Below are 72,089 nucleotides of genomic sequence, written 5' to 3'. Positions count from 1 at the left end.
TCAGTCCACATCCAATTCTACTTTTGCCTCTTATGAGTTTACCCTTTTATACTACTTGTTCAGAAATGTTGGTACTCACTTGATCCTCAGCTTTGTCTGTCTAGAATCTCTCCCTGTTGCATACTTTTAAATACGATCTTATGTTGTTTATTTCCCAAATTTAGATCTCCATGCAAACTTCTCTGTGCTTTAGATTCATAGTTCAACTGCCAACTTTAAGTCTCCATTTGGATGTGGTGATTTCTAGCACACATCAAATCCATCTCCTTTTCATATGTGGGCATAAAACTAGATCATATTTCCCAGTCAGGGGTGACCATGGGGCTGTGTTTTATCCAATAGAATACAAACACTAGAGATGTGTGTGCCGTTTCCAGTCCTAACCCATGAAAATCTTCCATGCCCACTGCTTCATGCTATCATTTCTCTTCCTCATGGAGATGATCCCAGGGTGACAGTTACAGTCACATATGGAAGGTGGCCACAGTTCCTGTCAGTCTGAATCTCTGAACAACTAAACAGAAGAAAGCTGCCTTGCTAATCTATTTGTCCATATGTTATAGGAGTAAAACATTATTTTTTAAGCTAATATGCATTCTGTATCTATTTGCCAATTAGAAAGGCAGATAGCCCTTCATACTAACAAAGTAATGGCAAAACTGCAATTACTTTTGCACCAACTGAATAGTTGTCTCATAGGCAGCTCAAGCTTAACATGACTTCTGTCAAAACCTGTCCTCATCTGCCTTCCTTTATTTAGAAAATGACGCTTTCTTCTACCAGGTCTCAAAGATCACAAACCTGGGAGTTAGTCTTGATTTCTTCTTCTTCTTCACCCTTTACATGCAAACCAAGTGAACTATATCTCCAAAATGCATCATAAATCTATCCACTCTTTCTATCCCTTCTACCAACTCTTTAATCCAAACTACCATATTGTTTGTCTGGATTGTGACAATAGATTTCTAATTTTGTTCCTATCTTCTTCAATTCAGGACTGCAAGATAAATGTTTTAGGGACTTAAAGAAAACAGTACATATTACAATGAGTTATGAGGGTCCAGGAAAACTTTGTGAAGGAGATTTGCATGATGGATAGGATAGTTATATAACAGTGGCAATGCCGGGGAAGGTGTGCAAGATAAGGTAATACACAGGCAATGCACAGCAGGAACTACAATGAAACTGGTACTGCTGGGTGTCACTGAGGACCAGGATGCTGCATCCCTCCCTATGATATAAGGAGTTTGACTCTTATTAGAAACAATTTGAGTTAACATGTTTATTCATGAGTTTTCCTGTCTTAAAATTATCAATGTTCAACTCACAACCAGTCGATCTACAAGAGTAACATAAGAATAACTTTATTTAAAGCCAAAAACATCACACTATCCAACTTCAAACTATACTACAGGGCTACAGTAACCAAAACAGTATGGTACTGGTACAAAAACAAAGACTAACGGAACAGGTTAGAGGACCTGGAAATAAAGCTGCACACCTACAACCATCTGCTTTTCAACAAAGTAGATGATAACAAGCAATGGAGAAAGGACTCACTGTTCAATAAATGATTCTGGGATAACTGGCTGGCCATATGTAGATGATTCAAACTGGACCACTTCCTTATACCATACACAAAAATTAACTCAAAATAGATTAAATACTTAAATGTAAAACCTAAAACTATAAAATCCCCAGAAGAAAACCTAGGAAGTACCATTCTGAACATAAGCCCTGGCAAAGATTTCATGACAAAGACTCCAAAAGCAATTGCAACAAAAACAAAAATTGGCAAGTGTGACTTAATTAAACTAAAGAACTTCTGCACAGCAAAAGAAACTATCAAGAGAGTAAACAGACAACCTACAGAATAGGAGAAAGTATTTGTAAACTATGCATCTAATGATGGTCTAATATCCAGAATCTATAAGGAACAAACAGATTAGCAAGGAAAAATCAAACAACCCCATTTAAAAAAATGGGCAAAGGAGATGAACAGACACCTCTCAAAAAATATATACACTTGCAGCCAACAAGCATATGAAAAAAAAAAAAAAGATGAAACACACGCTCAGCATCACTAATCATTAGAGAAATAACCACAATGACATACCATCTCACACCAATCAGAACAGTGATCATTAAAAGGATGCTGGTTAGGTTGTGAAGAAAAGGGAATGCTTATATACTGCTGGTGGGAATGTAAATTAGTTCAGTCACTGTGGAAAGCAGTTCGGAGATTTCTCAAAACACTTAAACCTGAATTATCATTCAACCCAGCAATCTCATTCCTGGGTATATACCCAAAATACAATATATTGTTCTACCATAAAGACACATGCACATGTATGTTCATCACAGCACTATTTACAATAGCAAAGATGTGGAATCAATCTAGATGCCCATCAACAGTAGACTGGATAAAGAAAAATATGGTACATATACACCATGGAATACTACACAGTCCTTAAAAATAATGAAAAATCATGTCCTTTGCACCAACATGGATAGAGCTGGAAGCAATTTTTGTAGGCAAATTGACACAGGAACAGAAAACCAAATATCTTATGTTCTCACTTATAAGTGGGAGCTAAACACTGAGCACACATAGACACAAAGATGGGAACAGAAGACACTGGAAACTACTTGAGGGTGGAGGGTGGGAGAAGGGTGAGGCTTGAAAAGCTACCCATCAGGTACCATACTTATTACCTGGGTGACGAAATAATCTGTACACTGAACACTCATAACATGCAATTTACCCCTGTAACAAACCTGCACATGTGCTCCCTGACCTAAAATAAAAGTTGACCACCTTAATAATCAGTAGGAATTACTGAATATGACAGCAGTATAGATGAAAATTCTAAAAAGGAAGAGATTGACCACACATGCATAACTACATATTCCATTTATTTTAGTAAGAAAAATCTGATAATTTTAGTTTTCATTAAAAAAATCACATCTATCATTTCCCCTGATGTGCCTCATCTGGGAATATTATATGTCATACCAAAATTAAGCAATATCATGTTTCTAAGTAGGCCACATGATAATATAGATGACTTAAAAACAGGCACAAAATCTAATAGTGAGTTAAGACATGGGTAAGTTAGAAAACTTTATAGAACACTCTCTCAAATACATACAATATTAAAATTTTATTTTAACATTTAAAAGAGGGAGTGAAAAGCAAGGAAATAAGGCAGGCAATCTGATATTATGTAAATACTCTTAGCATGAAATTCCAAAGATCTGTGTTCAAGCCCCAACATTAATGATAATAATGGAAAACTTTTTAACATCTCTGTAAAATTATTGGGTTGAACAGTGTATTATAGTAATCAAGAATAAAGCATAGGTGGTTCACGCCTATAATCCCAGCACCTCGGGAGGTCAAGGCAGGTGAATCACTTGAACCCAAGAGTTCGAGACCAACCTGGGCAACATGGTAAAACCCATCTCCATAAAAAATACAAAAATAAGCTAGGTGTGGCAGTGCACACCTATAGTCCTAGCTTCTTGAGGGGAAGAGACGGGAGGATTGCTTGAGCCTGGGAGTTCGAAGTTGCAGTGAGAAGTGATCATGCCACTGCACTCCAGCCTGGGTTTACAGAGCAAGACCTTGCCTCAAAAAATAACAACAATAATAATAGTAGTACAACTGTGATTTAAAAAAGAATAACTGTTTAGGGTTTGGTTATTGTGTAGATAAGCTTCCGCTCACAGCACTTGGTAATTGCTACTCTTGCTATTAGTAATGTATTTGTTGATGAGAAAAAAGTAATCCTTTTTTTTTTTTTTTGAGACAGAGTTTCGCTCTCATTATCCAGGCTACAGGACCAAGGCGTGATCTCAGCTCACCGCAACCTCTGCCTCCCAGGTTCAAGTGATTCTCCTGCCTCAGCCTCCTGAGTAGCTGGGATTACAGGCATGCATCACCACACCAGGCTAATTTTTTATTTTTAGTAGAGATGGGGTTTCTCCATGTTGGTCAGGCTGGTCTCAAACTCCCAACCTCAGGTTACCCACCCACCTCAGCCTCCCAAAGTGCTGGAATTACAGGGGTAAGCCACTGCGCCAGGCTGAAAAAAGTAATCCTATCAGTTTAATGCTTGGTTTGAGAAAAGAGTGGAGTTAATCAAGTATATGTTAGCCAAAAAAAAAACAAAAAAATGTACTTTTCTTGTCTCGTAGTTTACAAGTAAATTGTATGTCACAAATTTATAAACATGATTCAGATTTTTTAACTGAAAAATAAATGATGCAAAACAAAGTAGGTTCACTTGTGGTTCAAATTTTAAAACTGTTCATAATAAGATAAAAACAATGTCCCTTCTTCCTCCTCATCAAAGACAGTTCCTTACTGTCCTAGCTTTCTGAATATAAAACATAATATCCAAGGAAAATCACCATATTAATCATTTAAAACTCCACCCTCCTGTTAAAGCCTGTGGATGAAAATAAAAGAGAGAAATTCTTTTATAACTCTTTTATGCCCAGATTCAAGCAAAAGCGCTGATTTTTCCCTACGGAATATTTAATGCCTCTCTTCACTGAGATGCTTTAAGTGGGAAGAGAAGCTTGTAGACAGGCATGTAATTGTCAGTATATTAAACATAACTGTCAATATATTAAACATGAAGGGGTGGTGGTAGAGTGTGTGCATAAATTACAAAGGTATGGAGTAAAGTACATGTATCTTATACATGTACACTCCTACACGTGCATATGTTTTGTGGATACAAGGATATCTTGGAAAACAAGTACATACTAGGAAATTAATAACTCCACAAAGCCAAATCACAAATGTGTTTAGATAAGCAATAAGTAAGCAGCAAAGAACATGGTTTCCATTGAAGCTAAGAAATGGCTCTTCTGGGTTTTTGTGAAGAAATCCGTAAGCTATGTGCTTGACCCCTGAGATCTAGACAGTGTGGTGGAGATTAGAAACATAGAGTGTGGGAAGTATTTTAAGCTCGTGGGAAGAAAAAAGGATATGTAAATATATTGTTGTAGAATTGATTGTATTGGTCAAGCAAAATTGAGGCCACTTTCAACAAATTTTAAAGGGAAGCTGAGTATTTCAGGCCAAAGTATGTTTTTCCTGAATTATGTGAATGTAATTTCAACTCTACTTTTATAGCTTTTGAGGGCTCTGTTAGATTATTAACAATAAGGGCCCCTCTGCCTAATTCATTGACTGGGGACTCAAGAAATACATGTGAACTTGTTTTAGTTTTGTTTTGGTTTTTGGTTTTTTTGAGACTGTCTCTCTCTGTCACCCAGGCTGGAGTGCAGTGGCCTGATTTCGGCTCACTGCAACTTCTGCCTCCCGGGTTCAGGAGATTCTCCTACCTCAGCCTCCCGAATAGCTGGGTCTACATGCACGCCCCACCACGCCCGGCTAATTTTTATATTTTTAGTAGAGATGGGGTTTCACCATGTTGGCCAAATTGGTCTCAAACTCCTGGATTCAAGCAATCCGTCCGCCTCAGCCTCCCAAAGTGCTGGGATTCCAGGCATGAACTACCACGTCTGGCCAGTGTGAACTTGTTAAAGCAGGTTTTGTGTGGATTCATACAGAAACAGCAGATTTCTGTTGCCCTGGCAATAGCGTCATCAGTGGGAAGCCTTGTCCATGTGGCTTTTGAGGAAATACCTGGCGAAGCTGGAAAAGGTAAAATTAAACCTCAATGACACTACCAATTGTATTACTAAAAATAGCAATACTATGAAAATCTATCTTCTGTAGTCAGCACACTAATGGGTCACTAATGATTCAATCCTAAATAAATTTGCTAACACAGACTATAAAAATGACTTGGTAATGTTCACAAATTTACTGATGTGTACACTTCCAGGTGGACTGTCTTCTTAAGGAACTCTAAGCAGCTACAGAATAGTTTGCTCTAAAGCAGAATTCCAAAAGGTAAAGCTCAATTTAGTAAACTCTAAAAAGTTCTGCTTACCTTTTATTATAAATGTTATATTTGAGGGATCTTGGAAGTACATGTATTATTTGATCATATTTCAGTTGAAATTTTATTAAGACTGTTATGGTAGAGATAACACAAGAGAATCAGATAACCTCGTACGAGAACTTCCTCAATGACTAACAAGCTATATGACCTTATTAGTTAATCACTCTATAAAATAAGGGAAATAGATTAGCGAAGCCTTCATGTTATACTGGAAAGAGGATAGAGTTTGGAAGCAAACAAAACTGAATTTATTTCTAGCACCACTACCTACTGTGAGGCCCTGGGCAATATATTTGATGTTAATGGGACTTATTTTCTTCATCAGCAGAACGTTTCTAGCTCCCTAATTATTTGTGTAGTATATTAGCCCCTCAGTGGCCTCTCTCTTTGTCCCAAACCTGTGATGTTCAAGGGTGCTAGCAAGGTTCCAATGAACTATTCAGCTAGCACCCTTGAACATGCCGCTCCCTTGACTTTCTTCTGTTTTTCTCTCCCTTGATAAGTTTATCACTGATAAACCTTCAACTCTCACTTCTCATCTTACTTCTCTCCCAAGCTCCGGGTCTATGTGCTCATCATTGTATGTCAGTGTCTCCAAGCATGTGTCCAGATTCAAATGTCCCAAATCAAACTTACCACCTTCCCTCCTGGGTTCTGTATTTTGTAGAGGCATCAACGTTCTCTGCATCTAACAAAAGCAGCCTTGCCATTAACTTTCATCCTCTTCTTTTAATCTACTCTCACTCTCTTGTATTATATTCTTCTAGTTTAATGGCTATAAAATACCATCTTAATACCAAAGACTTAAAAATTTATACCTCCAGTCTAGACCTTTCTCCAACTTTATGTTAAATAGCCAACTCCCTATTGACCTCCCCACCTGGATGTCTAAGAGACATCTCAAACTCAACATATCCAGAATTGAACTCTGGATCTTCACCCCTAAAACCTACTCCCCCTACAGACTTCCCTATATCTTTCCTTCTAATCCCTCAAGCCAAAACCCTTGGCATTATTTTTGACCTGTCTCCTTTTTTCTCTCCTCATAGTAAATACTCTGGTAAACCTTGTCAGTGTCACTATCACATTATACACAGTGCATGAACAACCCCCACCAGCATAGACTTTTGTCTGTTTCATTCAATAGCTCACTAGGCCATTTTGTGTCTTTGTTCTTGCTTCTTTCTTCACCTGAAAAACAGTTCCCAACCATATTCATGTTTGACTCATCCTTCAAAACCCAGCTCAAATAGCACTCTGTCCACCAAGTGGCCCTCTAGTCCTTGACTGGAGGAAATAGCTCCTTGTTTTCATATGTCTAATGGCTTTGCCTCTCTTTTTGACTTATTGTCTTCTGATTGGTGTGACAGCAATCCGTGTATATGTTTTACTCAGCATGAGTGGCAATTCTTTCAAGGCAGATTTCCATTCAGTTCACTATTTATAGAGTCCATACCACATTGTATGTGAACAAAATGGTTCTAAGTGAGATCTAAAGAAAGATACATGATATGGCAAGAAGAAATGGAGAAGAGTGAGTGTGTACCTGCCTTGGGGAATTAATTTGGAGTCGGAAAAGTAATCTTAAAGGAATGGTGGTAGCAAGGAGTATGAGATACAGAAACAAAGGGGCCACTATCACATAGAGTGGTGAGGAAGAACCTCACTAGGGATCCACGAAATGTCACAATGTATTTTACAAGGTTATAGACACCAATTTGTAATTACTATTATAGTAACATTTATTTCTAACTTATAAACAGACTTTAATTGTCACATTCATATATCCAAAACAAGTAGACCACAAGCCATGGAATTAATTATTTTTGTTATTTCTATAGTTAAAAACTATCTCTGCTGGGCGCAGTGGCTCACACCTGTAATCCTAGCACTTTGGGAGGCCGAAGCGGGTGGATTATCTGAGGTCAGGAGTTCAAGACCAGCCTGGCCAACATGGGGAAACCCTGTCTCTACTAAAAATACAAAAATTAGCCAGGCATAGTGGCGTGCGCCTGTAGTCCCAGCTACTCGGGAGACTGAGGCAGGAGAATCACTTGAGGCCAGGAGGCAGAGGTTCCAATGAGCTGAGATCACACCACTGCATTCTGGCATGGGCAACAGAGGGAGACTCTGTCTTAAAAAAAAAAAAAAAAAAAAAAAAAAAATTGTCTCCTCTTGAACATCACTACTGACTCTACAGATTATTTTTATTTATTTTTTTTGGTGGGGGACAGAGTCTCATTCTGTTGCCCAGGCTGCAGTGCAGTGGCACAACCTCCACCTCCCAGGTTCAAGTGATTCTCCTGCCTCAGCCCTCCAAGTAGCTGGGATTATAGGCATGCACCACCACGCCCACTAACTTTTGTATTTTTAGTAGAGATGGGATTTCTTCATGTTGGTCAGGCTGGTCTCGAACTCCTGGACTCAAGTGATCAACCTGCCTCAGCCTCCCAAAGTGCTGGGATTACAGGTGTGAGCCACTGCACCTGGCTCCAGAATTTTTTTTTTTTATTGGAAGGTAATATTATGAACCACTTTATGCCAACAAATTAGACAACTTTGACATAGTCTCATTTTAACTGGGGACAGGGAGAGAGGACTTTTCTCAGGGCTTCAGTCTGGGTATCCATTTCCTCTGCATATCCTTCTCTCTGAAATCCAAGAAAACTTGGTCTGGTATTAAAAGGATGAGAAAAACTGGCTCTGAATTATCTTACCTTTCCAAATTTTTTTTTATTCTTATACACTTCAGATTTTGAATCTCAAATGTCAAGAACTAGACTCTTATGTTCTACAATAACCTCTGTCCACCGAGGTACTAAGTGCCATTGACTGAAGAAGGAGAGGGTCAGGTAGCAAAAGGAAGTGCCGGGAAAAACCAAAATAACTGAAAAGAAGAAATATATGTTACCCTACTTCACATGTGTATTCTGAGATCGGGTCCTCAGTTCTTTGATCTGCTGTCACTACTTCACAGGTACTTTTTCCAGCTACTTACTGATGTCATAGTGTACCTATCTTTTCTGATGAGAAGAGGCTTAATCTTCCCCCAGTTAAATGAGGTGTATGTCCTTGGTTCACCTGTACTGATTCCCCCAGTTTGGCTAAGAGTTCTGGTGACTGGTGGCAGACATATTCCTGACAAGGAGACAAAAGTGAATAGATAGAACTTTACATAATCCATTAAAATAATGGTTTTGTGGATTAAATATTGCTCAAATTACTCCAACCTAAACCATTTCCAGCCTTCTTATTACAGTGTCTACGATATCACATCTGACACAAATATACAAGAAAGACAGAGCACAGTATTTCTCTCAATTGAACATAAAAATGCCCACACTCCATGTTTGATCTTCAACAGCTACAAAAGTTTCCATTTGCATTAGGTTGTATGTATCTCCTTTAGTTTTCATGAACTGATTAAGGCCTCCATCTCCCACATCATGCTGACAACCAATGTATTAGGGCTAACCAATGCAACACACATAAGATCTAGCATATGCCTGAGTAGATACTTGAATTCAATCTGAAAACAGCCATAGCATTTGGGAGAAAATGTTACCCCACAAGATCAATTCTGCTACCAAAACAAGACAAAACAAAACCTAAGCAAAATCCATTAAAGAGAATCTTTTATGATTCTCTCCTTTTTCACCCTCCTTTTTCTTTGAGGAAAGAGAGACCCAGTGATTGAGCTATTTGTCTACATCATTCCCGAATTCAATGCTGGTAGCAAGACCTGGATTTCTGCTTGCTCATCTCTGTTTCCACAGAATTTTTTCAAAGTAGACAATTGCCTCAAGATGGCTGGGCCTAAAGAAGATCATTTGCACAAAAAATAACTAGAACCACAGCAACTTCATGTGTCTGTTTTTATTTTGTAATAGTTTTTATGTTTGTATATGTTGGATAAGAAGAACCTCTAAAAGTAATGTGGAAATTAGATCCACAGGCCATGTCATATATGTAATCTGCCTGGCCTAAATTAGCTCTTTTCTCCTAAGCAGTAACTTTTCAAAACAGCCAATAGTTTTATTGAATTTAATGTGTCTTTTTACAAACGTTTCAAGAATAAGAACTTAAAAATAAGAACTTAACAAAAGTGACAACTGGGTTTTCTATTCTATTTTTCACACAGTCAAGAAAGCTTAGTTCTATACCTGAACCATACCAATACAGCTTCAGGTCTGCAATGAAGGATATTCTACAACCTGCCTCAGCATATTTTCCCCATGTTTACCATTAAATCATTTTTTCTTGTGCCTACTTTGTGTCTCTCCAGTTTTGATATTTACTTCTTTTGAACATTCATAACCCCAAACTTAATATATCTAATTTATGTCCTTTCAACAAGTACCTAAAATTAGGGGCTAATAAATTTCTGAGTCCTTAATTATATCTGTATATAGGTGCACATGTGTGTGCTTACATACATACCCACACATATACATATGTGTCTGTGCATAACATACATACACTTTTATTAATAAATATTTATGACCTGTGATTCGAGAAAGAGTTCATAGTTTAAAGTTCAGTGCTCTTTTGATTTCTTACATGCAAAAGCAAAATAAATACATTGTGTTTTCTACAGATTTTGCCTGTCCTTTTTATTCCTAAGAATCCTCCATTCCATTTTTTAATAACAGTTGTAAAGACATGCACTCTAAGAACATAGCATAGTCTTGACTTGAAAAGAGATTGAAACAAAATAACCAATTTTTAAATCATTAACTAGTCTCATCATTTACATCTAGGGTTCCTAGTTTCTTTGATATTATACCATGCTTCCCAAAAGGTTTCTCCATTAATATTAACAGCTTTATGAATCTCATTACTCTTGATTTATGCCTTTTCAATTTATTTAAGGTTGTGTCAATATTAAATTATCTGTCCCTTGTGAGCAACTTCAACAATGTTTAGATGCGAAATGGTCTTAAGTATTACCTAGCAAGCAAAAATCTATGTTATTACTTATAATGTTGTCCTCCTTAACAGAATTAACTAATAGTTAATAAGTATTATATTGAAGAGTTCAGAGTCAATATAAATTGCTACAACAAAAATACCATAAGCTGTACTGCAACTTTTGCCCTTATTTAACTTCAAATGTATTTGTTTTGGAATAAAAAGTGGAGAGGAAGATTAAAAAAAATGAATTACAATGTTTGAAACTACAGCCCAGACATCTAGAAGAGACCATAAACAAAATTAAGTGAACATTTGGACAAAAATTTCCATTTTAGGAGATTTCCACCTGTAGGAAGATGAAACAGACATACACAAAACAAACAGAAGAATAAAAGGAGACAAGAGCCAGACAAACTGGCAATGGAATTCAGGACCCAAGGAACAACACAATGGTGAGTTTTCTGGGTTGTCTTTTTGCCTTGGATGTTCCAGACTTGCCAAAGAAACCAACAACCTGAAAATGCCAATGCAGACTCCAAAACCCCAAGGAAAGAAAAACCCCTAATAAAGCCCCAAGATTTTGACTCCTTTAGCCAAAGGAACAGGAGAGGGTCAGCCTAGCAAGATGAAAATCTTTTAGACACTAACTACTCTACTCCAGTCAAACACCACAGAAAATATTGTGCTCCCATCCCCACCCACACAAGCAAAGGCTAAGAGGGAAGCCATGAGTCTACAACACCAGGCTGTGAAGAGACACCTCAACACACCCTCAAGAGTGTTGTAAGAAAAGAACAAGAAGAGAGCTAGAACTTTCAGCTTGACCTGACAAACACAGTCCCAGATGCCCCCAACCACCAACCTAGGGTTCACATGGGAAGCCTGGATTTCCATGTGAGAAACCTGGACTTCCATTTCCACCTGGCAGTAACAAAGCATCTCTCCCCTCCCCATTGGAGTGGTGTTAGAAGAGGCCTAGTAGGGAATCAGGACCTTTACTACTCCCCAGCAGAAACAAGTTTGAATCTTCTCCCCTCTCTACTTCACCACCAATGGTGTCAGTGGAGGCAAGTGGGAAACAGTAATGAGGCACTCCTGCCCTCCCAGCTAAGGAGGTATCAGTAAAGTCCTAGTAAAGAGCCAGGACTCCCATCTCCTACTCAGCAATAACAAGGACCACCTCCCCTACCAACCTCTATTGCCAACAGAGACCAAGTGGGGAAGCTGGACTTCTACCTCTACAAAGCAGTAATGAGGTAGTGCCCCCACTTCCCCTGCCTGCGTGGTATCAGAGAAATTCAATTAAAACAGAAAGTTTGAATAAGACCCAGCCTCTCATAACAGAATACCCAAAATGTTCAGGTTTGAATCAAAAGCTCTTACCAGATCAGGAACCAACAAACCTCAGACTGACTAAAAGGAGACAATCAATAGATGCAAATGCTGAGATGACAAAGGTGTCAGAATTATCTGACACCCTTGAAGGAAATGAAGAAGTAAGAAGTTTCAGCAAAGAAATATAAGGTGTATAGAAGAACGAAATGAGAATTTTAGAATTGGAAAATATCATAACCAAATTTTTTAAACTAAATGGATGGACTCAATAGCAGAATAGTGGGGCTAGGGAAAGAATTAATGAACTAGAAGATAGAAGAATGGAAATTATTCACTCTGAGCAATAGAGGAGTAAAAAAAAATGAACAGAGCTTCAAGAAACTGTAACAAAAGCTATAACATGCTTGTCATCAGAGACTCAGAATGAGAGGAGAAGGAGGATAGAGATTTTAAAAATACTCAAAAACATAATGGCGGAACAGTTTCAAAATTTGCAAGAAGTAAATAATTTTAAATTCAAGAAGCTGAGCTTAAAAAGACAGACTTAAAGAAACCTACACCAAGATATTATAGTCAAACTTCTGAAAACTAAATACAAAGAAAGAGTCTTGAAAGCAGCAAGAAAAAACAACACCTTAACTAAGAAGGGAAAACTATTTACTTACTTGTTTGTTTGTTGCTTGCTTGTTTATTTATTGAGATAGAGTCTCACTCTGTCTCCCAGGTTGGAGAGTGCAGTGGCGCAACCTTGGCTCATGGCAACCTCTGCCTCCTAGGTTCAAGCAATTCTCCTGTCTCAGCCTCCTCAGTAGTTGGGACTGCAGGCGTGCACCATCACGTCCAATTAATTTTTGTATTTTTAGTAGAGACAGGGTTTCACCATGTTGGCCAGGCTGGTCTTGAACTCCTGACCTCAAGTGATCCGCCCACCTTGGCCTCCCAAAATGCTGGGACTTACAGGCATGAGTCACCATGCCCAGCCAGGGAAAACAACTTAAATAACAGCAGATTTCTCATTAGAAATTACAAAAGACAAAATAAAATGTCTTAACATTTTTCAAATGCTGAAAGTAAAACACTGTCAACCCAGAATCCTATACTCAGCAAAATACCTTTCAGGAATGAAGAAGAAATCAAGACATTCACAGATGAAGGAAAACTAAAAAACCTGATTGCCAGCAAACTTACCCTTAAGAGAACTGCTAAAGGAAATTGTCTAAACACAAAGGAAATGATAAAAGAAGGAACCTTTGAACACCAGAAAAGAAGAAAAAACACAATGAACAAAAATGTGAGAAAATACAATTAACTCTCCTCTTGAGTTTTCTAAATTCTATTTGAAAGTGGAAGCAAAATTTATAACATGATCTGATGAGGTTCTAAATGTACATAAAGAAAATATTTAAGACTATTATAAAAAAGGTAGGATAAAGGAATACAATGGGAAGTTTCCACACATCACTCTAATAAATAAAACAAATAAACTGTGATAAGTTATACACACACACATACACAATACCTAGAATGACCACTAAAAAACCTACACATAGTTATACACTAAAATACTATGGATAAATTACAATGGAGTTACAGAAATGTTCTAATATGTCACAGGAGGGCAGAGAAAAATAAAACAGGAAATCAAGAAACAGAGCAAACAGAAAACAAAGAAAATGACAGACTAAGCTCTAACATGTTAACAATTACATTAAATGTAAAGAGTCTAAATATACCAATTAAAACACAGACATTGGCAGAGTGGATTAAAAAATGTAACCCAAGAATATGCTGTCTATAAGAAACTCACTTCAATATAACATTATAGACAGGTTAAAAGTAAAAGGGTGGCTTAAAAAATGTATCCTGCAAACACAAAGGAAAGAGAAGTGGCTGTGATAACATTAGATGGCATAGCCTTCAGAGAAAAGAAAATTACCAGAAACAGGACGTGACATAAAATAACAATAAAAGGGTCAATCCACCAAGAAGACAGCAATCCTAAATGCTAAATGTATATGATTCAAACAACAGAGCTGAAAAATATGTGAAGCAGAAACTGAGAGAACTGCAAGGAGCAATAGACATCTTCACAGTTATAACTGGAGATCTCAACATCCCTGTCTCCACAATTAACAGAACAACTAGACAGAAAATCAGCAAGGGACCAAGCATGGTGGCTCATGCTTATAATCCTAAGATTTTGGGAGGCCAAGGCAAGAGGCCAGCCAGGGCAACACAGGGAGACCCTGCCTCTATAATAAATAAATAAATAAATAAATAAATAAATAAATAAATAAACGAACAGCAAGGATGTGGAAAAACTCAACAACGCCATCAGGATTTACCCTACAATTATGGAACACTTCACCCAACAACAAAAGAATATACATTATTTTGAAAAGCCTATAGAATATATGCCAAGATAGACCATATTCTGAGCCATAAAACAAATCTTTCCAAATTTCAAAGAATTGAAATTACACAGCAGGCATTCTCTGAGTACAACAAAATCAAACTAGAAATCAATAATAGAAAGGTAGCAGGAAAAACATCAAATGCTTTGAAACTAAACAATATACTTCCAAATAACCCATGAACTAAAAATGAAGTCTCAAGAGAAACTTTAAAATACATGGAACTGAAAGAAAATGAAAATACAACATATCAAACTGTATATTATGCTGCTTAAGCAGTGCTGAGAAGCATTAAAGCATACATTAGAAAAAAATCCTAAATTAATAATCTTAAGTTCTATATCAAGAACCTAGAAAAGGAGCAAAATAAACTCAAAGCAAACAGATAAAATAATAATTGGAAGAGCAGAAATCAATGAAACTAAAAACAGAAAAGCAACACAGAAAACCAATGAAACAAAGAGCTGATTTTCTGGAAAGATTAATAAAATTGACAAAACTCTAGCAAGACTGACAAAGACAAAAGAGAGAATAATATCAGGAATGAAAACAGGAGATAGCCACATGAAAAAAGCTTGACATCACTGATCACTAGAGAAATGTAAATCAAAACCACAGTGAGATACCATCTCACACCTTCAGAATGACTATTACCAAATGTCGAAAAATAACAGATGCAGGCGAGGTTGTGGAGCAAAAAGAACTTATACACTGTTGGTTGCTGTGTAAATTAGTATGACCATTGTGGAAGACTGTGGTAATTCCTCAAAGAACTAGAGGGAGAAATACCAATCAGCCCAGCAATCTCATCACTGGGTATATACCCAAAATAATATAAATCTTCCTATTATAAAGATACATGCATGTGTATGCTCATTGCAGCACTATTCACAATAACATAATCATGAAATCAGCCTAAATGCCTATCAATGATAGACTGAATAAAGAAAATGTAGTAGATAAACACCACAGAATACTATGCAGCCATGAAAAAGAACAAGATCATGTCTGTTTGTTTGTTTTGCAGGCACATGGATGTAGCTGGAGACCATTATCCTCAGCCAACTAATGCAGGGACAGAAACACAAATACCACATGTTCTCACTTCTCAGTGGGAGCTAAATGATGCGAACTCATGGACACAAACAGGAACAATATGCACTGGGGCCTGTCAGAGGGTGGAGGGTGGGAGAAAAGAGAAGATCAGGAAGAATAACTAACGGGTACAAAGCTTAATACCTGGATGGTGAGATAATCTGTATAACAAATCCCCTGACACAAGTTTACCTATTTTACAAACCTGCACATGTACCTCTGAACTTAAAAGTTAAATTAAATTTAAAAAAGAAAGAAAGAAAATAAGTGATGTCACTGCAGACTCTGCAGGCATCAAGAATGAAGAAGAATCAAGACAAAACAAGTAACTCTACATACAGAAATTTGATAACTCAAGTGAAAAGAAACAATTTCTCAAAAACCACAACTATAGCAATTCATCCAGTAGCAGATAGATCATTTAAACAGTTCTGCTGGCCAGGCGCAGTGGCTCACGCCTGTAATCCCAACACTTTGGGAGCCTAAGGCAGGTGTATCACGAGGTCAGGAGTTCCAGACCAGCCTGACCAGCATGGTGAAACTCCATCTCTACTAAAGATACAAAAAGTTAGCTGGGCGTGGTGGCAAATGCCTGTAATCCCAGCTACTCGAGAGGCTGAGGCAGGAGAATCACTTGAATCCGGGAGGTAGAGGTTGCAGTGAGCCAAGATCACGCCATTGCACTCCAGTCTGAGCGACAGGGCAAGACTCTGTCTCAAATAAATAAATAAATAAAGTTCTACTATTAAGGACATTTAATTTGTAATTTTAAAATTCCCACAACAGAAATCTCCTGGCTCAGAGGATTTCACTGGAAAGCTGTACCCCCACCGCCAAAATAATCCTTTCAGAAAATAGAAAAGAATACTTCTCAAATCATTTTATAGGCAGTACTTGTTTCCAGCTTCTTGCCAGAGTTTAAGTTCCCCAGTCTTTCAGAATGGTCACCCTACAGGCTGCAGTTTAATTTTCTTTAATTTTAAAAATTACTTCATTATTACCCAGATATAGAAACTAGACACAATATAGAAGTAAAATTCCTCGGCCAGGTGTGGTGGCTCACACCTGTAATCCCAGCACTTTGGGTAGCCAGGGTGGGTGAATCACTGGAGCTCAAGAGTTTAAGACCTGCCTTTGCAACATGGCAAAACCCCACCTCTACCAAAAATACAAAAAAGAATTAGCCAGGTGTGGTGGTGCATGCCTGTGGTTCCATCTACTCGGGAGGCTGAGGTAGGAGGACCACTTGAGCCTGGGAAGCAGAGGTTGCAGTGAGCTGAGGTTGTACCACTGCACTCCAACCTGGGTGACAGAGTGAGCGATCTCAAAGAAAAAAAAAAAAAAAAAAGAAGTAAAATTCCTTAATAAAACATTAGCAAATAGAATCCGGCAATATATAAAAAGAATTATACATCACAACCAAGTAGCATTTATTTCAGAGATGCAAGATTCTGGTCCAATATTCAAAAATTAACAAAGCCTTTGTATTATCAGGCTAAAGAAGAAAAATCACATTATTATATCAATTGATGAAGAAAAAGCATTTGACATAATTTCATACTCGATAAAAATTCTCAGAAAAGTAAGATGAAAGTGGAACTTTCTGAACTTGGCAAAAAAAAATCTATTTTTTAAAAATAATCAATGTTATATTTAGCAATAAAGTATTTAGCATTTAGTGGTAAAGACTAAATACCCCTCAGGTTAGGAACAAGAAAGGATGTTCACACTCACTACCCTGGCTCAACATAACGCCGGGAATTCTAGCCAGTGTAATACTGCAAGGGAAATGTTGACAAACTCAACAACTTGAATGAATCTCCAAAGATACTGAATGAATAAAGCCAATCACAAAATAAAGCCACCTGATTCCATTCATATAATACTCTTAAAATTATAAAATTATAAAAATAGAAAACAGATTAGTAGTTGCCAGGGATTAAGAAGGGATGGGAGTGAAAGAGAAGTCAGTATGGCCATAAATGGACAACATGAGAGATCCCTGAGGTAATGGAAACTTTGTGTATCTTGACTATCAATGTCAATATCTTGGTTTTGATAAGGTACTAGAGTTTTGCAAAATGTTACAATTTAGGGAAGCTGGGTAAAGAATGCCTAGACTCATTCTGTATTATCTCTTGCAAGGGCATATGAAGCTACAATTATCTTAAAATATAAACAAAAGTTTAATGTTAAAAATCCATTTTACCAGCCTGGGCAACATAAGGAGACCCTATCCCTACAAAAATACAAAAAAATTAGCTGGGTCTGGTGTTGCACACCTGTAGTCCCAGCTACTCAGGAGGCGGAGGCAGGAGGATCACTTGAGCCCAGGAGGTTGAGGCTGCAGTGAGCCATGATCATGCCACTGCACTTTAGCCTGGGTGACAGAGTGAAACCCTGTCTCGAAAATTTAAACAAACAAACAAAAAAAATCATTTTAGATACACGTAATAAGTCAACATCTAGCTCACATTAAGTGCACAGCAGTTTTTAAACAGAACTAGACAATAAATCAATATGACACAGAATTTTATTTGTAGAATTTTATTGAATATCTAGAATGCTTATCGTATGTTACCAAGTCTGTTTTTTTTTTTTTTTTGGTATAAAAAATATGAGGCAAAACAAAAATTGAAGTGCCAATAGCATTAATAAAGAAAACTCTCCCAGTTACCATATGATCCAGCAATTTCACTGCTGGGTATATACCCAAAAGAAAAGAAATCAGTATATTGAAAAAAATACCTGTACCTTCATGTTTGTTACAGCACTATTCACAAGAGCTAAGATTTGGAAGCAAACTAAGTGTCCATCAACAGATGAATGGATAAAGAAAATGTGGTACATAAACAATGGAGTACTATTCAGCCATGAAAAGAATGAGATCCTGTCATTTGCAACAACATGGATGGAACTGGAGATCATTATGTTAAGTGAAATGAGCCAAGCAAAGAAAAACAAACACCACATGTTCTCATTTATTTGCAAGAATCAAAACAGTTAAACTCAGCTGGGCGCAGTAGCTCACGCTTGTAATCTCAGCACTTTGGGAGGCCAAGGCAGGTGGATCATTCGAAGTCAGTTTGAGACCAGCCTGACCAACATGGTGAAACTCCATCTCTACTAAAAAATAAAAATAAAAGCAATAAAAATTAGCCAGGCATGGTGGTCACCTATAATCCCAGCTACTTGGGAGGTTGAGGCATGAGAATAGCTTGAACCCAGGAGGCGGAGGTTGCAGTGGGAGATTGTGCCACTGCAGTCCAGCCTGGGTGACAGAGTGAGACTCTGTTTTTTTGTTTGTTTTTTGTTTTGTTTTGTTTGTTTGTTTTGTTTTAAAGAGCTCTCCCCTTTTGTTTTTCTGTCTCCCTCCCTTCCTCCCTCTGTTCCTTCCTTTTTCCCCTCCTTCCTTCCACCAATCCTTCTGTAAAAAGAGCTATTATTCTTCATTTTGACTGAGACAAATTCACAGTTGCCATTTTAAATTGAAAAAGATTACATCATGGATTTAAGACTTAGAAAGAATGACAAAGGGAAACGAGAAAATAAGTGAAGAAAGAAGAGAGGAAAGAAGGAGAAATTCTTTACTTAGGGCTACTGTATGCCAAGCACTGTCACTGTGATCTTATTTTGTGCTCATAACATCCCTGGGAGGGAGCTACTAGGATGTCTGCTATACAGATAAGCAAATTGATGCCCACGGAGAATGAGTCAGCTGCCTCTAAAAAGAAATTTAAGAAAGCAAATAGGAAATAAAAGTAAGGTGCAAGAAAGGCACCATACTGATACTTTAGATTAGATAAATATTGGTATATTAAATACTAAATATTAAAAAGCAGATTTTTTTAAACCCAAAAGAGAGGAAAGAGTAAGAGAAAATATGTTATTTTTTGGGGTCTTTAAAACGTACCCAGGGAATAAATGACTGAACAAGGAGACATGTCATATGTAACCAGCTTTGTTGGATTTGTCTTTAAATTCTCAGCATTATTAGCATCATTAGTAGTAATTATTTACTGTCTACAACTTTTGCTTTTAAGCATTTCTTTTTGCAGATATTTTTCACTTCATACTTTCTTGAGCTCTGAATGTTTGAGGCAAAGAGCACTTTCCAGGAATAATCTCTCCCTTCTACGCTAACCAAATAAATACAAGAATCATTGTGCAGTAAGTATACAGGGGAAATAAATCTTAATCAGCTCTTGACCTCCTGCCTAGACCCACTGTGAACCACGCCAGCAAACATATGTTCTGCTCTTTTATTTTATGTATTAATAAACACGAGAAGTGCATGTCAGTCAACAATGCATTTGAGGTGAGAAGAAAGTGTGTCTCAAATCTTTTTATCCATGTGGAAATTGTAAAATAATCTACATTAGTCATTTACTGTACTTCAAATGAAGTGTGTGTCCAAAGAGACCATTTGAAGCATTTATTATCATTGAACATATGGCTTGTTTTCAATATCTCCCTGATTATTTTAAACACAAACATTAGTAGGAGAGTAAAGGAAGTGTATTCTACCAGATTTTAAAACAGATGTCAATTATATTGAAGTGTTCCATAAGGGCACTAACTTTGTTATTGACATCATAATGGAGACATCCAACTACTGTAATTAGCAATCTATGTAGTGGTATGTAGATCTGTAATGAAATGAAAAGAACTTGGATTTCATTCATAAGGTACATAACACCAGTAATAATTCGTAGCTGTCCAAAGTGCCATATGCTATAAAAAAATTAAATGTGAAATATAATCATAATCTTGCTAACAATTTACTAGAGCTATCATTTTAAAGTGGTAGAAAGTTACGTTGGATCAAGGGAAAGATGATTTAAAACATACGTTTACTATCACTCTAGAATCTTAAAATCATAGTTTTAAAACTTCGTGACCTTTTTTTTTAGCATCAGGGCCTTACTTTGCTGCTCACGCTGGAATGCAGTGATTTGACCGTGAATCACAGCTCACTGCAGTCTCAAAATCCTGGGCTCAAGTGATCTTCCCAGATCAGCATCTGAGTAGTGCCACCACACTAAGCTAATTTTTTTTTTTTTTTTTTTTTTTTTTTTTTTTTTTTTTTTGAGACAGAATCTCATTCTGTCGCCCAGGCTGGAGTGCAGTGGCGCCATCTCGGCTCACTGCAAGCTCCGCCTCCTGGGTTCACGCCATTCTCCTTCGTCAGCCTCCCGAGCAGCTGGGACTACAGGCGCCCGCCACAGCGCCCGGCTAATTTTTGTCTTTTTGTAAAGATGGGGTTTCACTGTGTTAGCCAAGATAGTCTCGATCTCCTGACCTTGTGATCCGCCCACCTCAGCCTCCCAAAGTGCTGGGTTTTTTGTTTGTTTGTTTGTTTTAGAGACAGGATCTCACTATGTTGCCTACAATAGAACTTTGTTTCCAAGAGACATACCATTATCTTTGAATATTACCTTCAAAAATAAGTAAATTCAATAAGAATAATATTTTTAAGGAAGGATACGAGTGCTGAGAAAATGGTTGTTGTAGAACAATATATTTATTTTTACAACTAGGGTAAGATAAGTGTATTTTTAATTAATTTTATTATAAAAAATAATAGTATAAAACATTTAAAAATTACCTTTTATTTTTTATTGTGTGTGTGGGTGCAGGGGTGGAGATGTATGTTACTCTCCTCATCGTGGGCTCCCAAAGGCAGATAAATGTATATTTGGTACACGTTTTTTTTTACTTTTGAGACAGAGTCTCACTTTGTCACCTAGGCTGGAGTGCAGTGGCATGATCTCAGATCACTGCAACCTCCACCTGCCAGGTTCAAGCGATTCTCCTCCCTCGGTCTCCCAAATAGCTGGGATTACAGGCATGCACCACCACACCTGGCTATTTTTGTATTTTTAGTAGAGACAGGGTTTCGCCGTGTTGGTCAAGCTGGTCTCGAACTCCTGACCTCAGGTGATCCTCCCACCTCGGCCTCCCAAAATGCTGGGATTACAGGTGTGAGCCACCATGCCCAGCCTTGGTACATTTACTATGTTGACCAATGCCGTCACCATTTTTCCAGTGAACCAAGCTTGAAACTTGTGTCCTCACCACTTCACTGTCACACACACTCAATCACTTACAAAGCCCTTTAAATTCTGCTCTTCCATGTTCCATCTCTCTGTGCCCGCTTGTCGTTTCTGACTGCCCTTCCCACCATATAAGGCCCTATGATCTCTCACCTAAGCCACTGTGAGAACACTTCAGTGTCTGCTTCCATCCACCCACAAATCTCTCTCTAATCACAAGTCTCATTTTGTTCCCCTGCACAGTGTGACTCTAGTTGTGCTCTTCAGAGTAATAGATGACAAAGACAGTTTTATGTATAAGGACCCTCCAAATCATTACAAATGGTGTCCATTTAGTCTCTCTATCTGAGGCAAAATAGCCCTATTCTTCATTCATTCCTTCCAGTAGCTACCAACTAACAAGGAACCATGCATCTAGAATGATAATTCCATTTTTTTTAATGAACTTGAGCATGTCATTTAACTATTTTGGACTCAGTCATCTCAATATTATTATCTCAATAATAATAATCCTTTTGTTATTATTATTAATCCTTTTTCTGAAAAAAACAATTTTTTCTCAGTTTTGTTAAAAGTTTAATAGGGGCCAGGCACAGTGGCTCACGCCTGTAATTCCAGCACTTTGGGTGACCAAAGCGGGCAGATCACCTGAGGTCAGGAGTTTGAGACCAGCCTGGCCAACATGGTGAGGCCCCATCTCTACTAAAAATAGAAGAAATTAGCCATGCGTGGTGTCGGGTGCCTGTAATCCCAGCTACTCAGGAAGCTGAGACAGGAGAATCGCTTGAACCCTGGAGGCAGAGGCTCCAAGATCACGCCACTGCACTCCATCCAGCCTGGGCAACAAGAGTGAAATTCCATCTCAAAAAAAAAAGAAAAAAAAAGTTTAATAGGATAACAGAAGTAACTTATTTTTTATTAGAGGGGCTATAAGTTATTTTTTAATATACTTAAGACTTTTAGGCCGGGTGTGGTGGCTCATACCTATAATTCCAGCACATTGGGAGGCTGAGGCAGGCGGGTTGCTTCAGGTCAGGAGTTCGAGAGCAGCCTGGAGGATGTGATGAAACCCCGTCTCTGCTAAAAATACAAAAATTAGTGAGGTGTGGTGACTCATGCCTGTAATCACAGCTACTTGGTAGGCTGAGGCAGGAGAATCGCTTGAACCCAGGAGGCAGAGGCTGCAGTGAGCCCAGATCACACCACTTGGCAACAGAGTGAGACTTGGTCTCCCAAAAAAAAAAAAAGACTTTTAGCTTCAGGAGAGACCCCACAGAAGCAAGACCTTAACTATATCTAATAACCAGAGAAGGTAAATTCATTTCCCATGGGAATAAAGACAGGCCCTATTGGTCCAGCCATAATCCCACCTTGGCACCACTGCCCCCATTTCCATTCCCTGGTCATATTTCTTCCTGTAGTTCTTCAACATGCTATGCCTCTGTTCATCATGACTTCATCTTTACCCAGTCTTCTACTTCCGGTAAAAGGCAACATCACCCTCTAGTTGCTCCAGCCAAAGACCCAGGAAGCATCTTTAAGTCTACTCCTTCTCTTACTCCCTACATCCACTTAATCCAACAATAAAACCTGCCAGCTCCAGCTCCAAAATAGACCCTGAATCCATCCACTTGTCTCCATCTCCACTATTATGCTTTCTGGTCCACACCACCATCGTGGGTCCCTCCTGGTCACCTATCTCTTTTTCACTCTTGCCATCTGACTCTTCATTCACAGAAGACAAGTTCTCTTTTGAAAGTATTATGTCTACAGTGAAGGAGTCAAAGTATTCTCAATAGAACTGGGGTGTGCAGAAGTGGAAATCTAATCTGCCCAATGTTGCAGCCAAACCTCCTACCCACTTGCTCTCTATCACACCACGCTGTTTTATTCTCTTCATAGCACTGGCCACTACTGGTGAGTATTTTATGTATCTTCTAAACCCTCTACACACACACACTCCGTGAGAGCAGGAACCTTATTTATCTGGTTTACTTTTATATCCCCAGTACCCAAACAATGCCTTTACACTGTAACTGTCCAAAAAAGTTTTACATGAACATCCTTCCCTCTGCCTGTCATACTGTCCACTCATCTCTTCACCTTGTTAACTTCTACATGCCTTTCTGCACCACCTTCTTGGGAGCGCCTTCCTGTTCACCAGGTCTTGCCCATAGATGAGCCCATTTCCTTAGAGCACTCACTCTGGCTGGTGATTATATTTATCTGTGAATCCCCCGACGAGAATGTAAGATTTTCAAGCACAGAGATGTGTCCCATTTTTGTTCATTATCATTTCCCAGCAAAATGTCTGGCACATACTCTATCAACAGTGTTTTTTTTTTTTTTTTTTTTTTTTTTTTGAGACAGTCTTGCCCAGGTTAGAGTGCAGTGGCATGATATCTGCTCACTGCAAGCTCCGCTCCCCGGGTTCCCGCCATTCTCCTGCCTCAGCCTCCCGGGTAGCTGGGACTACAGGCGCCCGCCACCAGGCCCGGCTAATTTTTTTGTAATTTTAGTAGAGACGGGGTTTCACCGTGTTAGCAGGATGGTCTCGATCTCCTGACCTAGTGATCCACCCGCCTTGGCCTCCCAAAGTGCTGGGATTATAGGCGTGAGCCACGGCGCCCGGCCTCTATCAACAGTCTTTAAGTGAATGAAATAAGAAAGAAATGAACTCGAATAACTAACATTACTAGCATTCACTCACTTAAAATTCATCACAAGTTTGGGGAGTCCCCATTCTCAGGCCCACCAGCCTCTCAGGGACTTATATTCATTCACTCAACACAAGCCCATGAGGGCCAGTATTTAAAGGTATTATGATAGATGCTGTGAGCACCACAAAGAGTCCTACACTGGCTGCTGTCAGGGAGGTTTTTGCCTCAAGGAGGTACTGTGCCCAAGAAAATAAAAATAAAATTTAAAAAATTTAAAACAAAAAAGCTGACAATTTTATCTGTTTTTGAATTGTAAAGCTTGAAAGAAAAAAAAGATAGAACGAAAGAGATGTATTATCTCATTCATTGGTTTATTCACCTTATGCTATAAATAACCTACCAGAAATATTTGGCAGAGAAGAGAGATGAGAAACGCTTTCCAGGGTACAACAGAAAGTTGAGGGGGCAAGGCAGGAGCCTGTGACTTCTTCAGGCACAATTCTACCTGAAAACAACTTTGATCAATTATTGGTGAACTGAATGTTCGGTATAGAAGGAAGCTCTGTTTAGAAAAGCCCTAGTTGGAAAAAAAGTGTTTTGTTACTATTAATTTTTATTGTTATTATGCAATTGTATGAAAATATATCCTTTTCAGGTCAATACAATGCTTTACCCTACTAGGACTCAAAGCCAATCCCAGGTATGGAAATGGTCAGGATTCTGTTCTCTTAGGATTGTGGACTGCAATGGGTATATGACCTCAATATTTTTTTTCCTCCCCCAATAACAGTAAAGGGATTCAACAAATCTCTATGAATGATGGTGGTGCTAAATGACAATGAGTGATTCTCAGAGTAGTCACCTTGGAGGAGGAGGAGCTAGGTCAGAATCTCCTTGGTGAGCGAGGTATGCCCAGCCTGCTGAGCTTTTATATGGAATTCCTTTCTTTACATCCTCCTCTTCTCTCCAAACTAATAGGGAAGCACTGCTTATATTCAAGAGCAAGTATATTTATTATTCATATTTTTTTTTCTTACTTACAGAAAAATAGACCCTACCTGGCACCCACTGAATGGTGATGTTTTACAATGAGATGCTTAAGCCAGGCCTGGTGGCTCTCACCTGTAATTCTAGGACTTGGGGAGGCCAAGGCAGGTGGATCACTTGAGCTGAGTCCAAGACCAATCTGAGCAACATTGGTGAAATCCATTTCTACAAAAAATACAAAAATTAGCCAGGTATGGTAGCACACACCCATAGTCCCAGCTACTCAGGAGGCTGAGGCAGGAGGATAGCTTAAACCCAGGAGGCTGAGGCTGCAGTGAGCTGAGATTGTGCCACTACACACTCCAGCCTGGGTGATGAAGTGAGACCCCGTCTCAAAAAAGAAAGAAAAAAAAAATAGAAATAAAGAGATTCCGTACAGAAAATACTTCATTTATTTTGGGTAGATTTTTAATATTGGAAATTGTTAGGCACTATTTGTGTCTCCATAAAATTATATATATGGGCAACTAAGGTTTGTAGAAAAACAGAGGCTGCTACAATTCTGTCACATCTCACCATACCATCTAGCTGTGCTCCCAAGGGAAGCTCCCTGTGATCACTTGAAAACATTTGCAGAATGATTGGATGGAATGGAATAGAAAGAAAAGCCAATGTCAAGCCCCAGAGTGGGGATGAGACTGTTGGTGGGAATAAAACCAAGGCCCTCACTTCATCAACACCATGTATTCGTCACCTAAACCAACTTTTGGAACCTGTTTCTTTGGGTTAGAATGTCAGCTTTTAATGGCATCTCTAGTTTCCCTATCTTGTAACCTCACAAAGCTGTTGATTCCATTTTTTTTCCCCTTTGATGGGAGTAATGCATTCATTGCACAGGCCACTAAGTACCAACAGGAAAGACAACAGGGACCCAGCCTCTTGGGTTCCTGGGTTCCTGAAAGATAATAAGAAAGAAATTGTTCTAAAAACAAAACAAAAATAAATCACCTTGGGCTGGCATGGTGGCTCATACCTGTAATCTCAGCACTTTGGGAGGCCAAGGTGGGCTGATCACTTGAGGTCAGTTCAAGATCAGACTAGCCAACATGGCAAAACCCCTTTTCTACTAAAAATACAAAAATTAGCCAGGTGTGGTGGCATGCACCTGTAATCCCAGCTACTTGGGAGGCTGAGAGGCATAAGAATTGCTTGAACCCAGGAGGAAGAGGTTGCAATGAGCCAAGATTGCGCCAGTGTACTCCAGCCTGGGCAACAGAGGAAGACTGGAAAGAAAGAATGAAAGAAAGCAAAAGGAAGGAAGGAAGAAAGGAGGGAAGGAAGGAAGGAAGGAAGGAAGGAAGGAAGGAAGGAAGGAAGGAAGGAAGGAAGGAAGGAAGGAAGGAAGGAAGGAAGGAAGGAAGGAAGGGAGCTATTGCCCTGCTCCATACCCACCCCTCAACTTTTTTTTTTTGGCTGGCAGGAGAGGTGATCCTGTGCTAAGAACTCTTGAATTACTTTATTCCTTACCACTACTCTTTCTGATAAGCCTAAAACTGAGCACAGCTGCTATTTCTTAAAGTGACTCTTCTTATTCAACAAGGACAGAGGATCCTATATCTTCTAGCATAATGCTGCAGCATTATAAATTTTCCCCAAGCATGTCATGAGTGCCCTGTAGGGCATTTTGTACAGAATTTTTTTTTTTTTTTTTTTTTTTTTTAAATGACCCTCTCAAAACAAAGTCCTGTGCAGGAGGATTAAAAATCCCTCAGGGAACTTCCTTCCTTTAGCAGATTTTCCAGAAGGAATGTGCTGCGGGCTCTTGATTTGATTTCCTGCCCCAGTTTAAGGCGTCATGGTCATGGTATAAGACATGTTTTATCCCTATTTTTTACTTTACAAATGATGTTTGCTTAAAATGAATGCCTATATTGGCTCTAAAACAAAGTAACCAGTGATATTGGTTGGATTGTCACATCCACATATAGGTCTACAAAGGAAGAAATTGACCTTTGGTCCAGTCGAAGCTGCTGAATTTGAATCACAGAAGTGCTGAGTCTTTTGACACTGTTACTCACAGGCTATGTGAACTGGGTAAAAGGTATTGTAGCAGAGATAACTGGAAAGAATCCTGACAATATAGATGTTTTCCTTCCTTCCCAGGGATGGGATGTTGACTGTTATCTTCCTTACTATTCCCCAAAACCAGAAAGTGGCCACCAATACTTTCCATGTGCACAGACATGCATCTTTTCCAAGATAACTGGGCTCAGCAAATAGATCTTTATTGCCTCAAGGTTAGTACAAGCTCTTGTCCTTTATTATTTTTCTAAAGAAAACAATGACAGCCATTGTGTGTTGAATTGTTCCTCCAAAAAGATACATTCAAGTCCTAAGCTCCAGTACCTCAGAACATGGCCTTATTTGGAAATAGGGTAACTGCAGATGTCATTAAGTTAAAATGAGGTCATATGGGCCAGGTGCAGTGTCTCATGCCTATAATCCCAGCAATTTGGGAGGCTGAGGCAGATGGATCACCTGAGGTCAGGAGTTCAAGACCAGCCTAACCAACATAGTGAAACCCCATCTCTACTAAATACAAAAAATTAGCTGGGTGTGGTGGTATGCGCCTGTAATCCCAGCTACTCAGTAGGCTGAGGCAGGAGAATTGCTTGAACCCAGGAGGCAGAGGTTGCAGTGAGCCGAGATGGCGCCATTGCACTACAGCCTGGGCAGCAAGAATGAAACTGTGTCTCAAAAAAAAAAAAAAAAAAAAAAAAAAAGAGGTCATATGCGTTTAGGGTGGGCCCTAATCCAATGACTGGCATCCTCAAAAGGGACAAGACACCGAGAGAAGAACACCGAGGATTGCTAGCATGCACCAGAAGCTAGCACAGGCACACAGGATGATTTTTTTTTCCTCAGAAACTTCTGAGGGAGCAAAGCCCAGCTGACACCTTGATTTCAAACTTCTGGCTTCCAGAACTGAGAGAGAATAAATTTCTGTTGTCTTAAGCCTCCCAGTTATGGTTATTTGTTGCAGTAGATTTGAAAAACCAATACAGTTAGGAAATTTTCTCTTTCTTATAAAGACAGCTGCCATTTTGCAAAAATGTGTTTATCCTCTGGGTCTCTGTAACACCTTTAAAAACTAATTAGAAGACCAGGCACGGTGGCTCATGCTTTGGGACGCTGTGGCAGGAGGATTGCTTGAGGCAAGGAATTGGAGGCCAGCCTGGGCAACATTAGCGAGACCCCATCTCTATTCTTTAAAACAGAAGGTTTTTAACTCATTGATAAGCGAACTCCTCTGTCTTCAGTCTATCATCTCTAAATTAGAAATAATACTCTTTGATATTGTTATAGTCCTCTTCTTATAGAGATTGGCATGTTATTTGACCCATTATTAATGCTTAATAGGTATGGAGTTTAATTTTGGGCAAATACTTGGAAGGGGTCAAAGAGTGCCTCACACCTATTTCCAAGATAAAGTATGCACATATGAAATAAACTGTGCATGGATAAGAGGGGTTTTTTATAACATTTTGAAATGATTTTGGGTTCATGAGAAGATGCAAAAAAATGTAGAAGGGGGTTCCATGTACCGTTCACCCAGTTTCCCCTAATGGTTACACCTCATATATCTAAAATAACAATACCAAAGCCAGGAAACTAAAATGGATACAACTCACAGTTTATTCTGATTTTACCACTTTTATATGCACATTTGTGGATGTGTGAATAGTTCGATACAATTTTATTGTATGTGTAAATTCACGTAACCACTACCATAATCCAGATATAGAACTTTCCGAGTGCAGTGGCTCACACCTGTAATCCCAACACTTTGGGAGGCCAAAGTGGGAGAAATGGTTGAGCCCAGGAGTTCAACACCAGCCTGGGCAGCACAGTAAGACCCTGTCTCTAAAAAAATAAATAAAAATAAAAATAAAAAAATTTTAATTAACTGGACATGGTAGCACACGCCTGTAGTCCCAGCTACCTGGGAGACTGGGGTGGGACGTCGAGGCTGGGGTGGGAGGTCAAGGCTGCAGTGAGCTATGATTGTGCCACTGCACTGTAGCCTGAACAACAGAGTGAGGCTCTGTCTCAAAAACAAACAAACAAAAAAAAGAGACGTAACTGTTTTATCAGCATAAGGCTCCCTTTGCCTATTCCTTTGTAGCCACAACAACTCCTTCCCCTGTATCCGTAATCTCTGGTAACTGCTAATCTGTGCTCTACATGCACAATTTTGTTTTGAGGCTGTTAAATAAATGAAACCTTATAGTATGTAATCTTTTTCACTCAGAAAAATTCCCTTGCAATCCATCCGAGTTATTGCATGTACCAATAGTTTATTCCTTTTTGTCGTTGAGTAGTATTCCATGGTATAGCTGTATTATCGTAATTCGTTTAACCATTCACACGTTGAAATACACTTGGGTTATTTCAGTTTGGGGCTATTACAAATAAAGTTGTTATAAACATTTACATGCAGATTTTTGTGTGAACATAATTTTTCATTTCTCTAGGATAAATGCCCAAGAGTGCAATTGCTAGGTTATATTATAAGTACATGTTTATTTTTTTTTAGAAAACTGCCAAACTATTTATTAATGCCCGAGTGGATGCACCATTTGACATTCGCAGCAGCAATGTATGAATGATCAGTTTCTCCTCATCCTCTCCTCGTCCTCATCAGTATCCAGTGTAATCACTATATATTTAATAGTTGTGTAATGACACTTCATTGTGATTTTAATTTACATTTCACTAATGTAGGTATTCAATGATGTTAAACACCTTTTTATCTGCCATCTGTATATCTTCTTCAATGAAATGTGTGTTCATATCTTTTGTTCATTTTCTAATTGTATTGTTCAAGGTGTTTGTACTATTGAGTTTTGAGAGTTTCTTCCATAGTCTAGAATAGATACAAGGCAATTATCAGGCAGATGAGGCGCTAATATTTTCTCCCAGTTTGTATCTTATCTCTTCATCCTCTTCGGGGGATCTTTCACAAAGCCAAAGTTTTTAACTTTGATGAGATCCAATTTCTCAATTTTTTCTTGCATTAATTGTTCTTTTGGGGTCAGGTTTATGAACTCTTTGTTTAGCACTAAGATCCAAATATTTTTATCTATGTTTTTTCTGAAAGCTTCACAGATTTGTATTTTCTATTTTGCATGATCTATTTTGAGTTGATTTTTGAGGCTTATTTTGAGGTTCATTTATTTGCCTTTGGATATCCAATTGCTTCAGCACTATTTGTTGAAAAGTCCATTCTTCTTCCATTGAATCAGTTTTGCAACATTGCTGGGGATAGAGCAATGAACAAAACAAAGCCCATACCAACAATATATACACAAATTTTTAAATGTGTATCATAATGTGAAACAGTGTTAAGTGTTATACATCATGGTAGAGTAATGGAGTTGAGAAGTTTGCCCTTTTAAATAGGGTGGTCTTTGAGGATATGAGACATAATGAAGTGACAAGTTGAGTCATACAAATAGCTGGAGGAAAATCATTCCAGGTAGAGAAAACCAAAAGAGAAAAGGCCTCTGTGCTTGGAATGTGCTCAGTGTATTCAGGAACACAGAAAATAGACCCCTATTGTTTAAGAGATGGAATCTAAGGCAAAGAATGGAAATCAAGAAAATCAGAGCTTTGTAGATGTCATAGGCTGAGGCTAAAAACCCCGCTTTGTTTATGTATTTTGGTCAAGATAGCCAAAGAAAGACAGCATAATAAAACCTATCATTGTTCTTGGTTTTATTGGCATTGTCAATAACTTGCAACATGACTTGTGAAACATCACTTATTCACTTGATAAAACTTGTTGTGTACTTATTATGAACAATGGATTGTGATTAAGTTCTGAAATGCAAAGCAAAATAGAATATGGCCTGTATACTTGCCCAATTCATAGGAGAGTGGGGATGCAGGGATATTCAGTGCCAGTATAATGGCTACAACGTGATCATCAGAGATCATAAATATCCATGATTCACATATTTATGATCTCTAATGATCTAGATATTTCACAGTAAGAATGCTGTGAAAGCACTAAAGAAGTCTTGGGGTATACAGAGATAGCTTAGGGGCATCAATAAATGTTTAAAGGAATATTTGAATTGGATTTCATAGAATGACTAAGAATTTGTCAGGAGAAGAGACAAAGAATATTTTAGAGGGAGGAACAGTCATGGCAAAGGTATGCAACCTCAGGGCTTAATCCTATCTCTGTTACTTAAAAGAAAGAATTATTCATCTTCCATTCATGGAAATGTAATTCTGACACCAGGATTATCTGTTTGGCTGGGCATGGTTCAACAGAAAGGAACACCAAGATAATTAGAAATTCTGATAACATTGTCACTCTGAGGTCCATTATCTCAAAATTTACTTAATGTACTCAAAATGTTTTAACCCTAAACATAAGCCTAATCATTCTGCTTCATGTCACCAAACCTCTGGTTCAATAGGCAAATTTGCCTGATGTTTCTCCTCTGGCCAGCCTCTAGTGATTTCTGCCCTGCGAGTATTGTTAAAAGAATCATTCCTTCATTGCTACAACTAACCATAGACTGTGATCTCAGATTTGAGGTTCCTACTAACCATTAAAATTAAGTAAGCTTCTTTTAAAAGTATCATCATCATTATTATTTGCAATACACCAAGAATTGTGCTAAGCTTTGAGCAGGAATAAAAAAAGGTTTTCCCCTAGGACCTTCACTAAAGGAATTGATACTGTTACAAAGGAGACAATCCTCAAAATTATGAAATAATTGGGAAACACTTACAGCCCACAAATATTGACAGAGTAGGACATTTCCTCCAATGGATATAACACATTTGCTGAAGACACACTAAATGAAATTCGATGAGAAATTCACTTCTCTACATTTTCAGTAGCTTTTTTGAAATGCAAATATCCAGGAAAGAGTAGACTTTCTGAGGAAATTCCTGAAATAAAAGGCTCAGATGAGTTCAGGGGAAAGTCTTGATTTTTAAGTTTCACATGGTTCTGGAAGAGGTGAGCGTGAAGAGGCTACCCATGAAGGTATTGTTTGTGTTGTGTGTGAGGATAAGAGGAGATATTAGAAAGAAGTAGGTAGACACCTAATACAAAGCATGCCTTGCTCAAAATTTTGCATTATTTCATAATAAAATTTGCAACTATTTTTAAAAGTCAAAAGAAGTTACTCTTTGGACAAATAACCGAAGTTACTTAAGTATGGAATAAATATGCAGCTATTAGCCATCAGAATTTAAAGTGTTTAATGACATGAGAACCCATTCATGATAAGTATGGGAAACAGCTAGAAAACCAATCATGATCCAAAGGAGGGAAAATGAGAGGGAAAAATATATACCACAATGTTAATGGTGGTTGTTTCCCATAATGTATGGGGTGTGCTTCCCACCCTATTGCTTTTTAAAAAAATTCTGTGATGAATATGATTTACTCTAATATTAATAACAAATGTATTTAAATGGAAAAAAAAAAAAAAAGATTCTCCCTGACATTAATTTTATGCCAGCTTCCATGGATTTTAGAGATAAACCATTATAGCCAGTCACCACTGCTGTGCTGAAAGGTCAACATTGTTTAGATTGCTTTACCCCAAGTCAATGCACTCCTGCTCCTGGCTGCTCCCCTCACATGCCCTGGATGCTGCCTTTGACTCAAGGGAGATATGTGACTTGTCCTCTGTGGCCTCACTATCTAGCCTAGAATACACACTATGTTCAAGATGGAAAGGAATGTTGAAGACTCATGGTTTAAAGTGATATGATGAAATATTCTATGGGAAACGAAGGGTGGACAGAATGTTTCTGAGCCCACAAAACAGAAGGAAGTTCAAAAAATGAGTTTCTTTTTTGTTTGAATCTATTATTTATTTTTCCTGGGTATGATATAAATCAGAGGACAGGAGACTTTCTAAAACACAAGATAAAAAAGATTTGGAGATTTGATGAAATTTACAATACTACAACTCTTTAAACATATTTTTAAATATAGGTATTTGAGATAGGGTCTCACTTTACCACCAGGCTGGAATGCAGTGGCACAAATATCACTGATTGCAGCCTCAACCTCTCAGCCTCAGGCGATCCTCCCACCTCAGCCTCCTGAGTAGTGAAGTACAGGCATGTGACACCACGCCCAACGATTTTTGTAATTTTTTTGGAGACAAGATATCACTATGTTGCCCAGGCTGTTCTCAAGCAATCCACCCACCCTGGCCTCCCAAAATGCTGGGATTACAGGCATGAGCCACTGTACCCAGCAAAATATTTTTAATATCTGGTAAAAAAAAAAAAAAAAAGTTATTTTATCTAACTTAAAGTCACAGATAAAATAAATATGAAATGTAAAGGGGTATTTAATACACATGTTGAAGGAATGGCCTAAAATTGTTTTGAGTGGCTTTTATAATTTTTAATATCTATTTTTCCCATATATATAACACACACATACATACATGTATACATACACATATATACCCAAAAACGTACATAAATATACATATCTATAAATTTAACACATCCACATTACCAATCTTCTATCTCCTTTTATTTTTATATGACCAAATAAAGAACACCAGCACCTGTCTAAAAAATAACTTCAGAAGCCGCCCGTAAACACAGACAGACATGACCATCTAAGCCAAAGGCACATACATAGTTCCATCCCAAAGCCTGGCTGCCACTGGGTCCAATTTGACATTGCTGCCTGACTTCGTTTTGGCTTAGACACAGAATATAGTCAGAGTATTCAAAGGATACTATGGCGTTGTGGCGTTGTGAACTGATAAAGTCCTGTCAGTATCAAGAGACCACAGTAACCTCAAATGAGTAGTGCCACGAAACTCGGATCCTCAGCCTTACTTAGCTTCTCTTCTGGTCTTGCAACAATTCCCAGGGTTGAGTTTCCAAAGAAACAGTGTGGTAGGGGAGCTGGCCACAAGGACCACCTGTTCTGATCGTCACTGGAGTATGCTGTCGAGACCTTTCTCAGGCAAGAAGCCAACACAAGTTTAGCAAAATCAGTCGTGAAAACACTAACCATGGAAGTAAAAGCCATGCACCCCAGCCACTGTGAAAGAAAATTTACAACTCCACAGAGAATACTTGACTGAGAAACCAAAACGTCCAAGGAAAGAAGACAAATGTGCATACCTCTAAAGAACAATTGAAACTTAGCGTACCTCTAAGGCAATTGAAACTTTTTGTTGAGTTTATAGTAATTGTACAGCATCAGAATTCTATTGAGTGATTTATACTTCATCTCAAATAATGCAATCACCTTCATTTTTTAAATCAAGAAATGAAACACCAATGTGAATCACATAGATTCTTCGGATTTTCAAATACATGCATGCTTTTCCACTTCACATTAGATTTTTCTTCAGAAATTGGAATTTGGAATTACTGAAGAGCAAGGAGTGATGAACATATTTTCCCCAACCACTCTAACCTCAATGTTACCATCTCCCCATTCCACATCCACTGGTTTCTTAGTTGGGCCAACCTTAATCTAATTATTTGAGATTTGTGACCACTAGGGATAAGAAAAATGACATGAATTAAAGGGGCATGAAATGAGCTTTTGGAAGAATCCATTAATGAGTCTAATGTCCTAAGGATTAAATAAGAAAGAGACAGAAAAAAACTCCAACATGACATATAGTCTTTTAAAAGACATATTTTTGTTTCCATTTTTTAAGGGCCTTTTTATCTTTAAATTCCAAGCTTCTATCTTGAAAATGTAGGACATTTATATGTCCTCTGCTTGCCTCTTATTTTGCAAGAATTAAGACTATTACCATTTTTCTGAAACCCCAACCAAAATGAGAAAAGTTATTTTTATGTTTAATTTTTTGTACATTCTGGTATCTGTTGAGAAACACAGCCATGATAAAAAGGAAAAACAGGAACCCCACATCTGACAACAATAAAAAAAATTTTAGTTTCAAATATCACTCAATTGGCTGACACATTTCTTTATCCTATGGGCCAACAGCTGCATGACTCACTGATGTATGTTTTGCCTGCCTTAGCTCTGAGTGGGCTGATGTAAATAGGAAGTGATGAGGAAAATCAAATTGGAGCAAACACATTTTTTCAAGACTGTAACAGGAAGAGATAGGAAGCCCAGGAAGATACTTGATAGGTATTCAACTCTGTAGAAAAGAGGAAGTAGCATGTTGAAGCACTCGGCTAGTTATTTTGAGTTGAACGGAAACGGGATACGACAGAGAAAGGACGCAGATAGGATGCATTTTGTTGCATAGCAACACAGAGGCTAGAAGCTACTGTACATAACTGAGACCATCTGTCTGTATGAAAGACTGAGGAAAAACAGTTTAAAACAAAGAAGAACGAGGTTAATAAAATATGTTTGCAAAGAATAGAGGTTTCATATTCCATCTAAAAAGCAAATTTTGTGGTTATATAAAAATACCTTAATATTTAAATGTGATTTCAAGGAATTGTTTTGTTTTGTTTTGTTTTGTCATTATTATTGAGACAGAGTCTTATTCTGTCATCCAGGCTGGAGTGCAGTGACACGATCTTGGCTCAAGCAGGTTCAAGCGATTCTCCTGCCTCAGCCTCCCGAGTAGCTGGAATTACAGGCACCTGCCACCACGCCTAGCGGATTTTTTTTTTTTTTTTTTTGAATTTTTAGTAGAGATGGGGTTTCATCATATTGGCCAGGCTGGTCTCGAACTCCTAATCTCAGTTGACCCACCCTCCTCAGCCTCCCAAAATGTTGGGATTACAGGAATGAGCCACTGCACCTGGCCAAGGAGTTGGTTTTAATACACGAAACATGATGCCTTGTGCTTCCATCTTGCCTTTGTACTATGCTCCCTGCTTTGGATCAGCCACTTGCCTGGAAATTTCCAGAAAGGTTTGCAGGTGGTTAGGTTGGTGAGGTGGGTAGTGTTTGTGAACTTTGAAAGACCCAATTCAGTCCTAAAAGTCAATGCCCAATAAAAATTAGTTATGTCAAAGACAAACCAATTGGGTGGGGGTGAGAGGTGGGGAGGGAAGTGAGAACATTCAGCCCACCAAAGATAACCCCCACTTCTGTCCTGTGAGTTCCCCAGAAAAACTTCCTGGGGAGTCACTTCTATCACAGACCCCTGACCGAACGGAAATACAGGGAGCCACACACAAGAGTATTTCCGGCCGGGCGCAATGGCTCACGCCTGTGATCTCAGCACTTTGGGAGGCCGAGGCAGGCAGATCACCTAGGTCAGGAGTTTGAGACCAGCCTGGCCAACATGGTAAAACCCTGACTCTACTAAAAATAACACAAATTAGCGAGGCGTGATGGCACATGCCTGTAGTCCCAGCTACTTGGGAGACTAAGGCAGGAGAATTGCTTGAACCCAGGAGGTGAAGATTGCAGTGAGCCAAGATCATGCCACTGCACTCTAGCCTGGGCAACAGTGACTCTCAGTCTCAAAAACAAAAAAGAAAGAAAGAAAGAAAAAGAAAAAAGAGTATTTATTTCTTAGGAAGCCCCTAGTACAAGTGGGGAAATGTGAGAAGTGGATAAGTTTACCCATTAGGGACAGGAAGTTCTCTCCAGAAATAATGTCGAATTTCCTGCTGCCAAAGGCTGTCAGCCCTACTGCCCATTTTGCTTCTATAGAAATATGATAGCCTGTTTCCTTCCCTCTACTCCTGCTACTCCCCAGACCTGCCCTTCTCCACACCATAGGCTATCAGCAACACTTTTGCAGAGACTGTGCTGCTGTCACCTCCTCTTCCCTGGCTGACAGACCCATCCTTACTTCTCTCCCACAGTGGAGCACAGCAGAGGGGACAAAGAATCCATGTAGTCACTCACCAGTGGCATCCTTTCAGGAGAAATCATGGTCTCTCCCAAAAAAGCATACGTCTACTTCATAGAAACCTTCACTTTGGCATTACACAAAGCTAAATGCCACCCCAGCAATATTCTAGTTGGAGGAGGTCTTTTTACCATATCCATGGGGCAGAAAACCTCAAGGAGAATGCCAAAGAATTTAAAAGAACATGAGCCAACACTGCCCTGGGAAAGGATGAGGTGTAGGAGTGAATATTAGCCTATTCCCCACAGTTATCCTTTTTGGGGTAATGTTTTTATGTGCAGTATTTTTTGAGTATTAACTTCTTGCCCAGTGATGTTATAGATACACAGCACATTTAAGAACATGGACTTCAGAATCAAAATACTGGGTTCCATGTCACACACCCCTCTTTGCCAGCCTGATGGCCTTTTGGTTTTCTCGTCTGTAAAATGGGCATAATTACACCAAATACATTACGGGTTGGGGAGGATTCAGAAAGACAATTCACACGAAGCATATGCATACTAAGCATATGCATACATAGTAAACCCTCATTAAGTATCACCAATGAGCATTCTGGCAAACCAATGTTGACAGACAAAGTTAAGAATTTATCCATAAGTTAAGATGTTGGCCAGGCATGGTGATTCACACCTGTAATCCCAGCACTTTGGGAAGCCAAGGTGGGTTGATGACTTGAGTTCAGGAGTTTAAGACAAGCCTGGGTAACATAGTAAGACCCTCTCTCTACAAAAGCTAGCTGGGTGTGGTGACTCACACCTGTAGTCCCAGCTACTCAGAGGCTGAGGTGGGAGGATCATTTGAGCCCAGGAGGCAGAGATTGCAGTGAGCTGAGATCTTGCCACTGCATTCCAGCCTGAGTGCTACAGTGGAACCCTGTCTCAAGAAAAAAACAAAAGATATTAATCCATATACAATAACTAAGTCTAACCTGATGCATAATATTTGAAAATCTCTGCAAAAACAGAAATGTGAAACATAATTTTCCACATTGAAATAATAAGAAATCAAGATTGCATGGCTTGTGCTACTTTTTAAAAATGTGCTATTTTTAAATGTATATATTAATTAGTTACTCTGCATACACATTGAAAATTGAGCTTCAATTTTTGCTATATTAATCAAAAATTGATTTGTTACAATCAGGCATCTCTTTTTATGTGCATGCTTACCCAGAAGAATCTGGATCAAGATTCCTTATAGCATATCAAGTTTTAAGCAATGGAATAATTTTTGAGTTTTAGTCCGAAATTTCTTAAATCTTAAATATATATGAGCAATTTCTCAAACTCATGTATATAGCCTCTTATTTTTGCTTAACATAGCTTACATTTTTATGTTATAAAGCTCTCATGAAATGAGACAGAAAACTGAGATACATGTACTCCAGGAGTAGTCACAGCAGAATGGCCAGGTCCCTATGCCTACACTGTACTAGGAAACTGGGACATGGTGTGGCTTAATGTTACAAGCACTTTTATCTCCTGCAGAGTAAGGTAATGGAAAAAGCCAGGTACTGGGAGTCCAGAGACCAAGTTCAAACACCAGCTCCATCACCTCTAGCTGAGAGACACTGGGCCCTCTGCTTAATCTCTCAGAGCCTTGGTTTCCTAATTTTTTATGGTATAAAGAATACTACTTTGTAGTATAGAATGTTTTAAATAAAATTAAATGGGGATATGAAAGTACCTAGCACAAAGGAGGCATTCAACATGTGTTAATTTCTTTCCATCCTACAATTCATAAAACAAATTCCCTGTCCACATTGTTTTATCGGATACTTAAATGCAGACGCTATGTGTTCTCGGTCCTCAAATGACAGAAATGAAGTAACAACGAATGTGTGAACTGCCTTGGTAACCGTCCCTCCCCTGTAGAGTAAGAAAATTATCCTTGGTAAATCCCACATGACTCTATAAGGTGTGGGGAATAGGCTTTACAGGGACCAATCCATGTGTCTTAGTCCCTCAGGTGTAAAAAAGAGATGGACCTTAGTTTCCACGCACTGCCCCATTTTGTGCTTATTTTAATATATATTTTTACTCGTAAGATGATTTTAAAAGTTAGACTCTCCTTTATGCATATGTGGTATTAGTTCATAACAAGCTGTCTACCACACATGTGATTTTTTGTTTGTTTGTTTGTTTTTGAGACGGAGTCTCGCTCTGTCGCCCAGGCTGGAGTGCAGTGACGGGATCTCAGCTCACTGCAAGCTCCACCTCCCGGGTTCACGCCATTCTCCTGCCTCAGCCTCCCGAGTAGCTGGGAGTACAGGCGCCCACCACCACGCCGGGCTAATTTTTGTATTTTTAGTAGAGACGGGGTTTCACCATGTTAGCCAGGACGGTCTCGATCTCTTGACCTCTTGATCTGCCCGCCTCAGCCTCCCAAAGTGCTGAGATTACAGGCGTGAGCCACTGCACCCGGCCCACATGTGATAGTTCTAGTTACATAATTTGCAGATGAATTTATATCAACATAAACCTGCCCCCCACATGGAAATCTTGGAGATTCATGCTTGGAATCTCCTAAAAATCCTCACCTTTCCTGTGTTCCTTATTCCCTACTCCAAGTTACATAGCAATCAAGAAAAGGTGAACTCTGACAAATCATACTGGCCAGGAATAAAGCCATGATTAGATTTACTAATTAAGAAAGGATATCTGTATTAAAACATGTTTATCCTGACTGGTTAAAAGAAAGCTATTGGCCAGCCATGGTGGCTCACACCTGTAATCCCAGCACTTTGGGATGTCAAGACAGGCAAATCACCTGAGCTCAGGAATTCGAGACCAGCCTGGCCAACATGGTGAAACTCCATCTCAACTAAAAATACAAAGAATTAGCCAGGTGTGGTGGCACATACCTGTAATTCCAGCTACTCGGGAGGCTGAGGCAGGAGAATCGTTTGGACCCAAGAGGCAGAAGTGCAGTGGGCTGAGATCACGCCATTACACTCCAGCCTGGGCGACAAGGGCAAAACTCCATCTCAAAAAAAAAAAAAAAAAAAAAAAAAAAAGAAACTTATTGCTCTCGGTAACGACCGTATCAAACCTAACTGCTGTCACATAAAGAACTTTTAGTTACGACTGAAAGGGGTTTCTTTTCCTGTAAGAGGATTTTCATTACATGAATAACCCCATATTTCAGAGATTTAATATAACATTGAAAGAAATAAGCTTAGTCCACTCAGCCAGTCATATTTTTAAAGTATAGATTTGATGTCAGATCCAGCAACGTGTTCTCTAAGATGATTTTTCTGAAAAGTTTGGGCCAGGCGCAGTGGCTCATGCCTGTAATCCTCCAGCTACTTGGGAGGCTGAGGCAGGAGAATCGCTTGAACCCAGGAGGCAGAGGTTGCAGTGAGCTGAGATTGCACCGCTACATGCCAGCCTGGGCGATAGAACAAGACTCTGTATCAAAAAAAAGAGAAGAAAAAACCAAAAGTTTATCATCTGTAGCACCCTAAATATCTCAGTTTTAAAATACGATTCCTACAAATTAGTAGGAAAACCCTAATTCCAGTTGGCCAATAATGAAAATTGTGCTTAATTATAAATATAAGATGCGCACATCTCTAAGACAGGAAGAAAGAGAGTGTACAGAGAAGGAGGAGGAATGAAATGGGGAGAAGGAGGGAAAGGAAGACTAAGAGAAGAGAAGTGGGAGAAAAAGGATGAAAAAAAGTAAGAGGTTGTGGACAGCATGGACATAAATCTGAGCTTGGACCTCAGAGCCAGCCAGATGAACATAAGTTTACGTCCTGTCTCTGACCCTTGCAAGCTGCATGACCTGTTACAAGTTATTGTAAACTCTATGCCCCTGAGTTTCCTCTGTTACAAGGGAATAATTTTTTCTACTTAGTAAGGATGTCTCAGGGCCTGGCACAAAGAAAATGCACAACAAACAAACAACAGCTACAAGTGTCCATTTATACTGCTTTTACATATATGTATTTTCATATATTTATCTCATGTGCCCCTTAGATTAGTCCCCTCTTGAATACACAGTGTATTCATCTCATTCTTCTTCCCCAAAGAACCAAAGACAATCTTCTGTGAACAATGGACCATTGCAAAATAATTTTGTGCCTCATTCACAAATATTTTTCTAAATACTTACATAATAAAAGTCAGTGTTTATTTGTTTATTTTTATTTTTATTTTATTTTTGGAGACAGAGTCTCACTGGTTCACCCAGGCTGGAGTACAGTGGCGTGATCTCAGCTCACTGCAACCTCCGCCTCCCAGGTTCAAGCGATTCTCCTGCCTCAGCCTCCCAAGTAGCTGGGATTACCCACATGTGCCACCACGCCCAACTAATTTTTGTATTTTTAGTAGAGACAGGGTTTCACCATGTTGGCCAGGCTGGTCTTGAACTCCCAACCTCAGGTGATCTGCCTACCTTGGCCTCCCAAATCCTGGGATTACAGGCATGAGCCACCCATGCCAGGCCGGTGTTTGTTTAGAAGTTTATAATCTTGTACATTACATGATTTTGTCACCGGTAGAGGGTCGTGACTGCAAGTTGTCCAGGTTCTTGGTGTTCTGAACAAAGACTTGGACAAAACGCCGAGCAAAGCAAAGAAAGAATGAGGTTATGAAAGAATGAAAGCAAGGACTTATTGGAAACAAAAGTACACTCCATGGTGTGGGAACAGGCCAAGCAGTGGCTCAAGGGCCGGATAGGGAATCTTTTTAGGTTCAAATACCCACTAGAAGATTTCCACTGGCCACTTCATGCTGGCCTCATGTAAATGAAGTGGTGGCCCACAATTAGTCTGATTGATTACAGAAAACAGCCAACCAGAGGCTGAAGTGAAGTTACAAAGGTCACACTCCTGTACAAACATCTGATTGGTTGCAAAACTAATCAGAGGCTAGGGTGAAGTTACAAACTTACACTTCTATGCAAACGAAGGCCCAGCCTGCACTCAGTCTGATTTGTTGCGGACAGCAAATTTCCCATCTGTCGCTCAGAAAATGTTGGGGGGATTTGCAAACTGAGTAGCCTCTGGTCCTTTTGTTACTCAGGCAGGAAAAGTTAGAGTTTCCCTTTCAATTTCGTTCTAGGAAGTCAGCGTGAAACAGCCTTAGGTTCCCAGCCTCCAGACTTTATTCTCCTGCCTCAGTTTGCGTCCCTTCCTTTTGGGACTAAGTCCCAACCTCCCCACCCCCACCCCGCCCCAAGAAGAAGGCAGAACAACTATTACTGTCCGCATTTTACATCTAAACTTAGGGTCCCAGAGGCTAAGGGATTCACCTCAGCTGTTGCAGCCAGCAAGTGGCTTGGTCTTCTGGCCCTGAATTCTTGCTCCTCCTAGGACAACCTGGGCTTCTCCTGGCAGCCTGAGTTTACAGAAGCTGATGCTGCCTAGCATCCATTTAATCTCCTTCACTTCCGTGGATAGTGTGCATGTGAGTACCAGTTATTACTATGTACAATGTAATGGAGCATTTAAAAAAGAAGATACCATCTTACCCTAATGATCACCTTTCTGCCTATGGTCAGATTAAAATCCCCAAGAAAAACAGAGTACTTCAGAAAATGAAGCACAAATAGCTTCCCTTGTTCTCAGCATTTGATTCTATTTTATTTCCTTTTCCTAATACTGTTTGAAATGAGCATACAGCTAAGCACTCATTTTCTGAGGCATCCAGTATGTAATTGCTGAGGAAATAATTTTGTTGCATCTGTCTTAGCTAATTTATTGTTATGTACTGTGCTGGGCTGAATTGCTACAAATAGTGACATTGCTGGGTTCGTGAGGAATGCTGGGCTCCCCACCCCCACTCTGCCAGAGCACCTCCACCTTCTCCTCTAGTGTGTATATACTGAGTTTTCACATGAAGTTTGTTTGAATAAAAGATGTTGTATTTGTTTTGTTTTTTTTTAAGGTGGGATTGAAATCTATTGTTCTAGATAAGTTTAACTAAAAGAGAAACTTGAAATGGAAGCAAGAGTCCCTAGACATAAAAAAAGAACAGGACACTGGATGATAACAAGAATAAAATTTTGCCAGGCAGGGACAGTGGCTCATGCCTATAATCCCAGCACCTTGGGAGGCCCAGGCAGGCAGATCATCTGAGATCAGGAGTTCGAGACCAGCCGGGCCAACATGGAGAAACCCCCATCTCTACTAAAAATACAAAAATTAGCCCAGTGTGGTGGCGGGTGCCTATAATCCCAGCTACTCAGGAGGCTGAGGCACGAGAATTGCTTGAACCCAGGAGGCAGAGGTTGCAATGAGCTGAGATTGCGCTACTGCACTCCAGCCTGGGTGACAGAGCTAGACTCCGTCTCAAAAACATAAAATAAAATTTTGCATTTTTAAATTATTTACTTTGTAGCGGAACGTATTAAACCTTGCAGATATTTAGTTCTTACAGTTTCTTTCAGTTTACACAGAAGTTTTCTTTCTAGAGTAGAACTGTGCAAACTGGGGGACAGCGAATTGCAATATACCTGCAGGAGTGTTCTGGAGCAGCTGTTTGCTTCCTGCCCTGCAGTGCTCTCAAGAAGCAGAGAAGAAAAGCAGAGAGCCAACTAGCTAAGGGCAGGGGTGACCCAGAGCAGGCAGGAGGCAAGCTTCTGTGACTCATTCGGGGCTGTAGCCCTTAGACCAAGGTTTGACAAGTGAGGGCAGTGGGAAGTTGCATAAACAGACCCACCATGCACTGTGCAGCTTCTCCAAGTGAGAGGAAGAGAGGAGGGAAGGAAAAGCCGATGTCTACCTACCCAGGCAGCCATCTCACTAAGTGGGGCAGTCTCTGCATCTGTTTCCTGATATACTAATGATGTCTTCCTGTGGTTCCCCGCCTTTTTATTTCATGTCAATTCTTTTGGATGTCTTTTTAATGCTGCCTTTTTAAGAGCTTCTTAAATTTGTCTTTTTAAAAACTTAATAAAATGTAAGTTAAAATTGTATACAAATTAAATTCATTTACATGCTCACTTAAATGTTTCCTGAGTACTTATTCTATACAAACAGTGTGTGCCAGGGATATGGCAATGAAGGAAGCAGAGACAGTCCCTGCCTCCATGGAGGAGTCTATGTCTGTGCTAGGAAGGTAACAGGCTGCAGATAGCCTTGCTTTTGTTTTCAAGAAGCATCTGTTTTTTTCTTTAAATCAAATTAATACAAATCTTACCTATATTAATGGGAAAAATTCAGTGTTTAAAAGAAAGTTACGGGAAAAAAAAGTTTAAAGTTTTACTATGTACTCAAAGGAATTCAAAGGAAACACAGGTTTCTCCTTTTTGGTAGACGAAATCCACCCAACCTGGATGTCATAATAAGGTCCTAAAAACTTCCATTATCTTACCTTAAGCATTTTTTCTTTTCTTTTTTTTTTTTGAGACAGGGTCTCATTCTGTCACCCAGGCTGGAGTGTAGTCATACGATCGTAGCTTTCTGCAGCCTCAATCTCCCAGGTTCAAGCAATCCTCCCACCTCAGCTTCCCAGGCAGCTGGAACTACAGGCACACACCACAACGCCCAGCTGATCTTTTCTATTTTTTGTAGAGATAGGATTTTGCCATGTTGCCCAGGCTGGTCTGGAGCTCTTGGGCTCAAGTGATCCTCCCACCTCAGCCTTCCAAAGTGCTGGGATTACAGGCATGAGCCACTGTGCCTGTCTCTTAAGTATTTTTGACAAGACAGGGGCATTCAAAGTGTGGTCTCCAGACCTGTATCATCAGCATTACTTGGAAACTTGTTTGAGAGGCATGCTGTCTCACCCAACCTAGACCTACCAAATCAGAAACTCCGGGGATAGGCCCCAGCAATTGGTGTTTTAGTAATCCTTCTGGGTGCTTTTGATACATACTAAAATGTAAAAGCCATTTCTATAAAATAGTGTCAATCAAAGCCGCTCCTAATGACAAGGCTCTATGCCTCAACAGGTTGCTATTCCCCACACCTGAAACTACTTAAATATCCTTTAGAGGCCAATTTTTAGCACCTGGTCCTTAGGCAAGACAGGTTTGAGAATAAAACAAGCTTTACTAGGGCTCCCTATGAGCTCTGAGTTCTGCTTTGAGCAACCTCACCCTTTTTGTATTCGCTTAACCAAGCCTTGCTTTGTTACTCAGTTGCAGTAACCCTGCCATGTTATTCTTTGTGGACTGTTGCAATAGTCCTAGCTAATATCGTGACCTCCTCATTTCCTAAATACACTGGGTGACAGCCTCCTAGCCTTGAAAACCAAGGTCAAAGTTTACCATTTCACACCTCCTGCCAAACTTCAGTCTGATTCCGACGTACTATAGGATCCATTGCCTCCTGCTTACTATGCAGTCTCTGTGAGTGGTGTTTCATCACATGTTAAAGCTTCCACCTGCTGATGGTAGCCATTGCTTCTCTGCCCACTTGGACCTCTGCCTGCAATGTGGCTTTCCTAAGGTCACAGGTATTCATGACAATCAGTTGAAACACCCACCTGGCACTGGACAAGAGACCTGGAGCATGTTCTATTTCCAGGTCTTAGAGACTAGTAGATAAACACCTTCCTATGATTTTAGTTGAGAAATAAAATTATATTGTAGGGGATGAAATAATAGATAATTGTGGTGCATAGGAAATCCTGTAACAAATATTTAATGTTCTACAATATATGGAAATCTTATGGGAAAAACACGGATCGACAATCCACAAATCTGCGTACCATTTACAGAACAAAAAATATCTTCAAAGAACCACCTTGATTCAATTACCTAGACTGAGGTTCCCACAGTCACTGGTAGAGTTCATGTTTGTGTCGTCCCCTTCTGTATCTCAGTATCTAGCACAATACATGGCAACATACAAACACCCCAAAAGTAGGTGTTGAATAAATGGAGACATAGTCTATTCCCCTTCTCTTGCTTTCCAGCTATTTTTTCAAGAGACAGGGTCTCCCTCTGTCACCCAGACTGGAGTTCAGTGGTGTAATCATAGCTTACTTCAGCCTCAAGCTCCTGGGTTCAGGAATTCTCCCACTTCAGCCTCCCAAATATCTTGGACTATAGATGCAAGCCACTGCACCCAGCTAATTTTTTATGATTTTTTGTAGAGACAGGGTCTTGCTATTTCATCCAGGCAGGTCTCAAACTCCTGGCCTCAAGCGATCCTCCCACCTCAGCCTCCTAAAATGCTGATATTAAAGAGCTAAGCAACCAGTCCAGGCCTAGCTAATTTTCAAATTAGCTTAATCATCATGATCACCTATTTATTAAATACCATTATATGAAACGTTAGAGCTGAAAAGGACTGCTAATTACACAAAGAGAACAAAGAGGAAGGAGTGGGTTAAATCGAAACACAGGTACACTGTCCTGGGAGTCAGACAACCTGGATTCATCTCTCAGTTGAGCCATTGGTTAACCAAATTACCTGAGCATGGAACGTCACGCCTGGGTGTCTCACTTTCCTCATCTGAAAAAGGATGAAGCTGGATTCTCCTTCTGGTTCTATCATTCTAGGATCATAAAATGGACCAAGGCCCCCCGACTTTTTGTTGCAGTGCATAAATAATGTAATTATTATAAACTAGACTGCCCAGTGTTATGTTCAGCTGAGAAAATCCTCAGTGAAGGTTTAATGTTGAACACCCCTATACATATGAGAAAAGTGGAAGACACTCATTTTTTCCTAGCTGCTATCAAATGTTTATGCATGCTAGTCGTTCTAAAATGAGAAACTGACCTAATGCTCCCCCAATGTGCCTAATGCAAGTTAAGATACAGGGAGTTTTTGTTGTTGTTGTTTTGTTTTGTTTTTTAATACTGCTTAACTGGCTTTCTGGGTGAGTGTAGTGGAGGATAGGAAATAAACCCCTTATTTGCAATGTTTCCCGATTACTGTGGTATAAACGCCCAGTATGATCAATTTCAAGCTACTAGCGTGGAGCCACTGGAGGTGGAATTGGGAAAAGATATACACAGTTCTGTCTCCAAGGCCAGGACAACCCAGTTTCAACAACACCACCACTAGCTGAATCTCACCAATCATTTTATTTATTTATTTATTTTGATGTATCCAAGTATTTTTAAGTTTTACATTTTATATGTGTAAAATATGCACTCAGATTCTTTCATTAGACATGTATTATTAATAACGTTCATCTTTTTTCTATTTTTAAGGTAGAGACAAGGTCTCTACGTTAGAGAAAGTGGAAAGGAGAAAACAGAGACATCGAGGATAAGAATAAATATTATTTGGTTAGACCAAGCACACTTTGAAAGTCAGGACAACGTCTCATACCGTCAATTCCCCTTCATAGGGCCTGTCAGACACATAGGCACACAATTCAGCCCTACTACTTACCCAGTCTATCTCCTCCCCAGTTCCCTCATACACTCTGGACACATGGACCTGCTAGTCCGCAGAGACACCAAGCTCGCTCCACTCCAGGGCATTTGCACAGTCCCTTCCTCTGCCTAGAATGTCCTTTCCCCTATTCTTGATGTGGCTGACTTCTATACATCATCCAGGCCTCTACTCAAATATCACCTGCTGTCCCTGCTATTCAATATTGCCTGCCACTTCAGTCACTCTCTACACTCCTTCTCTGATTTGTCTCCCAACACTTATCTGAAATTACAGTATTTTTTTAATGGAAGGATGGGTTGTGGAGGAAGAGGGATTTGGGGGTTTATTTTTAATTTTTTATTGTCTGTGTTTCACACTCCAATATAAGTCCTTTAATAAGAGGGTTTAGGTTCATCTCTACTCCATAAATACTTGTAAAATAAATCAGTGAATGAATGAGTGTACAGTTTTTCATTATTCATTTTAGGGGAGAAAATTGTAAAAGGGCTTTAAACAAAAGGAACCAAAATGATTTAGCTAAACTACATAAAATAGGCTCCATAAAGAAAGGTTAAAAGAGGCCGGGTGCAGTGGCTCACACGTGTAATCCCAGCACTTTGGGAGGCCAAGGCAAGAGGATCGCCTGAGGTCGGGAGTTCGAGACCAGCCTGACCAACATGGAGAAACCCCGTCTCTACTAAAAATATAAAATTAGCTGGTGTGGTGGCTCATACCTGTAATCCCAGCACTTTGGGAGGCTGAGGTGGGCAGGTCACCTGAGGTTGGAAGTTCAAGACCAGCCTGACCAACATGGAGAAACCCTGTTGACTTTATACAACTGAACACCCACTAGGATGGCTACAATCGAAAAGACAGACAATAATGTGTGTTCACAAGGATGTGGAGACATTGGAACCTTCTTACATTGCTAATAGGAATGTAAAATACTTTATCTACTATGGAAAACAGATTAATAGTTCCTCAAAATGTTAACGAGTTACCATACGACCCAATTCTGCTAATAGGTATATACCCAAGAGAGAAATGAAAACACATGCTCATATAAAAATCTGTACACAAACATTCATGGCAGCATCATTCACAATAGCCAAACAGTGGAAATAACCCATATGTCTATCAGCTGATGAATGCATAAACAAAAAGTGGCATGTCCATGAAATGGGATATTATTTTTCCATAAAAAGAAATGAAATGACCAGCGTGGTGGCTCACACCTGTAATCCCAGCACTTTGAGAGGCCAAGGTGTGTGGATCACCTGAGGTCAGGAGTTCAAGACCAACCTGGCCAACATGGTGAAACCCTGTCTCTACTAAAAATACAAAATTAGCCGGGCATGTTGGCATATGCCTGTAGTCCCAGCTACTTGGAAGTCTGAGGCAGGAGAATCTCTTGAACCTGGGAAGCAGAGGTTGCAGTGAGCCAAGATCATGCCATTGCACTCCAGCCTGGGCAACAAGAGCAAAACTCCGTCTCAAAAAAAAAAAAAAAAGCAAGAAAAAGAAAACAGAAATGCAGTGCTGATACATGCTACAATATGGATGAACTTTAAAAACATTGTACTGAGTGAAAGAAGCCAAACACAAAAAAAACCACATAGTGTATGATGCTACTTACATGAAATGTTCAGACTGATCAAATCCGTAAAGACACGTGGTTGGTGTGTGAGGAGGGAGGAATGGCGAGTGACTGCTAATGGGCACGTGGTTCCTTTTAGGGAAGATAAGAATGCCCTGGAATTAGATAGTGGTGATGGATGCACAACATGGATGCATAACATTGCGAACATGCTAAAATCCACTGAATTGGACACTTTAAATGGTGAATTTTATAATATCTAAATTTCGTCTCAATAAAAAATAGGGCTGCATTGGCCAAAGTAAATCAATGAGATAAGAAATTGCCCTCCGCTTAATGTAGGAGGGACTGAAAAGTCACATAGCAAAGGCTTGGCTATATAATCCATATCTAGAAGTGAGAAGTAGGAAAAATTATCCAACCTACTAAAAATAATTTTATGTATTTTTACGAATTTAAACATTTCTTCAAAATTTTTAAAGCAGGGGGATTCTTAATGCAGAAATTTGGGAATGTCTAAACTTAAATACATGTGGAGGGGGCAACATATTTCCTGTAGAAATCCTTGTTTTGGGAGCTTTTTGAAATAAGATGGAAATAAACCAAAACTTCATTAATTAAGGATGAGAAACAATTGGAACTTGTGAAGTATCTGATTTATGAACATTATTGAAGTCCACTTTTATTCTGTTCAAGTACGAACAACATAAACTAATCTAGCAGAAAAAAAATAACCTGGTAGAGATCTTTAGAGAATTAGTTTAGAGAGAAGAGTTTGAATTACAATTAGCACGTAAATTATCCATGCGTAAATTGTGCTTCCGAAATGCTTTATGGAATTTTTTAAGTGCCTCAAAATATTTTATTCTGTTGAACAATTTAAAAATCTCTTCCTGCCCCCAAGTCTTATTTACATATTTAATGTGTGTTTTCCGCAAATTAAGGGTTAGCTTAGCAAAATAAATCTCGGTACTGCTCCTGACTCAACCATCGCCAATTGGAAATTACTCAAGTTTCAGTTCTACCTGGTTTTACTCAAAGTAAATCATGGTAAAGCACTGAATGGGAGATCAGGTGTGGTGGCTCACACTTGTAATCCCAACACTTTGGGAGGCCAAGGCAGGAGGATCACTTGAACTTAGGAGTTCAATACCAGTCTGGGCAACATGGAGAAACCTCATCTTTACAAAAAATGCAAAAATTATCTCAACATGGTGGCATGTGCCTGTAGTCCCAACTACAAGGAAGACTGAGGTAGAAGAATCACTTGAGCCTGGGAGGTTGAGGCTGCAGTGAGCCATGATCATGCCACTGCACTCCAGCCTGGGTGACAGAGTGAGGCTCTGTCAGGAAAAAAAAAAAAAAAAAGCAGTTGTATTAGTCCATTCTCACACTGCTGTAAAGACATAACCGAGACTGGGTAATTTATAAAGAAAGGAGGTTTAATTGACTCACAGTTCCGCATGACTGGAAGACCTCAGGAAACACAATTATGTCGGAAGGGGAAAGGGGAAGCAGGCAACTTCTTCACAAGGCAGCAGGAGAGACTGCTCGTGAGAGCCCAGGAAAAACTATCATTTATGGAACCATCAGATCTCGTGAGAATTAACTCACTATCATGAGAACAGCATGGGGGAAAGCACCCCCATTATCCAATCACTTCCCTCCCTCTATACCTGAGGATTACAATTTGAGATGAGGTTTGGGTGGGGACACAGAGCCAAACCACATCAGCAGTGAATGAGAATAACGAAAGATTCTAAATTCAGCTCTCAGAATTAATGTGCCTGGATGTTCTGATTCCTGATCCAGTGTTCTTTTCCATACTCCTGGCTTATGCTGGCCAATGTTAATGTTCACCTGAAAACAAGATGCTCTCCTACATAGAAATTTTTCTGTGAAGCACAACTCATTAAGTCTTCTTGGCTTTATCTAAAACTGATCTGATTGTGTTACAGTTAAACTCGTACCTCTCTCATCTCACCATAACCTAAATTATCCTAGGTAGTTAGAAGCCAGACTGAAAATTATCAACATGCTCCAGAGGAATCATTTTTTGGTTCAAGATCCAAGAAAAACTGGGTACAACCTTTCCACACACAGAACCCTTCTGAATTGCAATTGCCCCCTTCACATTCACTGCTCAAAACTCAGCTCTTCAGAAGGGGGTGCACCATGGGCTCGAGAACCCTTGATTTCATGGGTTACCAGAAAAGATCGAGAAGGAAAATGAGCAAGGTAAGGAAAGAGAGCAGCGAATATGTTAGAGGCAATTCATGTACTAACAGACAGCAGGACTAGTATAGTACTGAAACCAGAGAGAGAAGAAATGCAAGAAAACAATGATAAGAAAAAGACGAGCTACTACTCCCTAGTCCAGGGCCAGATAGCTAGGCTGGTTCTCTCCTTTCCAATAGGAGGCCTCTGCCGCAAACATGCTCTGCCAGATCCTCAGTCAGGCCAAGAAGCATCTGAGGTTAATCCCTCTCCTTGAATTTATTGAAGCTGGAGGTACTGGAGCAACACTGGATGTCTTGCATCTGGCACTGTTCAATCCAAGTGTTAATTGAGGCAGAAACCATAACCCAGAAAGAACACTGGAACAAACTGGGTCCCAATGATTGACACAAGTTCTTCTCAGTGAATGTGGATTATAGCAAACTGAAGAAAGAATGCCCAGATTTTTGTTTGTTTGTTTGTTTTTGTTTTGTTTTGAGACAGAGTCTCTCCCTGTTGCCCAGGTTGGAGTGCAGTGACACGATCTCAGTTCACTGCAGCCTCTACCTCACGCCTCAGCCACCTGAGTGGCTGGGACTATAGGTGCACACCATCACATCTGACTAATTTTTGTATTTTTAGTAGAGATGGGGTTTCACCATGTTGGCCAGGCTGGTCTCAAACTCCTGACCTCAGGTGATCCTCCTGCCTCAGCCTCCCAAAGTGCTGGGATTAAGGCATGAGCCACTGTGCCTGGCCAAAGGTCCAGATTTCTAAATAAAATGTTTCACCATAAAGCTGCTTAGAATGAAGGTCTTCCAGAAGTCACTCACACAATTTTCCACTTATGTAGGAAATAGTTCTCCTCCAAATGCATGAAATCATGTTGATGTGTTGGAGATCACACTGATTAATAAATACCGACAATTGAACAAAACAAAAGGGAGCTGAAAGAAAGAAAAAAGGAGGAAGAAGCTGACAAATGCATAACAGGAAAGGCATACACTATTTTTTTTCTTTTTGAGATGGAGTTTCGCTCTATCACCCAGGCTAGAGTGCAATGGCACAATCTTGGCTCACTGCAACCTTCGCCTCTTGGGTTCAAGTGATTCTCCTGCCTCAACCTTCCAAGTAGCTGGGAATATCGATGCATGCCACCATGCCTGGCTAACTTTTTTGTATTTTTAGTAGAGATGGGGTTTCATCATGTTGGCCAGGCTGGTCTTGAACTCCTGACCTCAGGTGATCCTCCTGCCTCCGCCTCCCAAAGTGCTGGGATTACAGGTGTGAGCCACTGCTCCTGACCTGCACACACTATTTTTTGTTATAAAGATAATGTGGACAAAGTACCTCATCACACATGGTAAAAACTCAATCATATTTGTTGAATAAATAAATGACTGACTCTAAAGTAACTGCAATAAAATCAAACTCACTATTTTATCTCCAAAACTCATTATTTGCTGAATTCCCTTCTTCTGTAAAAATATAATCATTTTATGTTACCCAAGTCAAAACCCTGGAACCATCTCTGCTGTTCTTTTTGCCTCTCCCATCTCAGCTTCAATCATTTAAAGATAACTAATCCTTCCCTCATCAGGTCTATTTTATTCATCCCTTTCTGTGCACACTGATCACTTGAGTCCATATCTCAATATGGATTAAACAAGCATTTAGTGTATGCACATTACATGTCCTGAACCAGTCTACTAGTTACGTACCCTACACCAGTCTATCATTGGAGTTACTTCTTGCCTTCAATGAGTTCAAATCAGACATAGAAATAATACAATATGACAAAAGTAACCATGGAGCTATTTATATGGAAAATGCTACTTGACCAACTCAACCAATTTATAATCATCTCCCCTGTCTCATTCTCTTTAATCTCTTCCCTTTCAGATGAAAAATTTTTGCTAATATATCTTGAAAGATTACTATGCACCAGGCATTTCTGTAAGTAACAAGCATTTTACATAATTCACCTCATTCACTCCTCACAATAGCTCTAGAGGTAGGTGGTGTTATTATTTAATACCTCAATTTCAAAAATAAAGGAACAGTGTTTTTAAATCACAATTAAGAATAAAATATTTTTTCTCACCCCAGTTAGGATGGCTATTGTCAAAAAGACAATAAATGATAAATGATGGTGAGGACGTGGAGAAGGGGGAACATATGCTGTTGGTGGAAATGTAAATGAGAACACCCACTGTGGAGAACAGTATGCAGGTTCCTCAAAACACTACAAACAGAATTACTGTGTCGTCCAGCAATTCTCCAGTTGGGCATTTATCCAAAGGAAAGGAAATCATTATATCAAAGAGATATCTGCGCTCCCATATTTATTTCAGCCTTATACACAATAGCCAAATTATTGAATCAACCTAAGTGTCCAACAACAGATGAACAAATAAAGAAAATGTGGGATATATGCACAATGGATTACTATTTAGCCATAAAAAAGAATGAGATCCTGTCATCTGTGGCAACATAGATGGAACTAGAGGAAATCTTACCATGTGAAATAAGCCAGGAACAGAAAGCTACACACCACATGTTCTCATTCATATGTAGAAGCTAAAAAAGTTGATCTCATAGAAGTAATAAGTAGGACTGAGGCTACTACAGGCTGCCAAAGGGAGGTAAAAAGGATGAATAGGGAGGGATAAGTAAGGATTTGTTAAAGGATGCAAAATTACAGCTAGATAGGAGGAATAAGTTCTAGTGTTCTATTCCACTGTAGGATGACTACAGTTAACAATAATATATCATATAGTTTCAAATAGCTAGAAGGAGGATATCGAATGTCCCCAGTACAAAGAAATGGTAAATGTTTGAGATGATGGATATGCTAATTATCCTGATCTGATCACTATACAGTATATGTATTGAAACATCACTATGTAGCCCATGAAAATGTACAGTTTGTCCATTTAAAAAATTAAAATAAATAAATCATTTTAAAAATCAAAAAATCAATTTTTTTAAATGAGAGAACTAAGGCCCAGAATGAATAAATTACTCGCCAAGTTTACACAGCAAATAAATAACCAAGGCAGTGTGCCTGGTTCATTCAGCACCCGGGCCCTTCACCGCTGTATTGTACTGCACGTTATCACCAGATTCACTTTCTACTTTTTTTTTTTAAGATGGAGTATCACTCTGTCGCCCAGGTTGGAGTCCAGTGGCATGATCTTGGTTCACTGCAACCTCTGCCTCCCAGGTTCAAGCATTTCTCCTGCCTCAGTCTCCTGAGCAGCTGGGATTACAGGCATGCACCGCCACGCCCGGCTAATTTTTGTATTTTTAGTAGAAATGGGGTTTCACTATGTTGGCCGGCCTGGTCTCCAGTTCCTGACCTCAGGTGATCCACCCGCCTCAGCCTCCCAGAGCACAGGGATTACAGCTGTGGGCCACCGTGCCCAGCCTAGGTTCAATTTCTTAAACTATTCTGTCACTTGCTCTTCCAAAACCCATTTTCCACAGAACCAAATCCTTAGGAATTTTCAAGGCCCTTTTTATCTAACCATGACTCACTTTACTAGCCTTATTACTTCCCAATGCAAGCTCCATTCTCTTCAGGATGAATTCCATATTATTTCCACACATATCAGCTCATTTCAACCTGCTCCCTTTCCAGCCTGACTTGGTCTCTTCCTTTCCAGCTGTTTAAATTGTGTTTGTGCTTCAAGACCCAGTTTAAGTCACTTCTCCATAAAAATTTTCTCAACCACAGAAACCCACCTTCGTGACTCTCTCCTGTGAAATCTCAAAGCTTACTATCTGCCACAAACTGAATATTTAATTATAAACTACCTTGCACTGCCATTTAATTTACAAGTGCCAGCTAGGCATGCTGGCTCATGTCTGTAATCTCAGCACTTTGGGAGACTGACGAGGGAGAATTGCTCGAGCTCAGGAGTTTGAGACCAGCCTGGGCAATGTAGTGAGACTCATCTCTGTAAAAAAAATAATAATAATTAAAGATAAAATTAAAATTAAAATTTACAAGTGTCTAAGACTTAACTGTGAACTCCAGGAACCATGGATCCTAATCTTACATTTTTTTATATCCTCTTCCATATGTCTTTCACAAAAAGGTGTTTAAATGATCAAAGAAATAAATGAATGAATACTGGGATGTTAATAAACAGCTGATAACTTGGCTAACACTATTTGAGGGTTACAGGAAATGAAAATAGAAGATGAGGGCTTGCTGAAAAGATAAAATGCATATCAGGAAGAAAAGGTTACTATACATACTAGAAAAATTAATTTTTCAGTAGATATAAGTATATTATTAAATATGATATTATCATAACTACACTAATGAAAAAGGCCATACAAAATTTCAACCTAAACTAGTATTTAGCCACAGAGTTATACTTTTTTTTTTTTTGGTGACAGAGTCTCACTCTGTTGCCCAGGCTGGAGTGCAGTGGCATGATCTCGGCTCACTGCAACCTCTGCCTCCCCGGTTCAAGCGATTCTCCTGCCTCGGCATCTCGAGAGGCTGGGACTACAGGCACCCACCACCACGCCCTACTAATTTTTGTATTTTTATTAGAGATGGTGTTTTGCCATGTTAGCCAGGCTGGTCTCGAACTCCTGGCCTCAAGTGATCTGCCTACCTCCGTCTCTTGAAGTACTCAGATTACAGGTCCGAGTCACTGTGCCCAGATAGAGTTATACATTTTATTTATTTATTTATTTATTTTGAGACAAAGTCTGACTTTGTCACCCAGGCTGGAATGCAGTGGCACCTTGTCGGCTCATTACAACCTCTGTCTCCTGGGTTCAAGCAATTCTCCTGCCTCAGCCTCCCAAGTAGCTGGGATTACAGGCGCCCATCACCACGCCTAGCTAATTTTTATATTTTTAGTAGAGATGAGGTTTCACCATGTTAGCCAGACTGGTCTCGAACCCCTGACCTCAGGTGATCCTGGACCTGAGGACCTGCCTGGACCTCCCAAAGTGCTGGGATTACAGGCGTGAGCCACCGCACCCGGCCAAGTTACACATTTTTAATAACATTAAAAGGTGTTCAGCAATGTAATAATTAACCCAACTCAGATTTGTTGTCAGAATTTTCAGTCTAGTGCTTGCTTTGCTTTGGCAGCATACATACTAAGATTGGAAAGATACAGAGAGGATTAGCTTGGCCCCTGTGCAAGGATGACATGCAAATTCCTGAAGCATTCCACATTACATTTTTTTGGGGGGGGACAGAGTCTTGCTCTGTGGCCCAGGCTGGAGTGCAGTGGCCTGATCTCAGCTCACTGCAAGCTCCGCCTCCTGGGTTTACGCCATTCTCCTGCCTCAGCCTCCCGAGTAGCTGGGACTACAGTTGCCCACCACCTCGCCCGGCTAGTTTTTTTGTATTTTTTAGTAGAGACGGGGTTTCACCGTGTTAGCCAGGATGGCCTCGATCTCCTGACCTCAAGATCCGCCCATCTCGGCCTCCCAAAGCGCTGGGATTACAGGCTTGAGCCACCGCACCCGGCCCCATTACATTTTTTTAATAAAGTAAAAATATATACATTTTAAAAGAGGCCAGGCTCAGTGGCTCATGCCCCTAATCCCAGCACTTTGGGAGGTCAAAGTAGGTAGGTCACTTGAGGTCAGGAGTTTAAGACCAGCTGGCCAACATGGCAAAATCCTGTCTCTACTAAAAATATAAAAATTAACCAAGTGTGGTGGCACATGCCTGTAATCCCAGCTATTCAAAAGACTGAGGCAGGAGAATCACTTGAACCCGGGAGGCAGAGGTTGCAGTGAGCCAAGATTGCACCACTGCATTCCAGCCTGGGTGACCGAGTAAGACTGTCTTAAAGAGAAAAAAAAGAATTTTCAGTCTAGGCATCAGGAGGAAAGAAAACCTGAGGAATAACTGTTTGCCACAAGGTATTTCTCTTTTTTTCTTTTTTTGAGACAGGATCTTGCTGTGTCACCCAAGCTGGAGCACAGTGGTACAATCAGAGCTCACTGCAGCCTCGACCTGCCAAGCTCAAGCAATCTTCCCACCTCAGCTTCCCATGTAGCTGGGACTACAGGTGCCTACCGCCATATCTGGCTTTTTTTTTTTCTTTTCTTTTTTCTTTTTGTAGAGATGAGGGGTCTCACTCTGTTGCCCAGGCTGGTCTCGAACTCTTGGGCTCAAGTGATCCTTCCGCCTTGGCTTCCCAAAGTGCTGGGATTACAGGCGTGAACCACCATGCCTGGCCTCACAAGATATTCCTTATTCTTACCCCACTGAAGACAGCAGAAAAGGAAAGACACAAGTAAGATATAAGGAAGAACTCCCTTGTTCAACAACGTACTTCTGAGAAAAGTTACAGAATCATGTTTTTGAAGTCTCTAAAAAATGAGATATAGTTATAATTATTTCAAATGTCCAAGGCATAAATTAGGTGATTTCTGAAGAACATTTCCAAATTCTTCTTTTTTCCTAAGGCATGAGAGTGGGAACCTTTAAGCCGTACCTCAACCATTGGACCGCTCTTTCCTGCTGCTGCTTCGCCCTCCTAAGCACCAGAAGAACTTGACATTCCTCACAATACACCCAATACCCATTACCCAAAAAATAATGTTCTCTGAGTTGTGGATCTCTTAAAGTTTCCTGCAGTGTGAAGCCAAATCACAGTTCCCACGTCAAGTATTCAGCAATACACCCCACACGGCAACACGTTTAAGCTTTAATCAGAATGATGAAATTTCTGCCATGCAAATAGAACCTCCTTCCTATGGAGTACCGTATCAGTGTATTCTATTTACACCGATAATACCTTATTTTATCTGCATAATACATTGCACTTAACCTTCCTTGGAAATAGTGTGCTTTCTATTTCATAAATTGGTTAAAGAAAGCTCTTTCATGACAAGGATTTGATTTATCTGAGCCCTGCTACTATACCTTGAGAGCCATAAGTGAAAATTAGGACATTATAGCCAAGGTAAATAGTACATTTATTGTAGTCATTGTCAGCCCTCTCAACCTGAGAAAGAATTGTTCCTTGACACATAGGATGGGGGAGAACATGGTGTATATTAAAATATGTGTGTGTGTGTACAGGACTTGTCACTTGTTAGAAGCTACAGATATTGAAGGTAGTATCACTTCCTTACATAATTATAAATTGTATTTTTATAATTATAATTGTAATTGTATTAAAAATTATTTTAAAATTATCACTATTATTTCTGTCATAAGAATTATTAATAGAAAGGCAAAAAAAAAAAAAAATTCGCACAAATTCACCCAAAATGAAGTAGAGTTTAAAAAAAGAAAAAAGTCAGAAATGCACTTTAAGGAGAGTGTCTGTTCAGAAGCTTACAATGAACACATTTGACTGAATTTTTTTTTCAAATCAAATATGTCTTTAGAATTGGTTCCTGGAACACCTGGGTCTTCAAGTTTTATACAGTTTCTCTTTTCTTATGCACCCTCTACCTATCAATTTCTACTCAAAAAACAGTATGACATCAGTTTAAAAAAATGTGATACCTCTCCCAGAGGCATTTACGTTTAAGCCCTCCGGGCATTTTGAAGACATTTTCAGCAACAATAGGCAACTGAGGGCTTCCAGGGGGAAAAAAAAAAAAAGTAGATTTAGTCATTTCATACTAAAACTACAGTTTTAAAAAGCACAAACTTTTGTAAAAGTCATAGCTCACATTAGCGGATAGAATTGGAGGCCAGCCGTGGTGGTTCACACCTGTAATCTCAGCACTTTGGGTGGCTGAGGCGGGCCAATCACTTGAGATCAGGAGTTTGAGACTAGCCTGGCCAACATGGTGAAACCTCGTCTCTACTAAAAATACAAAAATTACCCTGGTGTGGTGGCATGTGCATGTAATTCCAGCTGCTTGGGAGACTGAGGCAGGAGAATCTCTTGGACTTGGGAGGTGGAGGTTGCAATGAGCAGAGGTTACAGTGATCCGAGATTGAACCTGGGTGACAGAGCGAGACTCTGTCTCAAAAAGAAAAAAAATTTTGAAAAATTAGAAGGATGAGGGATAATGGGCAGCAGAATCCCCAAGTTGGCAGTAGGAAAACCTGCAAAGCAACCCAATGTAAACCAAAAGTCTCAGGAATTGGTAGCAATAGTTATCCCAGTAAGTAAGGGGTAAAAATGACACAAAAACAGAAGAATTGCTTGCAAGTTTGTTGTAGAAGCAATTAGACCTTGGGTCCCCTGCCCCACTTGGTACAGTCACGTGACTGTCCTTCCCAAACTCCTGCAGAGGAGTGAAGTTGATTCTCTGGGCTTTGAACTGGACAATGCCAGGCACAGTTGAGGAATGAGTACTATATTAACAAGAAATTTTAGTGAAATACTGACCATGGGTGGTGACTCACACCTGTAATCCCAGCACTTTGGGAGGCCAAGGCGGGTGGATCACCTGAGGTCAGGAGTTCAAGAACAGCCTTGCCAACATGTTGAAACCTCGTCTCTACTGAAAATACAAAACTTAGCCAGGCATGGTGGCGCATGCCTGTAATCCCAGCTACTCTGTAGGCTGAGGCAGGAGAATCGCTTGAATCCGAGAGGCAGAGGTTGTAGTGAACCAAGGTGATTCCACTGCACTCTAGCCTGGGTGACAGAGTAAGATCTTGTCTCAAAAAAAAAAAAGTAAGAAATTTTAGTGAAATACTGTAAACTGAAGATTGGAACCACCACTGCTTCCCCTACTTGGCTACCAAAACAATGGCAACCAAGAAAGGGATTAGAATATTCTTTTCTAACCAACTCAAAGGGAAAAAAGATAATGAAATTGGGGCTAGCCCAATTAAACAAGCAGTCAGCTCACACTAGACTGAAGTGTATAGAACAGCAATAAGCAACAATGCACACAAAACCTCCAATCAGTGTTTTATGTTTTTGTTACCCCATCCTTAATTGTGAACAAAAGCTAAAAATCACCAGGCAGCTAAGAAAAAATCTCCAACATGGGAAGAGAGGGTGAGGGGAAAAAGAGAGCATGAATGAGAAAGAGAGAAGGATGAAGGGAGAGTGAGCAGAAGCAGAATACATAAGTCAAAAATAAAACAACTTAAAGAGAATAGTCTATGCCAAGATAAAAACTTCAAAGAAACTATCATTAATTTCCTTGGAGACATGAGAGTATACTGCTGCAAGAAATAAGAAAGGATGCTATTAAAAGGCAACTGTCAGAGAAAAAGAGCTCTTAATAATAATTTTATTTTTTTTTTTTTTTTAATTTTTTTGAGAGGGATTCTCTCTCTGTCATCCAGGTTGGAGTGTAGTGGTGCAATCTTGGCTCACTGCAAGCTCCGCCTCCCAGGTTCAAGCAATTCTCCTGCCTTAGCCTCCCAGGCGAGTGCCACCATGCTCAGCTAATTTTTTGTATTTTTAGTACAGACAGGGTTTCACCATGTTGGCCAGAATGGTCTCCATCTCTTTTTTAAAGGATAAAAATAAACAACTCAGTAGAAGAGGTTTAAAATATAGTTAAGGAAATATCTCTGTAAGTAGAGCAAAAACACAAAACAAAAAGTGGAAAAAGTAAAGGGAAGCTAAGAAAATTCAAAGATATTCCATCCAAAATACTAGATATATGAATAATAGGAGTTGTAGAAATAGAGAAAGAGAAAATAGAAATAAAGAAATCATCATGGGCTGGACACAGCTGTAATCCCAGCCACTCAGGAGGCTGATGGGAAAGAATCATTTGAGGCCGGGAGTTCAAGATCAGCCTGGACAACACAGTGAGAGCCCATCTCTACAAAATAAAATAAAATAAAAGTCAGCCAGGCATGGTGGCATCCACTTGTGGTCCCAGCTACTTAGGAGGCTGAGGCAGCAGGATTGCCGGAGCCCAGGAGGCCAAAATTATAGTCCGCTTGCTCTGAGCTCTGATCACACCACTTCACTCCAACCTGAGTGACAGGGTGAGACCCTGTCTCAAAACCAAACAAACAAACTATATATACACATATATATACACACACACACATATATATGTATATATGTATATATACATATATATGTGTATATATATATCATAAGAAATTACCGTGGATATAGTACATGAAAATTCTGCAGAACTGAAGGGCCTGGGTACCTAGAAAGAAGCAGTCAACTGCTCAGGACACTTGAGTGGATAAAAATAGACCACATTATGGCACATGATTGTACAACTTCAGTGGAAATAAAGAGCTACAAAATGAAAAATGGTGGTGGTATGGAGGACCCACATGAATGGTTTTGAATTTCTCAACAGTACTACAAGTTAGATGACAACGATGTTCCATACCATGAGAATGTTTAATCAAATGCCATTTTTAAACATATCATAATTTCTTGTATGGAGGTAAATAAGTACTCAAAGGGAAATGTTTTAGCTGTGGAAAGGTAAATTAGAACAGTAAAAAAGGCCTGGTGCAGTAGCTCACACCTGTAATCCCAGCACTTTGGGGGGCTGAGGCAGGAGCGTCACTTGGGCCAGAGTTCGGGATCAGCCTGGCCAACATAATAAGACTCTACAAAGAAATTTAAGAATTAGCTGAGTGTGGTGTCATGTGCCTGTAGTCCCAGCTACTCAGGAGGCTGAGGCAGGAGGATCACTTGAGCCCAGGAGTTCAAAGTTACAGTGAGTGGTGATTGTACCACCACACTACATCCTGAGTGACAGACAGAGTGAGACCTTCTCTCTGGAAAAAGAAAAGAATGGAAAAAAAATATTTCAAATAATAATCCAAGCTTCCACCTGAAGAAACTATAAACAGAAGAGCAAATTAAATTCAAAGCAAGGAAAAGAAAGGAAATAAAAATTAGAGTGGAAATCAATGAAACAGAAAATAGAAACAATGGAGAAAAGTCAATGAAAACAAAAGTTGGTTCTTTGAAAAGATCGATAAAATTGACATGCTTTTAGTTAGACAACCAAAGTCCATTTAAGTACCTACTCTGATATGAGCTGTGTAAAACAGTTATACATATGCTCTACCTCTGATAGTTTTATATTCTAAGTGACTATAACATCGCTTATATGGAAGTTAATTAGACCAAAAAAGATATTGTAAATTCAAGGTTGATGATGGTCCTTGAGAGTAGGATGATACCTCAAACTTTTAAGGCCTATGAGTAACATAAAGTCACTCCCAAACATGATTTTAAACATATCATAATTTCTTGTATGGAGGTAAATAAGTACTCAAAGGGAAATGTTTTAGCTGTGGAAAGATGGTTTTATGACCCTTGCTTAAGTTTCTTTTTATAGATGGGGTCTTGCTATGTTGCCTAGGCTGAAGTGCAGTGGCTATTCACAGACACAACTATGGCACTTTAACCTCAAACTCCTAAGTTCAAATGACCCTCCTGCCTCTTGCTTCAACCTCCCAAGTAGCTAGGACTATGGGCACACACTACTGCATGGCTTTATCTTTGTTTAAGTTCTGTTTCCATATATCTATGTTCAACTGTGCCAGATAAGGGGGAAACTCGATTTAAAAATAGTAGGCAACAGCGAAGTATATATTCTATAGATATTAAATATATTTGTTATGTATATTTGATAGATTCAGATAATTTTTCTTTCATTATTTCACCTTTGCATTTTTCAGTCCATAAAGTCTATATAATGCTTAGAAGGTTCATTCAATTTTTTTCCCTACTTAAATCAATATCCATGGATACAACTGATCTTAGAGCATTTTAGGAATATCAATTTTCTAAAATTTTTATGACCTCAGTTGGAGTTTTGCTTCTTTCTCCTTTTGGTTTAAATTCTGGGTTTTCTGAGTAATAATCTATCATCTGGCCTCCCTGTATGTGCCTTGAGTTTCTTCATCTTACATGGATGTGATTCTTTTGTGGGTGAGAAAGGAGTCGGAGAAACAACTGTAAAGAGGCCAGGCATGGTGGCTCACACCGTAATCCCAGCATTTGAGAGGCTGAGGTGGGAGAACTGCTTGAGCCCAGGATTTCAAGACCAGACTGGGCAACATAGTGAGACCTTATCTCTCAAAAAAAAAAAAAAGTAATTTGCCATGCATGGTGGCACATGCCTATAGTCCCAGCAACTTGGGAGGCTGAGACAGGAGGATCCCTTGAGCCTAGGAGATAGAGGCTGCAGTAAGCCACAATTGCACCATTGTGCTCCAGCCTGGGCAACAGAATGAGACCCTGTCTCAAAAAAAAGACAACTGAAAAGATGAAAAGTAAGGAGTTGTGAAAACTACTGTTTCTTTCTTCTGTGTGTTTATATATGTGTGTGCATGTATGTATATATGTATGTAGATATGTGTACATAAACACAGTTCCTGTTGCAGGACTGAGAAGCAATCAGCTATATATGGGTATTATACATATATACACAACTATATACAAACACATACATGCACACACGCAGGGTATGGAAAGAAAAATCAAAAGAATGTTGCAGAATAGAGGAAGAAAGAGGATGTGATTGGAGAGAGCCACAGAGGGGGATTCTGTGGTACTGGCAATGATCTATTTCTCTCTTTCTTTTTTTTAGAGCCAGAATCTTGCTGAGTCACCCAGGCTGGAGTGCAGTGGCATGACGGCATGATCATGCTCCACTGCAGCCTCAAACTCTTGGCTCAACTGATCCTCCCGACTCAGCTTCCAAGATAGCTAGGATTACAGGAATATACCACTATGCATTTTAACTTTTTGTGGAGACAGGGTCTTACTATGTTGCCCAGGCTGACCTCAAACTCCTGGCTTAAGCTATCCTCCCACCTCAGCCTCCCAAAGCCCTGGGATTACCACTGAGCCCAGCAATATCTAATTCTTAACAGAAATAATTATACGGTTGTTCATTTTAGTGTGTTATTATTATGTTATTGGTTGATGTATGTTTGGATACTCTTCTATATTTTAATATAGTTCACAATTAAAACATAAGGAAATAATAAAAACAAAAAAAGTATCCCAAAATGCAGAAAAATAAAATAAATAGTACTTTTTAATTTTAAAACATACCAAAACAAAATGTAATAGCCTCCAACTGATGAAGGGCTATTGCAAATCATTAAACAAAATATACATATCCCAAAAGGAAAAAGGACAAAGACTAAGACTATGCACAGGCAAGTCTCACAAAAGGGAGGAAAAGGCCAGGCGCAGTGGCTCACACCTGTAATCCCAGCACTTTGGGAGGCTGAGGCCAGCAAATCACCTGAGGTTAGGAGTTTGAGACCAGCCTGGCCAACATGATGAAACCCTATCTCTATTAAAAATACCAAAAAAAATTTGCCGGGTGTGGTGGCACATGCCTGTAATCCCAGCTATTCCGGAGGCTGAGGCAGGAGAATTGCTTGAAACTGGGAGGCAGTGGTTGCAGTGAGCCCAGATCACACCACTGCACTCCAGTCTGGGAGACAAAGTAAGACTCTGTCTCAAAAAAAACAGGGAGAAAAAAAGTAAACAGCTCATGGCTTAGCCAAGGTTCTCTAAAAAACAGAGCCTGAACAAGATTTAAACATGAATGCTTTATAGGGAGATACAATCCCAGGGCAGGGAGAGTGAAGGATGAGAAGCAGATCCAGCAGGCCTACAAAGAGGTTACAAGGAAAACCTAACAGTGCTGTGCTAATGGTTCAGTGGCTAAAATGTGCGTTAACAGTTCATGCATCTGGCTGGGCGCATTGGCTCATGCGTGTAAACCCAGAACTTTTGGAGGCCAAGGCGGGTGGATCACCTGAGGTCAGGAGTTCAAGATCAGTCTGGCCAACATGGCCAAAGCCCATCTCTACTAAAAATACAAAAAATAGCCAGGTATGGCAGCAGATGCCTGTAATCCCAGCTACTTGGGATGCAGAGGCAGGAGGATCGCTTGAACCCGGGAGGTGGAGGTTGTGGTGAGCTGAGATTGTGACATTGCACTCCAGCCTGGGCAACACAGCCAGACTCTGCCTCAAAAATATAAAAATACAAATTAATACATAAACAATAATTTTAAAAAAACAGTTCATGCATCATACCTGTCCACATGCCTGACCTGATACCCCAGGTAGGGACACTCCCCCAGTTAATGGAAAGCAGAGTAAAAACTTTTCAGAAACTTTCACACCTTCATGGAAAGCTTATTCTTCTAATTACACAAGTAACAGCAACAACAACAACAACAAAAAACCAAAGCAAAAACAAAGGGAACAACTTCCCCTGGACAGAAAGCAATGTTAATGTATGAAGAAGAATCTTCAGAAGAGGAGTCTGATGATGAAATAGCAGATAAGGATTCTGGTGATACTTGGGATGAAGATGAGGAAAAAAGTGAAAGTGGAAAAGATGAGGATGTTGATGAAGAGGAAGATGAGGATGCTTAAGGAAAAGATGAAGAAAATGGTGAGGACAGAGATATGGCAAGTGGAAAAGAATTACATGGAGATTCTGATTTAGACCCTGAAAATGGAAGTAAAGAAGAATGAAGACAGAAAAGTAAGCGGGTCAAATTATCTAAACGCTGGTTCACCTTGCCCAGTGCTGCCAAGTCCTCCTGGGGAGGGTTGCCTCTGTGCCAGGATGCTGAGGACCATTGCAAATTTCCAAATTCATAACGGTGGATCCCATGCCACCTTGCTGTCCTGAGCATCCAAGACTTAACTGTGTAAATAAGAGCATTTTGTTCAAATGCTAATAAACTTTACACAGTATATAGACACATTTTCTGAAATGCACTGACATCAGCGTCCAATATATGGTATATTTTTATAAGATAATATCCTAGTATGATTGGTTATATCAAGAATTGACATAAGTGCAAATAAAGATGTTTCCCACAGGGTTTGAAGAACTGGACTGTTGTGAAGGAGTCAGCTCTTATCTCAGGTTGGTATCTTTCATCAAATCCAGATTCAAAGCATCATTAATAAAAATTTTTTTAATTTGGTACATTTAATTTGGTTCGTTTTCATGAAATATGAAGAGAACTAAAAACTGGAGTAAAAATGATTGTAATTTTTAAAAATCATCAATATCACTAGTTTGTCTACTAATGGGTAATCTGACTTGAGTAAGATTAAATATTTGGAGTGCTTCCCCAAAATAACCACTTATTTTTTAAGCTGTCACGTGAAGTATTTTTTTAAAACAAAACAAAAATTATGACAATTAAAAAACTAAAGAATTAACCACATTAAGGATTTTTCTTGACTGCAAATTGCTAGTAAAGAATCATCAGTGTACGAATTAGAAGTGCTTGTTATCTGAAACTCTTTTAAAAATTTAATTTATACCTGCTTTTGAAGAGATTTTCATTTTTATTTAAATTACTAATGGATCAAAGAACAATTGTCTATTTTTTTCTCTTTGGTTTTTAAATATTAATGATAACCTTATTAGAATTTTTTTCCAAAGAATATATTTTTATAATTAATAATTTAGTTTTTTTCTTCCTTTTCATTATCTACTCTTGGCAATGATAGGTTATCTGTTTAAGTTTAAAATAATAAACCTGATTCAATTTTTTTTTTTTTAATTTATTTATTATTATTAAACTTCAAGTTGTAGGGTACATGTGCACAACGTGCAGGTTTGCTACATATGTATACTTGTGCCATGTTGGTGTGCTGCACCCATCAACTCGTCATTTACATCAGGTATAACTCCCAATGCAATCCCTCCCCCCTCCCCCCCTCCCCATGATAGGCCCCGGTGTGTGATGTTCCCCTTCCCGAGTCCAAGTGATCTCATTGTTCAGTTCCCACCTACGAGTGAGAACATGCGGTGTTTGGTTTTCTGTTCCTGTGATAGTTTGCTAAGAATGATGGTTTCCAGCTGCATCCATGTCCCTACAAAGGACACAAACTCATCCTTTTTTATGGCTGCATAGTATTCCATGGTGTATATGTGCCACATTTTCTTAATCCAATCTGTCACTGATGGACATTTGGGTTGATTCCAAGTCTTTGCTATTGTGAATAGTGCTGCAATAAACATACGTGTGCATGTGTCCTTATAGCAGCATAATTCATAATCCTTTGGGTATATACCCAGTAATGGGATGGCTGGGTCATATGGTACATCTAGTTCTAGATCCTTGAGGAATCGCCATACTGTTTTCCATAATGGTTGAACTAGTTTACAATCCCACCAACAGTGAGATGGAGTTTTGCTCTTTTTGCCCAGGCTGGAGTTCAATGGCACAATCTCGGCTCACCACAACCTCCACCTCCCAGGTTCAAGAGATTCTCCTGCCTCAGTCTCCTGAGTAGCTGGGACTACTGGTGCACACCACCATGCCTGGCTAATTTTTTTATTTTTAGTAGAGACGAGGTTTCTCCGTCCATGTTAGTCAGACTGGTCTTGAACTCCCGACCTCAGGTGATCCGCCTGCCTCAGCCTCCCAAAGTGCTGGGATTACAGGCATGAGCCACCACACCCAGCTGTGATTCAAGATTTTTTGCATATGTATGAATAAGTATTTTGGTGTGCTGCAAAAGCCTTTTCAAATTATCAATTGTTTGTTTGTTTGTTTTTGTTTTTTTTTAAAGAATGAGCCAATATTGGCTTAGTGCTCACTAGGGGACCTGCAGATGGAAGCTCACCTCTAAGGATAGGGCTGGGCAGATGGATTGATTTTTTCCCCACCTGTGAATATGTAAAACAAAACCATTATCTCTGAGGGACTTTTTAGTATCAATGGCAGAACAGGGATTTGTGTGCTCAACTTAAGAGCTGGAGTCATATAAGCATCTTGGGAAAGCAAGTTTCAACCAGCTACTGGTGTCATGTACAGTTATATTTGTCTATAAATGGAGCTGTTTGTGACAATTTAATACCATTCTCTTTGTAAAGTGAATAAATATTCATCTTTCAGAAAAAGAAGTGACGTTGTGAGGAACTTTTTTTCAAAGATAAGATAGGTAACAGAGTATTAATATGATAATAAAATGATGCAGTAAAAAGTGAAAAACTGATCAGATGGAATATTTGCTGAACGGCTGTCCTTGATAGACAAGAGGAGTGAGGATCCATATGTATGTGGACTAACTGGCTCAGCTAACATGGAGAGTTTATCTACTACGGGAATAAGCAGGAAGCTGGAGTGAGTGGGAAGAGATGCTAGCAGGTGGGTAAGGCAAGGGTGGATGTCTAGGGAACTTCTAAGTACTTTCAGATTTCTTCAGTGAAACAAGAAAAGCATCAGCAGAGTGAAGATAGAGAGGAACAATTGAAAATTTAAGAAGAATGTAGACAGAGTGGGTCTTTTGGCCGGGCACAGTGGCTCACACCTGTAATCCCAGCACTTTGGGAGGCCAAGGCAGGTGAATCACTTGAGCTCAGGAGTTCAAGACCAGCCTGGCCAACATGGTGAAACCCCACCTCTACTAAAAATACAAAAATGAACCAGGCGCAGGCATGTAATCCCAACTACTCGAGAGTGTAGCGTGATTACCAGGTACCACTGTCAAGGTCCAATTTGTGGTTCAAAGTTGTGAATGTAAAATAAGACCAATCAGCAGAGTGTTATGTGTTAATATGAGAATACTTATTTTTAAAAACTTAGGCACTCTCGATGATTCATATGGGAAAAAGGAAAAGCTAGAGAAAAACGAGGTACCTAAACATATTTCATGAACAAATGACATACAACAGACTTGACAAATAAGATAACTCCTTATAGTATAGAATCTATGAAAGCTACAATTTTTAACAAGCTTGTTGAAATGTTTTTCACAGAATCTAGTAATTTTTAGACATTGAAAATGATGGATTTTTGATACGTGCCCAGGATTTAAATTAGTTTTTAATTTAAATAAATTTTTTAAATTTATTTTGTTTAATGAGACAGGGTTGTTCTATGTTGCCCAGCTGGTCGTGAATTCCTGGACTCAAGCAATCCTCCTGCCTTGGCCTCCCAAAGTGCTGGAATTTACAGACATGAGCTACCATACCCAGCCACTGGATATAAATTCTAAAACCAGGTTACCAAAAAGATTATACCTCAATTATATTCCACTTTGACAAAAATGTTAATATTATTAAATATATTTAATATTTTGTATATTAGACATGTGAACTTTTAGAAACAGAAATTTTTTGTCTACATGTCAGCACCATGGATTAATGACAAAACCAACTGCATTTGGCTTTACTTTCACATCAAGAAATTTCTTAATCTTGAACACCAGTCTCACACATTAACGTGATAAAAGAAATCTTTACAAATGGGAAATCGGTAAAGGAAGGTGTCATGCAGTTGTCATTGACAATGGAACAAACAAGGTTCTGAGTGGCTTAAGAATCACAGCCATATGTTTAGTTCACATCGTTTGGTTATGTGTGCTCAGGAAGTAATTATAGCAGAGGGTAAAGTAACAGAATTGTCGCCTGTGGCAGCAAGATTGGGGTCACATTCATCATTCTTCTGCAGCGAAAGACAACAACATGACATGTAAGAGGTTATAGAGCTGCCTGATCATGTACTCATATAACATGGTCAAACAATGAGGAAGAGTAGTTACTGAAGAAAGAAAAAGAGAAAACAGTTACTTGTTCAAAAGAAAGCCTTAGCATTATACTTTGCAGAGATGAATACCTACAGCACAGAATTCACTCACAAGCAGTCCCTTGCAGAGAAAGGGGTTTGTTGGCTGGAGAGTCCCATGAGAGGGTAAGTATTGCCTGATGATGCCTGCCATGGGGAGCTTCAAGTCATGCCGCTCCACCAAAGGTGCTGGCATTGGCGTGTGTGCAGTGAGAACTGAGATGCAGATGGAAATTCGGAGCTTTTGCTAACCTGAAAGCCGGTTACATTGCTCCACTGGTACTTTTCCAAACCCAAGACTTAAGGATACATTTTGTCCACATAATTATATACATCATGTGCATACTTTTTTTTTCCTTTTAAACAAGGTCTTGCTCTGTCTTCCAGGCGGGAATGCAGTGTCACGATCATACCTCCTGGGTTCACTGCCTATAATCACCTCCCAGATTCAAGTGATCCTCCTGCCTCAGCCTCCCAAGTAGCTAGGACTACAGCCATGCCACCACATGCGGCTAATTTTTTAATTGTTAGTAGCGGCTGGGCATAGTGGCTCACACTTCTAATTCCAGCACTTTGGAAAGCTAAGCCAGGCAGATTACTTGAGTCCAGGAGTTTGAGGTCAGCCTGGGCAACATGGCAAAACCTCATTTCTACTAAAAATACAAAAAATTATCCAGGTGTGGTGGTGTGCACCTGTAGTCCCCTCTACTCAGGAGGCTAAGATAGGAGGATCACTTGAGCCAAGGGGGTCAAGGCTACAGTGAGCTGTGATCACACCACTGCACTCAGCCTGGGCAACAGAGTGAGACTTGGTCTCAAAAAATAATATAATAACTTTTAGTACAGGTGGGATCTCACCATGTTGCCCAAGCTTAAATTTTTTAAAACCAAAAACATGAGCACAACAATATTCAGTATTTTTCTGTAATCAGGCAAAAAAAGCTTAAATTTGTGGAACTGCCTCAGTGAAATTTCACAACTACCAATCTTTAAAGGCAGAATACGAAGAGTAGATAAGTCTTTAGTTGGCTACAATTCAGAGGTGAGGACATCCAACAACTTGGTGGCAAGATGACTAGATGGCAACAAACATTATATCCCCTCACTGCCCTTAGCTGAAACAAGCATCTCCTTAGTAGGCAAAGGTACAGTCTGAAGAATCTGCAAAGGTACAAGCAGACCAGCAGCTAAGATCTAGGTAGGAGGTATTGTGCCTGGGCCATAATGTCAAACTTCTAAAATGTTACTACAAAAACTTTAATATGAAATTATAGTAATAATTATGCTTATTGATCTTATTTTGATCAACTGGATTTACCTTGGTATTAAAATGTGTATATATATATTTTTGAGACAGAGTCTGGCTCTGTCGCCCAGGCTGGAGTGCAGTGGCACGATCTCGGCTCACTGCAACTTCCTTCTCCCAGGTTCAAGCGATTCTCCTGCCTCAGTCTCCCGAGTAGCTGGGATTACAGGCACCCACCACCACACCCAGCTAATTTTTTGTATTTTTAGTAGAGACAGGTTTTTGCCATGTTGGTCAGGCTGATCTCAAACTCCTGACCTCAAGTGATCCACCCACCTGGGCCTTCCAAAGTGCTGGGATTACAGGCTTGAGCCACTACACCTGGCCATTAAAATTTATTCTTTGATGGTTACATTTCTCTTCAGCCTCAGTTCCACTGAATATTAATTTCAATAGTCAACTTTTTACATTTGGCCAGAATGTAGGTGGTGCTCTTCTACTTTGTAGGTGAATAAACCATGTGTGCATTGCATAAATACAAAATGAGAAGAAAACTGGCCAAAATGTTGACCAATTAACTGGGTGCCAGCAAATTCTTTTCTTCTTTGTACATATTTTTTCTGTTTCTTCAAATATATCTATAGCTAGATCTAAATACAGATGAGTAGGTTGGTAGGCAGGTAGATATATTTAAGAAGATAAACAAATTCTCTTTTTGCAAAAATAACAGTTATATAACAGATATCTTTTAAATGCAGATTTTAAGAACTCTGCTATTACATTTTATTACAAATGAGCCTGTTGAAATTGTTCTGAACATTATGATAGACAGCCTGGGCAACATAGTGAGACACCATCTCTACAAAAATGTTTTAAAATTAAAATTAGCCAGGTGTGGGGACATGTGCCTAAAGTCCTGGCTACTTGC

At 39.5% G+C, this 72,089-nt stretch overlaps 1 non-coding gene and 1 pseudogene across 1 annotated transcript; both read left to right on the top strand.

Annotated features, from left to right (window-relative positions):
- Positions 1-51,650: 51,650 nt before the first annotated feature.
- Positions 51,651-57,980, top strand: LOC119619737 (cytochrome c oxidase subunit NDUFA4 pseudogene; annotated as a pseudogene).
- On the top strand, positions 56,543-56,645 carry LOC119619805 (U6 spliceosomal RNA). The gene has a single exon (XR_005236261.1). It is a non-coding gene; the product is annotated as a U6 spliceosomal RNA (small nuclear RNA).
- Positions 57,981-72,089: the final 14,109 nt, after the last annotated feature.

This window comes from Chlorocebus sabaeus, chromosome 25 (genome assembly GCF_047675955.1).
Source record: "Chlorocebus sabaeus isolate Y175 chromosome 25, mChlSab1.0.hap1, whole genome shotgun sequence".
NCBI lineage: Eukaryota > Metazoa > Chordata > Mammalia > Primates > Cercopithecidae > Chlorocebus > Chlorocebus sabaeus.
The sequence above is the reverse complement of the archived record's forward strand: the minus strand, read 5'-3'. Positions and strand labels throughout refer to the sequence as shown.